Below are 72,089 nucleotides of genomic sequence, written 5' to 3'. Positions count from 1 at the left end.
AATCTCGACGGATTCGAAATGTATTTCTAATCACGGGTACATTGATTGTGACGTGATCCGAGAGGCATATCCATGACGTCGCTAATTCCTTTTAAAAGTAGAACGAGACGAGCCTCGTCAAAAAATGAAAAATGTACACAGCCACGGGGCCCTCCAACTGTATATATATTAAAACACTTAGAATTCGGGATAGGTCATTTAGCGAATGTTACGGCCCTCCCCAAAACAACCATACGTTAGTTGCTTTAGGCGCGTCTTAAATAATTTATTTTTCTTAATTCGGGTGCACATTTATGTGACCCAAATCCAAATCTCAGCCGAGTCGAGATATATCAATAACCACGGGTGCATTGATGTAGCGTGGTTCGAGATATGTTTTCACGACGTTGCAAGTCCTATAAAAATAACGGTGAACGATAAAAGCGGATAAAAGATAAAATTGGCACATAGGTTCATAATTGTATTAAAAATCAGATAAATAAGCCGAATATAACAGTTGAGCGACCGTGCTAGAACCACGGAACTCGGGAATGCCTAACACCTTCTCCCGGGTTAACAGAATTCCTTATCCGGATTTCTGGTACGCAGACTGTAATATAGAGTCATTATTTTCCTCGATTCGGGATTAAAATTGGTGACTTGGGACACCCTAAATCTCCCAAGTGGCGACTCTGAAATAAATAAACTAATCCCGTTCCGATTGTCCTTTAATTGGAAAAACTCCCTTGCGCCCTCTCGGGTGCGGAAAAAGGAGGTGTGACACCCGAGAATAGATATGAGCACTGGAAAGCCAAGTTTATAGACGGCCTCCCTTCCTTATTTGCTGAAAGAGTAAGGAATGTGTTAAAGGGTAGTTGCGGAGAGATTCTGTATAATAATTATACCTATGGTAAGCTTATAGGTGTTTGTACAGAAGAAGGTCTTAAATTATGTAATGAGCTAAGACTTTCTAGAGAGCTTAAGATAGATAAGCTTAAAGAAAGGTCCCAAGTAGGTGACTTTTGTACCCAGTTTGGTTTACCCGGAACTTCCACTCAAAATAGGAAGAAGAAAACCGAATATCATAGGTACCCTAACCCAGATAGCCCGTATAAGAAAAAGAGGTCTAGATATAGGCCTAAGGAAGAACGCGATACTAGAAAAGCGAACAGGAAATCTACTCGATTTGCGAAGAATAGATCCAAACGTGATCTCGCTGATATTAAGTGTTATAAGTGTGGAAAGTTTGGTCATATTTCTCCAAACTGCAAGCTTCAAAAGCTAAAAACCTTAGAACTCGATGATGAGTTACACGATAAGGTTTATGGCTTGTTATACACTTCGGGATCAGAATCTGACTATTACTCAGAGACTGAATCTGAAGCTGAAGTTGAGTTAATTGATTTTTCTGATAATAATAAAAATGTTGATACTGCTTGCACTGCTTGCAAAGGTGATATTTGTGCTTGTGATAGTGACGAATTTTATAAATTGAAATCACAATTTGATGATCTTAATATAAAAACTATTACATCTGACAATGTAATAGAACTTTTAAAAGAAGTTACTGATGAAAAATTTCGTGAAAAAATTATTACTTTAGCTGCAAGTTCAAGTTCTAGTAGTTCAAAAACTGTTGAAAAATACAAAAACGAATTTGAACACTTTGCACCATATTCTTTATCTGAAATAAATAGAAGACTTCAAAAGTCCAGTACTCCTAGTCGAGATACTTCTTTTGATGATTTAAAAGAAGAAATCGAAAATTTGAAAAGAGATATTAAGTCTCTTAAGCAAAATCAAATGATTTGCGATCACCGGATTACTCAAATTGAGAAAAATAATTCTCTACCTGAATCTTCGACTAAAGGATTTTCTGATTTTTCTAATGATAAAGAAAAAGAAATTTTTGATGAAAAATCTGATTTATTTTTAGGTATGATGCAAATTGTTACTGCACACAAATGGTATATTAAATGTACTATTTTAATTGATAATAATTTTTCTATAACTGATATAGCTATGATTGATAGTGGTGCAGATGTAAGCTGCATTCAGGAAGGATTGATTCCTACTAGATATTTTCAAAAGACTACTCATTTGGTGAAATCCGCTTCTGGTCATGCTTTAGATATAGAGTACAAATTGCCTAATACTCATATTTGCCAGAATAAAGTCTGTATTCCACATTTCTTCTTTTTGGTAAAAAACCAGTTATACCCTCCAATCATACTTGGAACACCTTTTATTAATGCAATTTATCCGTTTAATAATATAGATAAACATGGTTTTTCTGCTACTTATCAAGATAAAAAGATAAGTTATTCATTTGTTACAGATCCCGTAACTAGAGATATTAATGCCTTGATTAATATGAAACAGAGGCATATTGATTCATTACAATTAGAAATTCTTAGCATGAACATATTCGATGCTTTACAATCTGTTAAAGTTCAGCAAAAGATTAAATTAATTGCTGAAAAAATGGCCGTTGATGTTTGCGCCGATCACCCTAGTGCCTTTTGGAACAGGAAAAGGCATATTGTAACTCTTCCATACGAGGAAACCTTCTCTGAGGATGATATTCCTACTAAATCTCGACCTTGCCAGATGAATGCTGAGCTAGTTGAATTCTGCAAAAACGAGATTGATAGTTTGTTACAAAAGGGTTTAATAAAACCCTCAAAATCTCCTTGGTCATGTTCTGCCTTTTATGTTAATAATGCGGCAGAGAAGGAACGAGGTATTCCTCGCTTAGTCATAAATTATAAACCATTAAATAAACATCTGAAATGGATTAGGTATCCTATCCCTAACAAAAGGGACTTGCTATCCAGATTATATGACGCCAATATATTTTCAAAATTTGATTTAAAATCTGGTTATTGGCAAATTCAAATATTTAAAGAGCATACTTATAGGACTGCTTTTAATGTTCCATTTGGGCAATATGAATGGAATGTTATGCCATTTGGTTTGAAAAATGCCCCTTCTGAATTTCAAAAAATTATGAATGATATTTTTAACCCATATTTGGATTTTATCATCGTTTATATTGACGACATATTGGTATTTTCTAAAACTCTGGAGATGCATATTAAGCATCTTGATATTTTCAAGAAAATTGTTATACAAAATGGTTTAGTAATCTCTAAGCCTAAGATGAGTCTATTCCAAACAAGTGTTCGTTTTCTAGGTCATAATATTTGCCAGGGAAAAATTACCCCAATACAAAGATCTATTGATTTTGCCTCAAAATTTCCTGATGTTATCACTGACAGGACTCAATTACAAAGATTTTTGGGAAGCCTAAATTATATTTCCCCTTTTTATAAAAGTTTGTCACGTGATCTAGCCCCTTTATACGATCGGCTAAAGAAAGATCATAAACACCCTTGGACTAACCAACATACTGAGTTAGTCAAAAGTATTAAAGGGCGTGTTAAATCTTTACCATGTTTAACCCTTGGCAATCCTACTTGGCAAAAGATTATCGAGACAGATGCGTCTAATGTTGGATATGGAGGGATTTTGAAACAAGTAAATCCCAATAATAAGAGTGAATACTTAATAAGATTTCACTTTGGTAAATGGACCGAAGCTCAAAAGAAATACGCTACTGTGGCGCATGAAATGTTAACTATTGTTAAGTGTGTATTAAAATTTCAAGACGACTTATACAACCAAAAGTTTTTGATAAAAACTGATGCTCAATCGGTTAAATACATGTTTGACAAAGATTTTAAGCACGATGCTTCAAAATTAATATTTGCTAGATGGCAGGCTCAGCTAGCACCTTTCGATTTTGAAATACAATACAAAAAAGGAATTGATAATTCCCTTCCGGATTTTCTATCCCGGGAATATTTAGAATAGATTATGTATTATTATACCATGTTTTTGAATGATAAGGTACTAATCACTATTCTTAAAGTGATTAAATTAAATAGAGACTTACAAGAAGTTATACTTGATATTATTATGGCTGACATTATTCAAACAAGGGAAGAAGAACACTCTAATTTTCAAGAAGTTATTGATATTCTTCAGTTAATTGAAAATGTGTGTCCCTTCGGTCAAGATGATATCAGCACTAGAATTATGTTATCCTTTTTAATTAATAATGATTTGCAATCACTTTTTTAATGATTTGCAATTTCCGCAGAATGGACCCTTCATGGGTCACCCGGGGCAGAGGTAGGGGAAGATCTTCCCCTAGTAGGACTTATTCTCAGGGATCGTCATACGGATCCTCATCAACCTCTCCAGTAATACAAAGAGGAAAAAAGAGTTTGATAAACTCAAAGGTGCCGCATACAGGAGAATCCTCAGGACATTCTATACATCTGGAAGATATTCCAGAAGACAGTCCGTTATACGGACATCTGCAGGCTTATTTAGCATCTAAAAAGCAAAGTGATACTTTTGCTTCAATTGCTAAAGAGGAAGACAATGATGATATCAAGTCATATGAAAAGTTACCAAAAAGAGAAATGATATTTCTCCTTGAAAACTCTGAGATTCAGAGAAAAGAAGAACCGTGGAAAATATTTCAGAGATATCTGATTAATGGATTATACTATCCGGGTGAATCATATAAAACCCGCACCTATTATGAAACTATCCTGATCAGTACAGGTAGTGCAGAATTCCAGCACTTTTCAGGTTATAACACAAATGAAAATGTTTATAACTTTTCAAAGGTCATTATCAAACAGATTATATCTGTTGAAGAATGGGGTATTTCCACAATGAAGGAAAGGCAGATAAGCCTTAATAAATCACCAATGAATTTCACTTATTGGGATTATATTCAAGCATTTGATAGAGTGCTTTATTATAACAATGAAAGACATAAGCATACTTGGTTTATCAAGGTATGCGCCAAGGTATTTACAGGACCTATCCCTAACTGGTTTTTAAACTGGTGGTCATACCACGGTCCTACTACCAAAATTTTGCCTGAACCATTCCTGAAATTATACAAAGAATGGACAAAAGCCTCTCCGTTCTTAACAGATTTATATCACGCAGATCATATCTGCTATTTAGAAAAAATTGATCAGATTTACTTCTTTATTGAATTTTCTATCCCCTGGATCCATAAATGGACCCCGGAAATGGGTTATACGGAAGAACAAATCCCTTGTTTATATAGGGTATTCTACAACAATTTTTGGGACAAATTGATGAAAACTGATCCCAAAACAAAGACGTTATACGGCCAAGAATTATTAGATTCTATAAAAACACAAATTCATTTATATGTGACAGCCCCTCAAAAAAGGATAGTAGAAGAAAGCACTGTTAAACATATTGCTCGGAGAATATCAATCCAAGATGGAGATAAAATGGATTTGATAAATCAATACTTAGAAGGGTTGAAAAGAAATCTGCTCCAATCACTAGATCAGTGTGAAAAATCAGACACTTCAATGAGAAGTGAGACGAGTGGTGATGACCTCGTAGAAGATACTCAACCTATACAGCCAGAAATGATATTATCTGACAGAGAAATTGACAAGGTGGAAGAATTCCTCCAACAGATGCAAAATATGGACAAAAAGAAGACTTGACAGCTTATCAGCCGCCAGGACCCACTTAAACAGTAGATACACTGTTCATCAACAGTAGAAACACTGTTCATCAACAGTAGAAACACTGTTTATCTACAGTAAAAACACTGTGTAGGGACCCAGATGTGGGACCCATTTTACTATTCAAGATTCTTTTTTTTGTTATTTAAGAATGCTTCTTCATTTGAAGAAGAAGAAGGCCGGAACCCCCCTATCTCTACTTTCTCTCTCCTCTCTCTCTCTCAACCAACCCCCTTTGTAAACACTTAGTTCATAGCTTAGTTTGTAAATCGAGTTCAAGAATTAATAAAGTTTTGAAGTTCATCTTCAGGGCCTTGCTTCTCGGCCTACAAGGTACATATTTATTCTTCTTTTAAGTATTTTTAGTCTCTCTCCCTAGCCGTGACTATGTCCGGCTAAACGGATTCATATCTATGTTGAAGCACTAATTTCTCTTGCATATTAACCATGAAGAATCCAGACTCTTTCAAAATATAAAGAAATTTTAATATAGTTTCTTGATTTGGTTCCAAGATGGTGGTACAGTCGGTTCTGGTACTACTCTTATTGGCTTTGCCTTAGTGGCTACGTCTAGCCAGCTGTGACATTAAAGCCCGCTGAAGTTGTCAAAAGGGCTATCTCTTTCACAGTTAGAACTGCTAGACACATGGGCTCAGTAAGAGTATGTATCGGGCTTAGACAGGCCCCTTGCTTGGGTAAAAGGATGTAGATCCTTCCATACAGTCATTAAACTATAATAGAATTTCCGTATATTTCGAATCCTTATTGGTCGTGCGGACTACCGCCAACCTTTAAAAGTATACTAAAGCAGCTAGATCTGGATGGCCGTGCGGACTACCGCCCGCCTACCTAGATCCTGGTGAAAATGGTATATATATACATAACATACAATATATACTACAAGAAAATATGCAATGAAATATATATACATAACATTCTATACTAGTATACTATACAATATATAAATAATATATACTACAAGAAAATATATAAGCTATAATATATATACATAAGATACAATATATAATACAAGAAAATATATAAGCTATACTATATATATCCATAACATACAATATGTACTACAAGAAAATATATAAAGGAATATATATACATAACATACAATAGAATTATTTATAAGCTAAATATATATACATAACATACAATATATACTACAAGACAATATACAAGAGAATATATATACATAACATACAATATATACTACAAGAAAATATACAATGAAATATATATACATAACATTCTATACTAGTATACTATATATATATATATATATACTATACTAGTATACTATAGTCTATATATATATATATTACTTTTTCGTCAAGCACTTTTAATAATTAGATTTCTACTATTTTATATAGTCATGATATGATTTACAAGATATTGCCTTAAACAAAACAAAAAAAGCCCGCTAGGCCCGCTAAGCCCACGGGCCTGACCCGCTAAGCCTAGCACCATATGGGCTTAGGCCCGTCATGGGCTGGTCTCACCCATTGAGCCTACGAAGCCCGGGGCCGCCAGGCCCAGGACCGCCAGAGCCCAGGACCGCTAAGCCCGGGCCCGTTAAACCCGGCCCATTAAGCTCATTTAGGCCCAGGCCCGGCCCACAGTGCAGCATTACTCCTGACTGCTGAAACTTGAAATGTATTCCCTTGTTCTCTAGGTGGGTTCCTGATTGCTGAAACTTGAACTGTTGTTCCTTGTTCTCCAGGTGGACGCCTGATTGCTGATACTTTAACTGTTGTTCCTTGTTCTCCAGGTGGACGCCTGATTGCTGATACTTCAAATGTTGTTCCTTGTTCTCCAGGTGGATGCCTGATTGTTGATACTTCAATTGTTCTTCCTTGTTCTCCAGGTGGACGCCTGATTGCTGATACTTCAACTGTCGTTCCTTGTTCTCCAGGTGGACGCCTGATTGCTAGTACTTGGTCACGCTCTTATCTTTAACATCCGTATTGTTCTCCCTATTCTTTAGATGGGCACCTGACTTAAAAAAAAAATAGACAAAACAAAAGAAAACTTTCTGCCCCAGTTTGGTAGCTGGGCACATCTGTGAGTGTTAAACTGAACCATATTATCAAATATTACTAAGAATTTTAAAGCTAGGTCCTATTATCCAGGGGGGATACTGACAACTCTTAACTAAATGATAATTTTAAATCTAAGCTATATCTTTTAAAGGTATGGCTTCCACTGAATCTTGTCATCTAAGAAGGTCTTAAACTACTTCCCATTATCCAGGAGGGTCCTGGAATTTCAATTTAAATCTTATCTTACGAATGACAATTTCAATGCTAAATTGTACTCTCTTATAACAACACTTACTTATCTAATGGAATGCTTAAAGTTGTGTCCCATTATTCGGGTGGGTCCTAAAAACTCTTATGCGAACTTTGAAGACAACTTATTCCTTTTGGTGCAAATGTGTCCGGTATTCACTACTTATGTTTGTTTTGGATTTTAACCTAGGTCCCATTTTCCAGGAGGGTCCTGAGAATTCTGCGATCAAACCTGCATGGTACTTGTTATCCTTACAGGGTGCTTCCTGAAACAAATGCCATCTTTGCCCCTATTTCAAATCAAAGAAAATCTTGTCAATTTAAAACGTGGCAGTTAGTTGTGGTATTCTTGCTGGGGGTGGTTTTCTCTTTGCCATGCTTTGATTCGTCCGACTGCTTTGAACTGGTCGAAAAGACTATTTTGACCTTCTGAGTGATCCTTGACTGCAGGATCCCCCAACTGTTATTCTCCCCTCTTGACATTTCTGCCTGAACCCGTACTCTCCCACAACATTACTGAACCATTCCACCGATATAACCTTTGCTTACACCCTATGTCCCACTTTTATCATATTATCTTCGGCATGTTCTAGCCGCATTTTGCTTTGTGCAATTTTGAATATGGTAGTACAATCTGATCTTATTGTGACCACGAAGGTTTTCACCAATAAGACTCTCTTATTTTTATTTTTTCTCGGCTTTCGTCTCCTCATGGTGCCCATGAGGGTTTTCACCAATAAGACTCTCTCATTTTTTGATTTCTCTTGCTTAAACCGGAGTGTTGCCCCTGATATGAATTCTCTTTACATTGCTTGACTTGGCATCTCTCGAAGACTGATCGGGAGGTCTTTCTTTGGACAACAATATGGGTTCTTGGAATGTGTTTGGAAAGAAAAGGGTATAAAACGGGCTCAAAACAACTTCAAAATGGGTTAGAATTATAATTTTAGAATCACATTTCTTATTACAATCACAACTTTTGCCCCAGTTTCTTGCTTGGGGATCTTTTGGCTTTTATTTTACTATGACTGAGCCGTGAGGCTGCCTACGTATCCATAACAGGAATCAAGTCAAACGTAGTTCACACCTGAATTTCCTTGTTTTTATACTTTCTCTTTTCACTTCTTTTCTTTTCTCTTTTCTCTTTTTCTTTCTTTTCTCTTTTTTTCGTTATTGATTCCAAAAGAGGGGTATGAAAGAAATAAGTAAAGATCAAAAAAGGGAACAAAGGGTAAAGTGTTTAGATATCAGAACAAATTGCCTTCGTCATTTCAATTTTCGAAACAATGCCAAGTACAAACAATCAACAATTATAACAAAGAAATCATACATAATATCTCTTGACTGCATCGGAATTGATGGCCATGTCTATGCATTTTCCTTCGATATTTGTTAAACATAGAGCACAATTGGACAATACTCCGGTTACAATAAATGGCCCTTGCCAATTTGGGGCGAACTTGCCTTTTGCTTCAACCTGATATGGAAGGATACGTTTCAGCACTTGCTGACCCACTTCAAACTTTCGGGGACGCACCCTTTTGTTGTATGCTCTTGCCATTCTCTTTTGATATAACTGGTCATGACATATTGCTGCCAATCTTTTTTCATCAATCAAGTTCAATTGCTCCAAACGGGTTTTGACCCACTCATCATCATCAATCTCAGTCTTAACAACAATCCGAAGGGAAGGGATTTCAATTTCTGCAGGTATTACTGCTTCAGTGCCATATACCAACAAATAAGGAGTTGCACCTACCGAAGTACGGACAATAGTGCGATATCCCAACAACGCAAATGGTAATTTTTCATGCCATTGCCTCGAACCTTCTACCATTTTCTGAAATATCTTCTTTATGTTTTTGTTGGCTGCCTCGACTGCTCCATTCGCCTTGGGACGATATGGGGTAGAATTGCGATGTGTAATCTTAAACTGTTGACATACCTCTTCCATCAAGTTACTATTAAAATTAGCACCATTATCTGTGATGATCACCTTTGGGATTCTGAATCGACAGATGATATTTGAGTGAACAAAATCAACCACTGCTTTCTTGGTCACCGATTTGAAAGTTTTGGCCTCAACCCACTTGGTGAAATAATCAATGGCTACTAGAATGAACATGTGCTCGTTGGATGCTGCTGGCTCAATTGGTCCAATGACATCCATGTCCCAAACAATGAAGGGCCATGGTGCCGACATTGTGTGCAATTCTGATGGTGAAGAATGAATCAAATCTCTGTGTATCTGGCACTAATGACATTTGCGCACAAAATTGATACAATCTTGCTCTATGGTAAGCCAATAATAACCTGCTCGGAGAATTTTCTTTGCCAGCACATATCCGCTCATATGTGGTCCGCAGACTCCCGAATGTACTTCGGACATGACAGTCGTAGCTTATCTAGCATCTATGCATCTTAATAATCCAAGGTCTGGTGTTATTTTATACAAAACTCCTCCACTTAAGAAGAATCCACTTGCCAACCGTCAAATTGTTCTCTTTTGATCCCTCGTGGCTTGTACTGGATATATCCACATTCTGATGTACTCCTTGATATCGTGGAACCATGGTTCGCCATCAAGTTCTTCTTCAATCATGTTACAATAAGCATGCTGATCTCGGACTTGAATATGCAGAGGATCGACATAAGCTTTGCCCGGATGGTGCAACATTGATGCCAGGGTAGCCAAAACATCGGCGACCTCATTATGAACCCTTGGAATATGCCTGAACTCCACTGATCGAAACTGTTGACAAAGATCATGTAAACATTATCGGTACGGTATGAGCTTCAAATCTCGCGTTTCCCATTCTCCTTGAATTTGATGTACCAGAAGATCCGAGTCTCCCAAGACCAAGACTTCCTGGATATCCATGTCTGTAGCTAGCCTTAGACCCAAAATACAGGCTTCATACTCAGCCATATTGTTGGTGCAATAAAACCGAAGTTGAGCCGTAACAGGATAGTGATGCCCTGTTTCAGAAATAAGCACAGCTCCTATTCCGACTCCTTTCATGTTGGTAGCCCCATTAAAGAAAAGTTTCTAGCCTGGTTTTTCAATTTGCTCCAGTTCATCGATATGCATCACTTCTTCATCGGGAAAATAAGTTATCAATGGATCGTAATCTTCATCGATCGGGTTTTTGACTAAATGATCGGCCAATGCTTGGGTTTTCATCGCAGTCTAAGTCACATAGATGATGTCAAACTCTGTGAGCAAGATCTGCCACTTCACAAGTCTCCCTGTTAGCATAGGCTTTTGAAAGATATACTTCAACGGATCCAAGCGCGAAATGAGGTAAGTAGTGTAGGATAACAAATAATATTTCAATTTCTGAGCCACCCAAGTTAGGGCGCAACATGTCCTTTCTAGATGAGTGTAATTAACCTCATAAGCCGTGAACTTCTTGCTAAGATAGTAGATGGTTTGTTCCTTTCTGCTGGTGATGTCATGCTGCCCCAGTACACAGCCAAATGAATTTTCCAAGACTGTTAAGTAAAGAATCAAAGGTCTCCCTGGTTCTGGCGGAACCAACATAGGTGAGTTTGACAAGTATCATTTTATCTTATCAAATGCTTCTTGACACTCATTAGTCTATTTGACCGCAGTATCCTTCTTCAGCAATTTGAAAATAGGTTCACAAGTTGTCGTGAGCTGAGCAATAAACATGCTGATGTAGTTCAACCTCCCTAACAGACTCATCACTTCAATCTTGTTCCTCAGAGGTGGCAATTCTTGGATGGCTTTGATCTTTGATGGGTTCAACTTGATGCCTCGCCGACTGACTATGAATCCCAACAGCTTTCTAGATGGAACACCAAATGTGCACTTGGCAGGGTTAAGCTTGATGTTGTACCTGCGAAGCCTCAGGAAGAATTTCCTCAAATCCCCAACGTGGTCAACCTGATGCTTTGATCTTATGATCACATCATCCACGTATACATCAATCTCCTTGTGTATCATATCATAAAATACTGTAGTCATTGCTCTCATGTAAGTTGCCCCGACGTTCTTCAAACCAAATGGCATTACCCGGTAGCAGTAAGTTCCCCATGGTGTGATGAATGTCGTCTTTTCTGAATCTTCTTCATCCATTAGAATCTGATGATACCCTGCATAACAATCCACAAAAGATCCAATCTCACGCTTGGCACAATTATCGATCAAAATGTGGATATTGGGTAGTAGGAAGTTATCTTTCGGACTTGCTTTGTTGAGATTGCGGTAATCGACGCATACTCTGATCTTGCCATCCTTCTTCGGCACAGGCACAACATTAGCCAACCAAACAGGATATCGAGTGACCAGAATAACCTTTGCATCCAACTGCTTGGTGATTTCTTCTTTAATCTTCACACTCATATCAGTTTTGAATTTCCTCAACTTTTGCTTGACGGGAGGAAATGCTGGATCAGTGGCCAATTTGTGGACCACTAAATTAGTTCTCAAACCCGGCATGTCGTCATACGACCATGCAAAAACATCTTTGTATTCGATGAGTGCTTTGATTAACTCTTCCCTGATCTTTGGCTCGAGATGGACACTTATTTTAGTCTCTCTGACATTATCTGTGTCCCCTAAATTGACGGTTTTTATTTCATTCAGGTTGAGTTTGGGTTTTTCTTCGAAGTGAATTAACTCCTTACTAATCTCTTCGAAGGCTTCATCTTCATCGTATTCTAATTCGTAGTCACAATCTACTTCTTGAACTATTATTTCGGAATTAGATTGATTTTTAAGACTAGGCTGAGGATTCCTCATGCATGTCATGTCATTAGAACTAGCGTAAAAAGAACTGTACAGAAAAGAAAAGAAAAACAAAATAAAAACTATCAGGAATGATAAAGAAAGGGAAACTGCATTTCATTGAATGGTGAAAAATAACAAGGTTTGCACACTTCAAACAGACTGAAAGATAAAAAAAAATCTGGATTACAACCCTGGAATAACCCAGACAAACTGAAGGAAACTCAAAATAAACTACCAAGACTCCTTCCGAGTGGGGAGAGGAGTAGCCTTCCAATTGTTAAGCTTTGTTTTTGGCCCGACAAATTGCACCTCCACGTTGCTAGAACCCTCTCCAATTTCCACCATGTTCACATTGTCGAACAACTTCTCAAATCTTTCAATTAACTCCTTATCAGGATCAATCACAGAACTGGGAATTGTTGTTGCTAGGCGACTTCTGGTGCTAGACTTGACAAATGATTTGGAAAGACGGGGGACTGGCTTTGAAAGGACCCATGCCTTCTGTTTTAGCTTTCTGGCCTTTCTTATGTCTGCAACAGTGGGTTGAATCCCAGACCAAATGTTCCCAAGTTTTCAGGAAGGGACACCGGTTGTATGATGCCTTGCAAAGATGAGCCCAAACCTTTACCGAGTACAAAACCATTCTTCAACATCTCATAGGCTACCATGACTGATGCGGCGGTTATCTTTGGATTTGGAATGTAATTCCCCTCCGGAACTTTCTCTACCAAAATCGTGTCAGAAACCTGGTAGACCCATGGTCCCTGGTCATCTTCCACTTCAATGACCGGTACAATGGCATTGTTGCGAGCACATAAACTGTCTTCCCCATGCACAACTATTTCTTGTCTATCCCATTCAAATTTGACTACCTGGTGTAGTGTTGATGGGACTGCTTTAGAGGCATGGATCCATGGTCGACCCAACAGCAAATTATAGGAAACAACTATATCCAGCACTTGAAACTCCATTGTGAACTCAACTGGCCCTATCGTCAGCTCCAGCACTATGTCCCCAACTGAATCTTTACATCTGCCGTCAAATCCCCGCACGCAAATGTTGTTCTTATAGATCCTCTCATCTTCTATTTTCAACTTGCTTAGAGTGGAGAGAGGATAGATGTTTGCGCTTGACCCGTTGTCAACCAATACCTGGGTCACCATAGAGTTCTCACATTTTACTGTGAGGTAAAAAGGTCTGTTGTGCTCAGTACCTTCTACAAGCAATTCATCATCAGAAAACGTGACTCTGTTTGCTTCGAAGATTTTGTTGTCTATTTTTTCCAAGTGATTCACGGAGATCTTATTGGGAATGTGCGCCTCATTCAAAATCTTCATTAAAGCTTGATGGTGCTCATCCGAATGGATCAATAATGACAATAGGGAAATTTGAGCAGACGTCTTTCTTAATTGTTCCACGATAGAGTAGTCCTGTAACTTCATCTTTATCAAGAATTCTTCTGCTTCTTCTTCTTCAGTTACGGCCTTTTTTACTAGCGCTGGATTATCTTTAGCTCTTCTTAACTCTTCGGGAGTAAAACACCTTCCCGAGCGAGTCAAACCCTGTACTTCACAGATTTCTTCTCTGACTTCCTTCCCTTTGTACATCACTGTTACCCGTTCGTAATTCTATGGAATAGCCTTGCTGTTGATTATTGGTAACTAGGTTACCGACTTGATAATAATCTGATCTGCGCGGGCACCTTCCACGATTATGACGGGTTTGCTGGCCGCTCCTGGTACAATCACCTTCACCCCTTCCTGTTTCGTTGCAACTTTGCTTAAAGACCCCTTTTCAACTACCACAGATGGCTCAACACTCTTTTTGCTTGGCTTGATCACCAACTTCTTACCTGCTTATTGTTCATCTGTCTTGACTCCACTAGACCGAATCATCATGATGGTCTGTGATGGCTTCTTGGGCTCTCCCTCCGCATGCACTATTTCGATCATATTTGCCTCCTGGTGGGCTGGCATTGGATTCCTGTTAATATTGGGCGTCTCCGGAGCTTGAACTTCAATTATATTGGTATCAATAAGCTCTTGTATCACACTTTTCAAGTGCCAGCACTTTTCTATATCATGACCCGGAGTACTAGAACAATACTCACAGCTGACAGTATAGTCAAGATTCTTTGGATAAGGATTTGGCAGTTTGGACTGTATCGGCCTTAGCATATCTAGTTGTTTTAACATGTGGAACAGACTAGTGTATGATTCTCCCAATGGAGTAAAGGTTTTCTTTTTCTGCAACCTTTCACCTTTGAATGCTTGACTAGGCCGGAAACTTGGTCCGGGAGTGTTTTGGTAGGCTCGTGGATATGGATAAGTATTTTGTAGGACGGGAGCACGCCATTGAGTGTGGGCAAGAGGTTGGTTGTATGCTTGTGCATGGTGGACGGAAAATGAGGTTCTGGTGGGGGATAGTAGTGTTGGGGTGGATTGTGGTGATAAGTTTGTTGGTGGGGTCGAGGTTGATTGTAGTGGTAAGGTGAACCTCTGGATCCGGACCAAGTTCCTGAATCAACCATTGCTGCTTCCTCTCTCTTCTTCTTCCCAATCCCTCCTATGCCTCCCTGAATAGCCTGAGTAGTCGCTTTGATAGCCGAATAGCTCATGATTTTATTCGACTTGAGGCCTTCTTCTACCATGCCCCCCATCTTTACCACCTCGTTGAATGACTTTCCCACAGCTAAGATCAAATGGCCATAGTAAGTAGGTTCCAAAGCCTGTAGGAAGTAATCTACCATCTCACTTTCCTTCATTGGGGGATTTACTCTTGTTGTTTGCTCCCTCCATCGGAAACCATATTCTCTAAAGCTTTCACTGTGCTTCTTCTCTAGTTTAGTCAAGGACAATTGATCTGGAATGATCTCAAGATTGTATTGAAAGTGACAAGCAAATGCTTGCGCCAGATCATCCCATGTGTACCATCTTCCATGGTCTTGGTGGGTATACCATTCCAATGCTGATCCACTCAAACTCTGACTGAAGTAAGCCATTAACAATTCATCCTTTCCTCCAGCTCCCCTTATCTTGCTGCAAAAACCTCTCAAGTGGGCTACTGGATCACCGTGCCCGTTGTATAGATCGAACTTGGGCATCTTGAAACCTGCCGGTAATTGCACATTTGGGAACAGACATAGGTCCTTGTAAGCCATACTGACTTGCCCTCCCAACCCCCACATGTCTCTGAATGATTGTTCTAAGCTTTTAACTTTCCTGAACATCTCCTCCTGTTCGGTATTTTTGACTGGTTTATCAGCTTCTATCGGGAGGTCAAAGCGAGGAGTATAGGAATGGGTTTCTGGAGCTTTGAAAGTGGGCTTCGAGGGGTAGTATTGATTGTCCCGGGTCTAGAACATAGGCTCGCTAGGAGATTTGTGGAGTGTAGCTGGTGGAGGTGCTACGAAGACAGGAGTTACTAGTGGAGGAGGGTATGGAATTGGTTTAGGGGGTGGAGATTGTGGTGTATGAGAAGTGGTGCCCCGATAGTATTGGTAAATGGGAAAGCTCGGGGATAGATCGGTGGCAGGATGATCCTGAGTTTGAGCCGGTGGTGGAGTGAAGGTAGGGTTAGCCGGGTAGGTGGATGGCGGTTGTCCTTTAGCCCAGGCCTGATACATTTCAGCCATTTGTTGTTTTAATTTGTACATCTCTTCTTTTATGGCGTTAACGTCCAACTCTTCTCCTTCAATGACACTGGTGTCTACATCTGGGATAGACATGATTATTTCTCCTTTGGATCTGGTTTGGTAGGGGTGGGTTGCCAGTATGCTTAGGTGTACTAACTGTTTGAATTCTGGAACAACAACCAAACTTGTTAGTGATCAGAGTTTTAACAAATAAACAACCATACATAGAGATGCAATGCACCTAGGCAATTAATCACTTCTACCATGTATTTGCTCGGTTGCTTGTGTCATCCCAACTTTTCCTGACCTTTCCCTTTTATTGTCACTCACGCCTATTTTTTATTCCCCTCCCCTTTTTCATTTTATTCTTTTCTTTTGGTTGTGGTCGAATTTTATGAAGATTGCCTACGTATCATGACCCTGCATGAATCAGACCGAGCGTAGTTCTGGTGGAAACAATTATTTTACTTTTATTTATTTTAACAAACGAAACAGTACAAAGATAGAAATGACATTACATTTGGACAACACTTTGAGAAAATGGTTTAAAAGACTCGACATGTACTAAACATGACTATTATATGAAAAGCTTCAACAACTATGACTATGCTTCACTCCACAATCTTTTGCTTTCAATCACTGGAACATCTGCTCACGGGGGAGCTTGACCCGGCTGACCCCCTAATGTATAGTACATCCTCTCTAACTCTACTGCAAGATGACGGGCAAAAGTAAGCTCATGCTCCAAGAACCTTTCAAAACCCATCCCCTGGCAGTTCACATAACTTTGAGAAGTATAAACGGCCAAATCATGGATTTGTGCTCTGAAATCTTGGAGATTTTGGTCTTGGTTTTGCAATTGTTGTTGGCGAGTGGTGGCTATATCTCTTATGTGGCCCTCACGATCTAAAGCCGACTCCAATTGAGCCCGAAGTCTTGCCTGCTCGAGTCTTGCCTGTGCTATCTCCCTATCAATATCTGCATGTTGATGTTCTCTGTTGTACCTTCTAATTTCTTCCAATTGTGCATGGAGCAGAGCCTTTGAACGTACCCAATGATCCTTCTCTTTCTCGAATTGAGCCATTTCTTCTTCAAATCTCATTACTTGGCGTATTTTACTAGATTTGGCCTCCTCATTCAACTGTATGATTTTTTCCTTAGCTTTATCTAACGCCTTTTTGGTTCTTGCCAAAATGAAGTCATAATCTTGCATCCTTTCCATCAGATTGGAAATGATTTTATGATATTTCCAACTTCTCACTAGCGCTTCAGAGGCTTTCTTCATCTGTTGAAACTGAGCGCGGAGAGCTTTATTCTCGCAAATTAGACTCTTCTTTTCACCTTCTACTTCTTGTGCTTGTAAGTCTTTCTCCAAATCGAGGTTCCCCAGGCTTTCTTCTAAGGCATGAATAGTTGCTTTGTACCCCTTTTCCTTTTCACCCCAAGCCAACCGTTCTTGGATTTTGTCATCAAAGGCTTGAACATGCAGTCTTTTTATGGGCCTTCTGGGATCGGGTTCTGGTGCATCATCCACACGGGATATTTTCTCAAACCACCTAGCATAACCCGGATTTATCTCACCTTTCGCAGGATCTGGAACTTGGGTATCATCTTTCAAGTATCGACAACCATTCCAAATCTGTTGGATTAAAGCCTCAGGGAGTGGGGCTTCGGGGTGTAGCTCAATCACTTGCACACTCAAATCTTCATCATCAGGCACCACTTGGTATCTCCCTAGCTGTCTTAAAACTCTCTATGGCGCATACAGATGGACACTTCTTAAACCCAACAACAACAAATAACTCTTTAAGGTTGACATGTGTATCACCTCTCTTACCGGGAGCCATCCCAAAGTCCACTCAATTTGACTTGCCATTAAAGATCTTAAATGGGATATCCAAGCTTCCACCCCTTCTGGAGATTTATAATCTTTTATTCTTTCTTCATAACTCTCAATGAAATTGTCCTTGCTCGGACCATACTGCATGAACTTGGGGTGATGTCGGAGATGTTCAGTCAACCACATTTGCAACAAAATATTGCACCCTTCAAAGAATTTTGCCCCAGACTTACACAAAGTCAACGCCCGATAAATGTCTGAGAGAATGATCGGGGCAAGAGTGTGATGTTCTTTAGTAGTGAGGACTTATACGACTCTGGCTATGCGAATATCAATCGTCCGCTCTTTGTTTGGGAAGACCATGACTCCTAGAAAAGCCACCATGAAAGCGAAGCGACGGTGAATCTGCCAGGTGTCCTTATTTGTTTGTTAGTAAGGCCCTTTTCATGAATTTCAAATCCATCCGGCTTTCCGAACCTTGAATATAGGAAGTTGAAAGAACAACACCCTTTGACAACGTTGCTTTTTCTGATTTGATTACTAATATTCAGAAGACCAAAGAATTGGTGTACAGAGGGAGCCTTTGGGAATATAAGATTATGGTTTCTCAAATATCCGTCAAAACCGGAATATCCAGCTATTTCTTCTAATGTGGGAGTAAGCTCGAAATCAGAGAAGCGAAAGACATTGTGAACAGGGTCCCAAAAAGTCACTAGTGTCGTGATCAAATCATCGCGTGGTTTAACTTTCATAATATCTGTGAGAGCTCCCAAATACTTAATGACCCATTTCTGACCATCTCCTCCTAATTAATACCACCACATCTGAAGCCGAAATAGAAACTCATCTACATCTGTGAACGATGAGTTTTGGATGGTGCTCATTTTGTACCTGTGAGTGATTTTAATTTTAAAAACCAAAATCAAGACTCATTTTGAAAAAATCATTAATATTTCTAAAAAAATTCATATAAAAAAACACTTCGATGAAGAAGATTTAAAGGCTGTGTTTGCTAATCGACAAATTTTTATTTTTATTTTTTGAAAAAAAAACGACCAAAGGCGGCTGTTCTTGCAAAAACAGCCTTCCGGCGCCCTTTTGGGGACATTCGACATATTTTGGACAAGAATGACATCGCCTTACTTATGACAACACAATGACATTTATGTACCCACATTTTTATTTATTTATTATCTATTTTTTTTTATTTTTTTAAAATAGTTGGGCCCGATGTGGGTTGCCTACGTATCTCACATCCTACGAGAATCAAACTTACGTAGTTCGTAATAATAAAACTATTTTTAAAAGAAACACAACATTTCCTTCTCTTTTTTTTCAAAATTTCGACAGAATTTCAAAATATTTTGGATTTTTTTTTTAAAAACAGCCAATTTTCTTTCTCGGTTCTTACATTGATCTTCCTTTTCTAACTTTTCCTATAAGTTGGTCAACATGCAAATCCGAAACAAATGAATGCATAAGTAGCAAGTAAGATGCATCAGGATGGTCTTTTCATTTCGGGTACACCTGTCCTAGACAGACCCAACCCCTATGTTGAGTCTCCAAAGTCAAATGCACATGATGCAAACAAACGTTCCTACTAGGGATCTGGCATGAAGCTGAGTTATTCTAAGTGTAAAACTTGGGGCATACTGTTCTAGACCTGGCTTACCCAAGCGAACAGCTTGAGCCGAAGTGGGGGCAACGTAACGGGAGCACGAAAGTCTACCCGGCCTAGTTACTTGGCCCAACTTCGTTCTATTTGGTATGACTTCTAACAAAAAGGTGGGTCACACGCACGTGTGCACCATAAATTCAGAAGACTCAGAAAGAAGAAGGGTTTCGTAACAGTCTATATATACAATTCAGATAATATCAAAGCGGCAAAAAGCAACATTTCGCACATTAAGCACAAACATGTGAATAAAACTAGATAAAAAAATAAAGCCAAATATAACAATTATTCTAAGCTCAAATTCTTGAAACCTGAACCAGAGATTCTGGGTTCTTCTCTCCAGCAGAGTCGCCAGAGCTGTCACACCTCCTTTTTCACTACACCCCCGGGAAGGAGTGTATAAGAGAGTTTTTCTAATTAAAGGATAATCGAAACATGGTTATTTACATTAAATTCAGAGTCGCCACTTGGGAGATTTATGGTGTCCCAAGTCACCGGTTTAAAATCCCGAATCAAGGAACGGTTGACTCTGTAATACAGTCCGCGAACTAGAAATCCGGATAAGGAATTCTGTTAACCCGGGAGAAGGTGTTAGGCATTCCCGAGTTCCGTGGTTCTAGCACGGTCGCTCAACTGTTATGTTCGGCTTAATTATCTGATTTAGAACAATTTGAACCTATGTGCAATTTTAACATTAACCGTTTTTGTTCCTTTTTAGAGAAAATTGCAACGTTATTAAAACACGTCTTGAACCACGTCACATAAATGCACCCATGGTCTTTGACACATTTTAACATCGTTGAGATTTGGATTTGAGTCATATAAATGTGTACCCGAGTTTAGGGAGATAAATTATCAAAATACGCGCATAAAGCAACTAACGTGTTATTAACTTTGCGAGGGCCCTGAAAATTCGCTAAATGGCACGCCTCGAATTTTAAGTATTTTTAAAAGAAGTAATTATATGAGGGCCATGCATTTGTCATTTTATTTGGCGCGGTGCATCTCAATTCTAATTAAAAGAACGTGACTAGTTCATCAAAGAACGTAAGGGGATTCCTACTTATGGTATGCCAAAGCTTAAGCTAGTAATTTAATAAAACAATGAACTGATAACAGACTACCCATATTTGATTGTGGAAGGGCCGAGCTAGTCAAAAACCCACGTCTGATTGCCCATTACTGCAGGCTCAGCGTGTGAAATAACTGGACTCAACTTGAAGCCTAGTTTGGCAGCCTGATTGCGGAAGGGGAAGACAATCGCAATTGAGCCAATGATGGCAGCCCAATAAACCATGAAGAGTCTAAACTTGTAATTTGAACCACATCCATGAAACATACATCCAAACCATCCAACCTTAACTAATTAAATTAGGGATCATAATCTTCAATTAACACAGATTATACGAGGTTTAAAGCATTCCTGAATCACCTATATTCAAACAAAGTTCACCCGACATTTGAATCAAATATACATCCAGGAATGAAATATCCAAAATAAACTAGACTAAAAGCATGAACAATAAAATGGCAGAATCGAGCAGTAATTACAACAGGAACTAGTGTTTTTATTTAACCTCCAGCCCGATTCACATATCTTTACACAAAACTTAATCAAACTTCATTTCCAACATAGTTTCAAGAGAATACCTGGAATTCGAAAACAACACCGAAAATGAGGAATCAGCAGCAGAACACTAGCAAGCACAGTGATCAGCAGCAGAGACACCCAAGAAAAACTAGTTTTAAGCCAAGAAATGAGGTGCAACAATCAACAAAACTCGACCAAAACTTTAAACCAAGCTTTTAAACCATCAAACTCAAATCATTTCAACCCAGATAGATCAGAAACTGTTTTAGGAATTAGAAACTTAAGAAATTACAGAAAGAGTTCAATGAAACAGTAAAATCAACTGTTGGTATTTTCTGTATTTTAGGCTCTTCCCCTATTCTCTATCTCCGTAATTTCTATCTTTCTATCTCTATACTCTATTGTTCTCCCTCTCTCCCAGAATGTTCTCCTTTTGAACTCAGTGTGTTGTTTTCTTAAATAGGCAATGGGAAATGCCCTTAGGATTCATAGAATGCCCTTTCAACATTTAAAAATTCAATTCCACTCAATTCTTATGGCTTTAAATTATTCAGTAGTGAATTGTTATCCCTACCATTATAGAAGCTTCTCAATGAGGTGACTACCCCTTTTTATTAAACAACTCTCAAGTTATCCTTACAACCCTGAAACTAACCCTGGAATCAAAGCCAAAATAGGTCAAGTTGACCCAATTCAGAACCCATAAATCTGTAATCCCCATTGAGCACCATCCAGAAACCCATTTCAAACAAAACAAGAAACTTTTATAAAGAAACAAGGGCGAAGGAAAAGATGATGACAAACTAAATAATAGAGACTAATGAATTAAACATGCTATTGAATTAATCATGTAATACTGACGGACTAATAGGTGAGTCTATAATGAAGAGAAGAAATGCGGATACAACAAAGACTAAAATGAAATTAAAAATGACAAACAAAATCATGCAATACCAGTTTAATGAAATAAAATACCTAGCAAAAAATGGCCAGCTTTAAATTTCTTCTTCAAACTCTCGATTTCGACCGAAATAGATCTCAATCACGTGTTCTTAGATGAAAATACACGACTGAGGTCCGTTTTGGTCTTAATCATCACCAAATCTACCGATTCTGGAGTTTTGACATTTTTAGGTCTTATCTTCGATCCAAAATTTGACGAGATCAGAGAATATTCGAGGGAAAAGAGTCATGGATTTGGAAAGAGGGGCTCGGGGTGGTTCTATGGTGTAAAGATGAGGGTGATTGGATAGGCTAAGGTTCAGGGGTCCGAACTTCAATCAAATATTCAACAAGTTCTGAGACGATTCTAAAGGGAAACGAGTCATGGATTTGAAAAAAGGGCTCGGGGTGGTTCTGGGGTGTAAATTTGGGAGTGATTGAGCCACCGGAACCGCCGTGAGGCAATTTTCGGTGGGCGGAGGGCGGTGGTGTGAGGCGGTGGAAGACATGCGTGTCTCTAGGGTATGTGAGAAACAATGAGGGGGTAAGGGGTCTGATGGGTTTTGACATATTAAAATATTGATTCAATCAGGGTTGTTGGATGATTGGAATCCAACGGTTCTGATTGAATCAATAATTAAAACGGGGTCGTTTCAGTTTCATAGGGCCAGACCGGTTCAGGGGCGGGTAACGGGCGAAGCTCTGGACCATTTGATCATCAAAGATCAACGACCAGGGTTAGCCGTTACAAAACGACGCCGTTTTGGGTCTAGGCTGAGACAGACCGGTTAGGGGTTTGTATTGGGTTGGGTTAATTGGATTTGGAGTGGGTTTGGACTGATTTTCTTTGGGCTTAGAATGTTTTTGGCCAGATTGGCCCAAACTTGATTTCCCTCCTTTATTTAATTCAATTTCTTTCCTTCCCCTTTTTTTTCTTCAAAAAATTAAAACTAAAACCCTAATTAAATTATAAAAACCCAAATTAGCTTTAAAAATATTAATTAACTCTAAATAATAATTATCATAAATAATTAATACTAAATTAAAAGAAAATCACACAATTGACTAAAAATAAAAAATATGTTATTTTTTTTGTGAATTTTCATTTTTGTAAAACACCTAATTATTAATTAATTCCAAAAAATGTAAAATTCAAATCTTAAATGCAAATGCTATATTTTTTGTATTTTTAATGCATTAATAAAATTAAACATGCACACAAACATATGCAAACAATCAGGAAAATCGCACAATAATTCCTAAAAATAATACATAATTAAAGAAAAGACCTAATTTTGGAATTCTTTTGGAGTAATTCGTATGAGGCAAAAATCACGTGCTCACAAAGAAGATGAGCAAATGATCATAATAAAGGAGGCAAGTGATCTAGAAGATCACATGACATAACACTTCATAAAATCTCATGAGAGGTTCAGGTACCTGAATATATGAATGAAGAAATCTCTATGTTATGTCTTTATGAAAAAAAAAAATATTACAACCGATATAAAATATTCGTCGACGACATCTATCATAGCGCTAAGTATAGATGATGACCTTAAGCCTGTCGAATACAGACACAAAAAAATTAGCCAAATAGAAGAGACACAATTCAAATAGAATTGGTTTCATATGAAAGACAAGTATTTGGACCTGCAGTTCAAACACTTGAAAGTATAAAGTCAATGATATGTGCAATCAGTTTTCGATATCTTATTTGTCTAGCATGACATGAAAACTTTGATATGCATCTAATTAAAGTCTATTACATGACTTAACTTATATGACAAGACAATGCAGCATGCATAGCCCAATTGAAGGGAAGATTCATAAAGGGGATAGGACAAAGCAAATTTTACCAAAGTTATTTTTCACACATGATCTTCAAAAGAATGGTGATATCAATGTGCAACAGATCCGTTCAAATGATAATATGACTGATCTGTTTACCAAATCTCTACCGATGTCAACCTTCAAGAAATTAGTGCACAAGATTGGGATGCGAAGGCTTAAGGATGTGAATTGATACTCTCATCAGGGGGAGTTAATACACGTTGTACTCTTTTTTCCTTACAAGATTTTGTCCCACTGGATTTTCCTTGCAAGGTTTTTAACGAGGCAACCAAAAAGCGTATTGTTAGATATGTATACTCTTTTTCCTTTACTAGAATTTTTTCCCACCAGGTTTTATTTTAGTTAAGGTTTTAACGAGGCACATTATCTGTTGAATAAACATTCAGACGGAGTGTTATAAATAGAACTTTATTTATGGTGAATGTCTATATTTAGAGAGATTCCATGGTTTATTACTTGGTGGCTAAGTCACATTCTCCCTATAAAAAGAGAGTTCCATTCCATTATAATTCATTCCAAAATTCAATAAGAATACCCTCTCTCTATTTCTCTGCAATATTGTTCTTCTATTTTTATTGTTTCATATAACAAAACTCTTAATATTAGTTCTATCAAAAGTTAAAATATTAACGGATGTGATTACAAGTTTGTCTATAACAAAACTCTTAATATTATTTCTATCAAAAGTTAAAATATTAACGGATGTGATTACAAGTTTGTCTAATTTAAGATGTACTAATGAAAGGTTTGAAATAATGATATACAAAAGTAAAATCTTAACTGATTTATAGTATTGAGTAAATAAAAAAATGACCGTCGCCTGAGAGATTCGAACTCTCGCGGGGAAACCCCATGTACTTAGCAGGCACACGCCTTAACCACTCGGCCAAAGCGACATCTTACACTTTCGGGTCATTTTGCTTTTATTACATCAATGATCACAATGAAAGGGACCAACCACCACCACCGGGTCCCACTCTCTACTTCTTCCTCCTCCGTTCCCCCACCTTACTTACGAAACAAACAAAAAACACACCACTTTTCTCTTTCCCATTCCCAAAATAGTGTCCACCCCACTAATATTCTTTGTTTTCCCCACTCACACCAAATGTCCACCACTACAACCGCAACTCCACCACATCACCACCATACTTTCTGGTGTCACGAGTGCGACATGAGCGTTTTCCTCCTCCACCTACCCCCTACCGATCCTCCTCGTTGTCCTCACTGCCACTCCGATTTCCTCGAGCAAATGGACTCTTTTACCCCTGCCCTTCTTCCTCAATTCCCAAATCACCCTGATTCTAACCCTAACCTTGAAGAACTCATATCTACGGACCTCAACACCGCAACCACTTTCACTCCCTCCGACGATAACTTCCTACTCGACAGTCCTTATCTCCACCGTCTAATCCACCATCTCACCACCGCTAACGACGCTCCCATTCCCAATCGTCAGCACAGCCCGGCTTCTAAAGCTGCCGTGGAGGCACTTGAGGGAATAAAAGTTAGCTCATTGATGCTTGAGAATGATCCGGTTATTCCTTGTCCTGTCTGCAAGGACAACTTTTTACTGGATGTGGAAGTGAAAATGTTGCCTTGCAAACACATGTATCATTCGGATTGTATTTTGCCGTGGTTAGAAGTGAACAATTCGTGTCCAGTTTGTAGGTTTAAGTTACCCACTGAGGAGGAGGATGATGAGGAATGCATTAGACGACGCGAGAGGTTTCTTGGGGCAATGAGGCTGGGAGAGATATTGGCTGAGGAAGAGGATTTGTTTGGTTTTAGGCGTACCCTTAGGCGTGTTGCCAGGAGGCATCAGCTGGACGGGGGAGAGAGTACGATTGGCCAGGCAGGTCAAGGAGTTGGGGTTGTGGCTAGGGCAAATAGCGTGGAGACTGTGTCGAGTTGGCCGAGTTGGCCAGTGGAAAATGGGAGTGATGGTGATGAAGTAGGTGGGAGCGGTAATAGACTTGGTGGTGGTGAAGGGGATACTACTGTCGTCAGGTCTTGAAACTGGCCTTTTTTTCATTTAAGCAGTGTTCAGGTATGCCTTGATTGTTGTTTTTCTGCAGGCTTATTGCTTTATGTTTTTTGGCTTTACTGTGCAATGTTGACTGTTCCTTCTTCTGATAATAAACTTGATATGTTGATTTCTCTTTGTTGTCTTATTGGTTATGGTTACTATATCTTGCAATCAACCTACTGTAAACTACTTTTAGATAAAGTACTAGCATTTGTTGCTTCTGAATACGAGCATCTTTTGGTCCCATTTGGAAGTGTATATAAATAATTAAGACATGATGTTTCAATTGTGCATCAACTGTGCATCTAGGTTTTATTTTAAATCTTGCATTCAATAACACAACATTTCTATCCATTGATACTGTGGACCTTTAAATAATGGAAGCTGCAAAATATTGGCGTATGGGCGATAGTGAATGATGGGGTGCCTTTGTAGATCGGTAAAAGTTGTCGCCATATGACCGGGACGTCACAAGTTCAAGCCGTAGAAACAGCCTCTTGCAAAAATGCAAGGTAAGGCTGCGTATGTAAGATCCAATGTTGTCCGACCCTTCTCTCTGAACCCGCGCATAGCAGGAGGTTAGTGTACATGGCTGCTTTTCTTATGATGGGCTATAGTGAATCATTTGAAGCTAATCTACCAAAGTAAGCAGCTTAGTATTTATAACCATGAAACAAGAGAAAGTGGTTCAGTACCCCTTTTTTTGTTCTTATAAATATGTTTGTAGTACCCTTTTATCCAATTAGGGGGATAGAAATAGAATATGTTTTGGACTGGGTGGCTTGCATTCAAAATTTTCCTAGATAACATGCTTTCGATAATGTAAATACGCGCGCAATTGGGACTTGGGAGTCAGTGGCGTACGCAGGATTTTTCGAAATTGGTGTCACATTTAAAGAAGCGAATGAATAAACAAATCACTATAACAATGGCATATGTTCTACAAAAGAAAAAAGAACAGTCAACTTTTTGAAGATATGCTCTTATTGCAACATTGTTATTTAATTTATATTTTTCAATTATTAATTTCTTCTCCGGATCAGATTTTAAGAAACTAATCAACTCCTTCACTTACAATGGGAACAACAGCAAGCTCAATCCCCAAAAATAGCAAATCACAGTGGAAGATAATAGTTTCCAGAGTTACTTTGAATTTGCTAACATAACTTCGTTGTAGTGGTTTTTATATATATATATAGTAAATAAATTGTTACTCAGCATTCATGGTGTATTGGTTTAATGTTGCCTTTTTTACTCGAGAGGTCCCTTGTACAAGCCCCAGTCACGACATATATTTTATAGCAGTCTCAAAAAACTATTAAACACACAAAATGCTAATAGCGAGGATCGAACACACGCCAACAAGCCGAAGATTGAGGCGCCCAACCACCAAACCAGGAACCACTTCTTTGCAAGCGGTGTCGTATTAATTTTTTTTAGAACTATCATGTTTTCTTGCATTTTATTTGTACATATATTTAGTAAAATTTTCCAACGAACACTGCTTCAACCAAGGTGCGTCCAGCCCTATTGGGAGTTACAATAGCTTATGGGTTGTAGGTTCATAAGCTGTTATTTGGCAAGTTGTGAAAGTATGCAATTCTCGTTCTGCGAAGTATGTAGAGCTCTTACTCGGATAGGAGCTTGTGTTTTGAAATACTAAAACATACTACTCCAAGCTTAAGTACAATAATAAGTGTTGAAAGTCAAGATAACTTATGTTGTTAATGTTAGAATATATCTAGGTTAGTGGTATGCTATATTATTAACGGAATAATGGTTGTGTCATAAATAGGATTCTCGGTAATTAGGGAAGTTTCACTAGTCTAAACTTCTTTACTCTTATAGTCTAAATTTTCTGTATTTTTGTACAGTTAAGATCCTATATAAGGAGCCTTCTTATATGTCGTTCTCAATTAATTTCAATAAGAGCTTTCTCTTCTTTTTTGTCAATTTGGTATCTATGTCTATTATATGTGCAAAGACCTAAGTAGCTTCCATGTGCCACTGCTTGCTAAGCCACTCATGTCTCTCTCAGTTGCCCTTTCTGGCAGCAATGTATTTTCCGACAATAATTGGGCTTTTCTTTCAACTCCTTTTCAAGCAATGCATTCTTCAAAACTCTTTGTTGATTTTTCTTTTTCGTGGTATGAGATTTTGGGTACTGACCCCCTACTATTATCATTGATTTTTCAGTATCTGTTCCGGAAATGTCTTATTCTATTGTCTTTCTTTATGGGTATTAGAGCCTTGATATTAAGACTCTCTTACAGACATTGAATTTCCATTCACTGTTTTGACAAAATTTTCAGTTACTCTTCAGCCACCAAGTTACGCTGAGAGTTGTATCATTATACTTCTTTTGATGACTAAGAATAGATTCCTTTCTTTGTGTGCTGCGAGAAGTACTTTCTTTGTTGTGCAATTGCTAATGACATCGTTTTGACGTACTATTCCTATGATTGTTCCCTCACTAGTAACTCTTGCTGCGATACGCACCTTGAATTTCCAGTTCTGCTTTGCAAACTCAAGATGTTTTCATTACCTTGAGTTTGATGAGGCGTAATGAAAGTCAAGAGAATTAATGTTGTTATATGCTACTCCCTCTGTCCCTATTTATGTGAAGGGGATAGGAGTACCAGGGTCAACACGCTTAATTTTCGGTGTGGATTCGAGCTAGTTTCTTCAAGTTTTTTATAGTTAAATTTTCATATTTGAACTGTCACGACCCAAAAATCCCTCCGAAGGAGTCGTGATGGCACCTAGTCTCTAAACTAGGTAAGCCTAACATTAACTGAAATAACATTGATATTTATTAACTTCAAATGAAATTTCTCTAAACAATTTACGATTTCTAAAACCGGTAGTACAAGTCACAAGCCTTTCTAAAAGTAGTTATACAAAATAAATACATCACTGTTCCGAAAGAAAGGGAACAAATGGAAATAAGTACAATTGAAGGTGACTCTGAGGACTGCGAACGCTGCAACAGGTTTACCTTGAGTCTTCACTGCAACGAGTAGCTACTATCGATCAAATACCTAGATTTGTACACAAAAATGTACAGAAGTGTAGTATCAGCACAACCGACCCCATGTGCTGGTAAGTGCCTAGCCTAACCTCGGCGAAGTAGTGACGAGGCTAGGACCAGACTACCAAATAAACATGTGCAATATAGCGTACAAAATAATAGGAAGCAGATAACAATGGTGGCAACAATGATCAACTAGTGATATAAATAGCAGACAACAAGAATACCGTAGATGCTTCTCAACAAATAATAAATATAAGTGCAATCAATTAATCGAGACGTTCAAATATAAATCTTTCGCCTATAAATCCTTCAAGTAATAATCTCTAAGATAATATGCTTTTCAATAAATATATTTCGAATATATTTCCTTCAAATAAGTATCTTCCAAGTAAGCATCTTCCGAATGTAATTCTTTCAAGTAAAGGTCACATTGTGACACCTCATTTCACTTAACATAAAGTAGAGTTTTTTTTAGAAATCATTTGATAAAGAAAATACCCTTTTAAATTAAAGTACAATATCGAATGAATTATTACCTTTAATACGATAAATCAATAAATCAAAACATATAAGAAATTCCTTTTTAAGTAAAGTACAACCTCAAACGGTTTAAGGAAAATTTAGCTGAGAAATCAATTGAGTTAAAAATGTAACAATTGTTGAAATTTGAAGTATTGAATATATATAAACCAAATAGGGCGAGGTATTGTCAACACTATGGATTCCCACACAAAGGATCACAGCCGTAATGGAATCTAAACCACGAGTAAGTAAGGAATGCAATAACCGAAACATAGGCTAAAACAATCACTAGGATAATAACCGGGGATCTCTCAGTATCCTCAATCTGTACCCGGGATCTCTTGGTATCCTCATTACATACTAGGGATCTCTTGGTATCCCGAGGATCTCTTGGTATCCTCATTACATACTAGGGATATCTTGGTATCCCGAGGATCTCTTGGTATCCTCATTACATACTAGGGATCTCTTGGTATCCTCATTACATACTAGGGATATCTTGGTATCCCGAGGATCTCTTGGTATCCTCATTACATACTAGGGATCTCTTGGTATCCCGAGGATCTCTTGGTATCCTCATTACATACTAGGGATCTCTTGGTATCCCGAGGATCTCTTGGTATCCTAAGTCCAAATCAATATATGTGCAGGGGGATCTCCCGGGAATCTAACCCGTAGTCCCAAAGTAAATACACAACGCAGCCAACAAAATCAACAGTTACATCACAATAGAAGGGTCGGATATCACCGCAATACATATAACAACAACAAATGACCATAATACAAGGTAAGACAAGTAAATCAACTCAGGGGCTGTAAATCGCAAGAAAATGGTAGAACCAACTCAAAGGAATAACCACAGAAAAGAATACTGGTATAAAGGAAACAGTTAAATAACGGAAAAACTAACACGTAGCAACGATCTCACAATATACAAGTCAATAATAAGGAAATCAACACGAGTCAAGTAGTTATGAAAATATAACATAACAATAGGAGAGGCAAAACTCTTCAGTTAAGTCAAAGAGGAGTCACATTAATCAAAGTATAAGACTCACAGGCATGCTTGACACCAACGTATAGATACTCGTCACCATGCCTATACGTCGTACTCGACAAATAACACATAACAATTATGACACAACTCCTAATCCCTCAAGCTAAGGTTAGACCAAACACTTACCTCACTTTGCAACCAATTCAAAATTCCAACAAGCCTTTGCCTCGCGAATTTGTGCCCGAAATTCTCAAATCTAGTCATAAACAATTCGATTCAGTCAAGAAAAATTATAGGAATTAATTCCATATGAATTTCTACATTTTTCATAAAAAAAATCCGAAATTGCACTAAAAATTGTCCGAGGGGCCCACATTTCGGAATCCGACAAAACTCAAAAAATTCGACAACCCATTCAACCACGAGTCTAACAATACTAATTTTACCAAAATCCGACATCAACTCGACCCTCAAATCTTCAAATTAAACCAAGAGGGTTTTCAAGATTTTACCAACTTAAATCACCAATTAAATGTTAAAAACTACGATGGATTCGAGTAATCTAACCAAAAGTGAGTTAAGAACACTTACCCTGATGTTTTCCTTGAAAATCTCTCGAAAAATCGCCTCATCCGAGCTCCCTTGGTCCAAAAATGTTAAAAATGGCCGAAACCACGAAATAAAGCTTCTGCCCAGGTATTTACTCTTTGCGATCGCGGAAATTGCTTTGCGATCGCGGAGAACAACTTTTCTCAGCCCAAAATTTGCCTTCGCGATCGCGGACAATGCTTCACGATCGTGAAGAACAATTCCCAGCTCTTCCGGACAGCCTCCCGTATAATGGTCATAATTTTTTGAACACAACTCCAAATGACAAATGGTTTGATGTTCTGAAAACTAGACACAAAGGGCTATAATTTCATATGTTGCTCATTTCCCGACTCCTTATACATTGCGAGATATAAGCTTCCAAAGTCAGCCCTGTGTATTAGAGACCTTCCCGGACAGCCTATAGTGTAACCATCATAACTTTTTGTACACAACTTGAAATTCCAATTAAATTACATTTCTGAAAAATAGACACAAAAGGCTACAACTTTCATTTTTGGATCATCTCCAAGTTCCTTATAGATTGTGAGATATAAGCTTCCAAAGTGGGATCAACGCAACAGAATATTTGTTCTTCGCGATCGCGAAGCACTGTACGCGATCGCGAAGCACTGCATTTTTTTCGCATTTTGCTCATCGCGATCGCGTCCAATTCCCCGCGATCGCATAGAACACTGCTGTAGCCAAAAACCAGCAGCTAAAAATAGCTTAGAAATGGTCCGGAACCACCCCGAAACTCACCCGAGGCCCCCCGCGACCTCAACCAAACATGCCAACCAATCCTAAAACATCATTCAAACTTGTTCCAATCTTCGGAACGCTCAAAACAACATCAAAACACAAATTTTACATCGGATTCAAGCCTAAGAATTCCAAAAACTCTCAAATTACGTTTTCGATCAAAAAGTCTATCAAACCTTGTCCGAATGACCTGAAATTTTGCACACACGTAACATTCAACACTACGAAGCTACTCCAACTTCCGGAATTCCATTCCGGCCATCGGATCAAAATCTCACTATCGAACCGGAAACTTCTAAAATTCAACTTTCGGCATTTCAAGCCTAAATTAGCTACGAACCTCCAAAATACAATCTGAACACGCTCCTAAACCCGAAATCACCCAACGAAGCTAACGGAACCATCGGAATTCCGTTCCGAGGCCGTCTTCACACTGTTCCGACTACGGCCAAATTTTCAGAACTTAAGCTCTCATTTAGGGACCAAGTGTCCTAAAACTCTCCGAAACTCCAAAGAATTCCTCCCGACAACTCACAATTGTAGAAACAAACACGAAGAATGCAGTTAATAGGGGATCGAGGCATAATTTCTTAAAATGACAGGTCGGGTCATTACATTCTCCACCTCTTAAACAAACGTTCGTCCTCGAACGTACTAAGAATTATTCTGAGGTTGCCAAATTGATGATTTTACTTTTACACCTATACTCTCGGTTGATCTCACGTTACTACATTCGGCATACACCCGATAACACCATCTCAGTCGAGATTATTTCATTTATCCATATTTGTAAACTTTCAGACCAAATTTCTTACTCCAAACATTTTCAAATTGGTCCAAATTTTTCACATCAACACACAGTATTGTTCTCATGTCAACACACATCAACTTTTAATAGTGCATACATTCTCCCCCACTTAGGGTTATTCGTCCTCAAGTACACAACGCAACTTATCTCTTTCTTCGCATATCTCAGTGTCTCAAATTTTTCTAACTCCCAAAGTTTTCAAAAATTTCGGCAGAGTTTCCCCTGTAATTGGGACTATCCACCTGTCAGAGTAACACCAAAATAACTCCTAACAACACATCCACAGCTCAACAAAACACCACAATGTATATATCGAAAACACTAATCTCCGCATTACAAGCATTGCTTTATCATACTGACATCAGTACCTGAAACAGATCATATATATGCACATAACCAAGTCTCTGGTCTTAATCGTGGTTCATCATCGATTACAAAATCGCCAATTAACTTCACGTTAACAAATTCTTGTTTCAAACTTTCATTTTACTAACAACCTAGCATGAAGACCTCATAATTACTTACCCAAATTAACGATTCAGAATTAACGCCACCTGGGCACTCCCCTTGTAGGCTAAACTCAATAGTTAAAAATACAAATTTGGCAAATTATGCCCATAGCTATTCATATGAGAATTTTCAAATAAATCTCATAGGCATGACTCCCTATAAGTACTATAGTACAGATTTTTAATTTCATAAGGGAGAATTTTAAACACATAAATTCTTTTCACCAAAAGGACCTCGTCCTAAATATAATATCCACTGCAGCTTGTTGCTGGTTTAAATATCTCACATCATATAAAAATACGAGGATTTCGTCCTCAACTCCGTACCACAAGTAATATGCACATTGTGCCAACTGAAATTTTCCATTTCCTTTCCTTTTCTTCTAAATAAATTCAGTCAAACAAAATCACAACATATAATGAACCCTCACACCGATAGGGAATAAAATTCGCAATTTAAATCAATTTTTCCTGAAATCACATCACAACTATTTTTAGTGACTAACACATAATGATAAACATAGCTATCTCTATATAATCTCCCAACAGGAGTATTCACATAAGTTAATTTAAGATTACGAAGCTCACTCATGATTGGAGCATATTAAGACGACTTGCCTCGATACTCAGAACCGAATCAAGTTACAGAAATTATTACTTTATAATAACTCGAGATCGTACTTGTAACGACACCATCTGGTGTAGCGACCTCATCTATACCATAGCGAATATATCAATGGGTTGGGCCTCCACCTCTTAGGCGCCATCTACCCGCCTTTCCTCCACCCCTAGTTGGTAGTGTAAGTAGAGTAGTAACTGTAATGGAGTACATGGCACGTGTGCTCTGATGGAACAGATTTCCCCCAAGTCTATGACAATTTCTCAGGATGTTCCTAGTATCACCATTTTCATAACAACCCATCCGCAGTTCGACTGCTCATACTGAGTCTGTACCGGATAACCTAAATAACCATTGCAGGAAATTCCATGTCACTGGTACATTAAAAGATGACTGCCCCACGCGAGTGTTGTGATTAACTTAAGCACTACGAGTATACTGAATATATTTCCATGACCCCGCTGATACTGAAATGTAGAATTATTAAGGACGTGGGAATATCTCAAGTCTCATCATCCCGTTCAAATCTCAGCTCTTGATCATATACAAGTTTTGGAAAACCTTTCAATACCATATAAATACATCTCAGGCCAAAATTGGTATTATACATGACCCCGCAATCTGATCGTTGATAGTGGACTTCCCTCACTTGGTGCGAAATCATAAGACACATTCCCGACGATCCACAATACTAACCTTCACCGCTCGTACGATACCAGTCATAAGACACCTCAAGCCATTTACTTGGCACTTGTCATCCTCATGATAGTTAAACTCACTTCCTCCAGTGTCTCGACTTGCTAGTAAATACTATTCGCCAAATAGAAATCTCATACGAAACACATAGTCTCTAATACGACCAACTATTTTTAGATCTACATCCACCTGTGATGATTAGGCAACCAATTAATTCTTCTTAAGATTTTACTTATCAACCAGATGTTAAAATCTGATGCACCCCCATGCGCACAACTGAAAGATCTCTCTGCACTTCCATAACTTCAATTCTGAACGACACGTGGTAACAATGGTTGAGCAACCCTGACTCTCTTATAACCCTTTTACGGTATCACAAACCATTGGCGTAGTGCGCAATTCCATACATGAGTGGATGCAAAAGAACATAAGATATATGCTTCAAGCTGAATAAATGATGCACGATAAGGAATGATTGAAGTGGAAATTGTTCCTACTAGTTCTGTAGCCTCTCGAAGATAAGTACAGACGTCTCCGTACCGATCCGCAAGATTCTACTAAACTTGCTTATGACTTGTAGAACCTATGAACCTAGAACTCTGATACCAACTTGTCACGACCCAAAAATCCCTCCGAAGGAGTTGTGATGACACCTAGTCTCTAAACTAGGTAAGCCTAACATTAACTGAAATAACATTGATATTTATTAACTTAAAATGAAATTTCTCTAAACAATTTACGATTTCCAAAACCGGTAGTACAAATCACAAGCCTTTCTAAGAGTAGTTATACAAAATAAATACATCACTGTTCCGAAAGAAAGGGAACAAATGGAAATAAGTACAATTGAAGGTGACTCTGAGGACTGCGAACGCTGCAACAGGTTTACCTTGAGTCTTCACTGCAACGAGTAGCTACTATCGATCAAATACCTAGATTTGTACACAAAAATGTATAGAAGTGTAGTATCAGCACAACCGACCCCATGTGCTGGTAAGTGCCTAGCCTAACCTCGGCGAAGTAGTGACGAGGCTAAGACCAGACTACCAAATAAACCTGTGCAATATAGCGTACAAAATAATAGGAAGCAAATAACAATGATGGCAACAATGATCAACTAGTGATATAAATAGCAGGCAACAAGAATACCATAGATGCTTCTCAACAAATAATAAATACAAGTGCAATCAATTAATCGAGACGTTCAAATATAAATCTTTCGCCTATAAATCCTTCAAGTAATAATCTCTAAGATAATATGCTTTTCAATAAATATATTTCGAATATATTTCCTTCAAATAAGTATCTTCCAAGTAAGCATCTTCCGAATATAATTCTTTCAAGTAAAGGTCACATTGTGACGCCTCATTTCACTTAACATAAAGTAGAGTTTTTTTTTAGAAATCATTTGATAAAGAAAATACCCTTTTAAATTAAAGTACAATATCGAATGAATTATTACCTTTAATACGATAAATCAATAAATCAAAACATATAAGAAATTCCTTTTTAAGTAAAGTACAACCTCAAACGGTTTAAGGAAAATTTAGCTGAGAAATCAATTGAGTTAAAAATGTAACAATTGTTGAAATTTGAAGTATTGAATATATATAAACCAAATAGGGCGAGGTATTGTCAACACTATGGATTCCCACACAAAGGATCACAGCCGTAATGGAATCTAAACCACGAGTAAGTAAGGAATGCAATAACCGAAACATAGGCTAAAACAATCACTAGGATAATAACCGGGGATCTCTCAGTATCCTCAATCTGTACCCGGGATCTCTTGGTATCCTCATTACATACTAGGGATCTCTTGGTATCCCGAGGATCTCTTGGTATCCTCATTACATACTAGGGATATCTTGGTATCCCGAGGATCTCTTGGTATCCTCATTACATACTAGGGATCTCTTGGTATCCTCATTACATACTAGGGATATCTTGGTATCCCGAGGATCTCTTGGTATCCTCATTACATACTAGGGATCTCTTGGTATCCCGAGGATCTCTTGGTATCCTAAGTCCAAATCAATATATGTGCAGGGGGATCTCCCGGGAATCTAACCCGTAGTCCCAAAGTAAATACACAACGCAGCCAACAGAATCAACAGTTACATCACAATAGAAGGGTCGGATATCACCGCAATACATATAACAACAACAAATGACCATTATACAAGGTAAGACAAGTAAATCAACTCAGGGGCTGTAAATCATAAGAAAATGGTAGAACCAGCTCAAAGGAATAACCACAGAAAAGAATACTGACATAAAGGAAACAGTTAAATAACGGGAAAACTAACACGTAGCAACGATCCCACAATATACAAGTCAATAATAAGGAAATCAACACGAGTCAAGTAGTTATGAAAATATAACATAACAATAGGAGAGGCAAAACTCTTCAGTTAAGTCAAATAGGAGTCACATTAATCAAAGTATAAGACTCACATGCATGCTTGACACCAACGTATAGATACTCTTCACCATGCCTATACGTCGTACTCGACAAATAACACATAACAATTATGACACAACTCCTAATCCCTCAAGCTAAGGTTAGACCAAACACTTACCTCGCTTTGCAACCAATTCAAAATTCCAACAAGCCTTTGCCTCGCGAATTTGTGCCCGAAATTCTCAAATCTAGTCATAAACAATTCGATTTAGTCAAGAAAAATTATAGGAATTAATTCCATATGAATTTCTACATTTTTCATAAAAAAATCCGAAATTGCACTAAAAATAGTCCGCGTGGCCCACATCTCGGAATCCGACAAAACTCACAAAATCCGACAACCCATTCAACCACGAGTCTAACCATACTAATTTTACCAAAATCCGACATCAAATCGACCCTCAAATCTTCAAATTAAACCAAGAGGGTTTTCAAGATTTTACCAACTTAAATCACCAATTAAATGTTAAAAACTACGATGGATTCGAGTAATCTAACCAAAAGTGAGTTAAGAACACTTACCCTGATGTTTTCCTTGAAAATCTCTCGAAAAATCGCCTCACCTGAGCTCCCTTGGTCCAAAAATGTTAAAAATGGCCGAAAAATAAAGCTTCTGCCCAGGTATTTACTCTTCGCGATCGTGGAAATTGCTTTGCGATCGCGAAGAACAACTTTTCTCAGCCCAAAATTTGCCCTTCGCGATCGCTAAGAACAATTCCCAGCACTTCCGGACAGCCTCCAGTATAATGGTCATAACTTTTTGAACACAACTCCAAATGACAAATGGTTTGATGTTCTGAAAACTAGACACAAAGGGCTATAATTTCATATGTTGCTCATTTCCTGACTCCTTATACATTGCGAGATATAAGCTTCCAAAGTCAGCCCTGTGTATTAGAGACCTTCCCGGACAGCCTATAGTGTAACCATCATAACTTTTTGTACACAACTTGAAATTCCAATTAATTTACATTTCTGAAAAATAGATACAAAGAGCTACAACTTTCATTTTTGGATCATCTCCAAATTCCTTATAGATTGTGAGATATAAGCTTCCAAAGTGGGACCAACGCAACATAATATTTGTTCTTCGCGATCGCGAACCACTGTACGCGATCGCGAAGCACTGGCATTTTTTTCGCATTTTACTCATCGCGATCACGTCCAATTCCCCGCGATCGCATAGAACACTGCTGTAGCGAAAAACCAGCAGCTAAAAATAGCTTAGAAATGGTCCGGAACCACCCCGAAAGTCACCCGAGGCCCCCGGGACCTCAACCAAACATGTCAACCAATCCTAAAACATCATTCAAACTTGTTCCAATCTTCGGAACGCTCAAAACAACATCAAAACACAAATTTTACATCGGATTCAAGCCTAAGAATTCCAAAAACTCTCAAATTACGTTTTCGATCAAAAAGTCTATCAAACCTCGTCCGAATGACCTGAAATTTTGCACACACGTAACATTCAACACTACGAAGCTACTCCAACTTTCGGAATTCCATTCCGGCTATCGGATCAAAATCTCACTATCGAACCAGAAACTTCTAAAATTCAACTTTCGGCATTTCAAGCCTAAATTAGCTACGAACCTCCAAAATACAATCTGAACACGCTCCTAAACCCGAAATCACCCAACGAAGCTAACAGAACCATCGGAATTCCGTTCCGAGGCCGTCTTCACACTGTTCCGACTACGGCCAAATTTTCAGAACTTAAGCTCTCATTTAGGGACCAAGTGTCCCAAAACTCTCCGAAACTCCAAAGAATTCCTCCCGGCAACTCACAATTGCAGAAACAAACACGGAGAATGCAGTTAATAGGGGATCGAGGCATAATTTCTTAAAATGACATGTCGGGTCATTACATGAACATTGCATAAAAAGTACTATAAGTTAACACAATTAATGATTCAAAATATCTAATAAGTGTTTGAGAAAGTCCTAGTAAAAGAAAGCTGTTTGACTCCCACTGTCACATAAAATAGATCAGAGATTGTAAAATATACTTAGGCTAGTAGTCTGGTGCTTTCTTACTGATTGTCTTAATTAGGCAATTCGGAAAAAAAGGAAAGCTTCCATAGCTTAAATTTTTGTTATTTCATATACTCTATATTTTTCCTTATCTCCTGTAATCTAACTTGCTATATAAGAATCTCTCTCATTTGTACGATAAGAGTTTTCTTTCTTCTCTTTCTCAACATGTATCACAAAGTAGAGAAATGTTTCAATCTGATGCCTAAAGGGGGGAATTTGGTTATTGGCCACTGTTCAGATGCCTCTAAAGCTGATAATATTGCACTTCTGGATTTTTTTTCTTTTCCTTTTTCTTTTTGAAACAAAGGTAAGGAATAATGCACTTCTGGAGTTATTAAACTAATGCTTCACTCGATCGGGTTTCGCATTAGTTTTAACTAGGGATAGTAGCTGGGGGAGTACCCTAGGGTCTATAATGCACCAACGAACCTTAGCAGGTGGAATATTTTTGCAGCCTATCCCTGGTCCAATCCAAAATCGTGTTTTTGCTCCTTTACGAGAAAAAGAGTTTAACTTAGGGGTGAAAAGGTGCACTTTTCATAATGGGTAACATTTTCTTCACGAGTATAAATGCATTAATGAAGTTTTACATTTTCTTAAACAAAATTGTTTTCAAGTCCACAAAATCCAAAGAGCTTTCTTATCCATCTACATTGGTCTGTACAGTGTCTGTTATTAAAAGTCATAGCTTCGTCGCTTAAAGCGATGAACAGAAAGCGAGGGTTATCGTTTAATAGGTAAGGCTATGCGCTTCAGCGAGGTGTGTGCTTCAAACAATGACTTACAAAGTGATCCAAACGCTTCTCAACATTGAGGGGTTAGATTAAAATCTGGATATAAAAAGGAGTTAGATTAATATCGGTATTGTGGTATATTGGATGCTGAAATTAGTTATTTTGATTGCAATTTGTTATGATAGTCTTACATTCCTATATGCTTTATATTTTTAATTCTTTTGTAATTGTTTGCTTTACTTCAAAGAAGCGTGCACTTCACTTCTTGCTTTCCGCTTCAAGCCCTATGGGGACCTTATTGCTTCTTTGCGCTTTTCCCTTTTAATAACACTGTGTCTATTTCCAAAAAAAGAAAAAAGAAAAAGGGATATGCCAATATGGCTCTTGAAAAACTATGTTTTAATAGGTGGAACAAATATCATGAACTGGTGACCAAGAACTTCTGGGAACCAATTTTATATGAGGACTACATTTAAATTAGAATTATGCATTTATTTATTTTTAAAAAGAAGAAGATGACATTCTAGACACATCATTAATGCTAAAGATTGTGCTTTGCTTGAGCCGGTAGTCTATCGGAAACAACCTCTCTACCTTCACAAGGTAGGGGTAAGACTGCGTATACACTAGCCTCCTCAGACCCCACTTATGAGATTACACTAGGCCGTTTTTGTTGTTGTTGTTATCATTAATGCTATAGACCGATTAGATTTATAGAAAGTGTCGTGATAATACTTTGAATTCCGTACTAGGTATTTATCCTAGGAAAGCTTAAATAGCTGCTACAATGTCAAATACTCTAGAGTAGTCATTAAAATACCGCAATCAATCAACTATGTTTTAATTTGAAATTAATGGTCGACTAGATGAATCCTCTATATTATTTATTCTGTATTTAGAGGATTCATCGTACTTAAGACTATCTTATTCTGTATTTAGAGGATTCATCGTACTTAAGACTATCTTTACACTGACCATCAACATGCCAGAACCCTCCCCTTTGATCCACTTGTGATTGGCTTATATTTCACAAAGCTCACAATTAGGAGGTAATGCCAATCTCTGATGTTAGAAGGTGAAATCTAAAACTTGAAAAGAGTTTAGTTTCAGTCTTCAGCATTGCATCCCTTGAAATCTCTTTTTCTGGATTTTTCATACAAAAACCATTATCATCCTTTCCTTGGAGAATACTTAGACTCAGATGTCTGATGTGTCAAAGGATGCTAATTAAAAGATCTAGGTAGGCGTCTTGGTTTCATACCAAAAACTTGCAATTGGAGGAAGCTTCTTCCCTCTGTTTGACACACTTATAAGAAGCTTTTCCTTGTCAGTGTGCTTCATTACATTGTCATTCCTATTGTTGATACCTTAATTTTATTAATAATTCTGTGTTTGAGAACTTTTGATTTTGTGGATCCTAAGTTATAAGCAATTCAGTTTCACTATTATGATCTTTTATTTTTCCCTTGTGTCAGAAAGCTATCACTCAACTTTGAGCCCTTTTGTTTAATCAATAAATCTTCTTTTCGTCTAACATTGCCCGAAAATCTTGCCAAGTAGACACAGTCAAAGAGATACCTACTCTAAGGTCTGGCAGTTGAATTTTCTGAAATCTGTTGTTCTTTCTGTTGTGTCAAACTATCAGATCTCCCTCCACAAAGGCTTGTCAAAATGGTATTGATGCTGGGCAAAGTTTTTGTGTTATTTCAAGTATTTCTCCATCCCCAACTAGTTTGGGATTGACGAGTAGTAGTTTTTATTGGATATAAGTATTTCTCCATGTTGCATAGTTTGACTAAAATAATCTGTGGAGGCTACACCAGCTTTAGGATTATTGCAACTATCTTTTAGGACATAATTGCCCATTACTAGAATTGCTTAGTTGCATATGAGTTCTTAGCAGGAATGTCAGCTGTAATGCCAAAACCAATTGATCGGTCTAAAGTGTCCCATATTTATTTAGGGGAAAAAGAGGAATACACTAGCCAAGTTATACAAGTCAACAAACTTCTACAAGATTTTTCTTTCGAAGGTAGTTTGCGATGGTTATGGCATGAGATTTCTGTTCCAGAAAAGGACATTTGATTAGGAAAAAGAAAGAGGAATACACTAGCGAAGTTATACAAGTCAACAAACTTCTACAAGATTTTCCTTTCGAGGGTAGTTTGGATGGTTATGACATGAGATTTTTATTCCAAAAAAAGGACATTTAATTTCTCTCCACACAGCCTAAACTTATGCTTCTAAAAGTTTGCTGAACCAGATCCCTGGGCCTGCGAGCTTCCCAGATTAACCAAGTTAATCTGTTGCATAACAAGGAATGTGAATAAAGTTCTTTTCTCTGAGGAGCTATATGATTTGGGAGTTTGTGCATTTAACTTTGTAGTCTGAAAGGGTGAATAAGATGAGTTCAATTGAGGTTTGCTTCTTGGCAGTGGCTTCTCATAGGTGAGAAAAGTTCATTATCCTTGTTAATGTCGTCTTTGTCGTTCTCCTTCATCCCTCAGAAAAAAACAGCATTGTCCCTTGACTTAATTCCACCTAGTCATGAACAACTTTTCTGATTTATTGGCTAAATGAGGTCATTAACATTGGATCTGAAGATCGAATTTTCCGTGACTGAATTGCTGACACTTCTGCCTTCTACTCCTGAAGAGTCTAGGAAGGATCATTCTGCCTTTGTTGGGGACTGGTTTGGAGAGTGGTGCGGTGGTTGTCAGTCCTGTCACATCCTTTCAAATTTTGGATTATTCCACACTACAATAGTTTGCTTGAGTTGGTTTCTGATGCACTTGTAATGTCTTCTTTACTCTTCTCAATCTCTTTCTTTAGCGTCTTTATTGCATGGATCATTTAGGCCAAAGTTAAAAAATTGCTAATGAGTAATGACACATGAATCGAGCATACCGGGAGACATTGTTTAGCTCCTGCTGCCCAAACAGAAGTGACACTCCGGGGATGTTTTAATTGTTTTTTCAGTTTCTCTTGTCAAAATTATATTACAATTTACAACCAAGTTTAGGTCTTGGCTGAGATGATGAGTCGCCCTTCACCGCTTCTAGGCCTGTATTACGTTTGAGACATATAGCTTTCTGTATGGCTGCATACTGCAGCAGCTGTAAGAGTGTGGTCTTCTTATAAGGACTCTGACAAGTAATGCTGGAAACGTATTCTTTTTTTTTTTTTTAAATTATGATGATGACATTAGTTGAACTTAAATGGAGAAACATGGTTAGTGAGGATTCATAGCCTACCCCGACTTGTTTGGGACTGAGACATAGTTGTTTTTGTTGTTTTGTCCTCCATTTGGCCCTTCTGCTAATTATGTAGATAGGTTGCACACTTCCGACGTGCCATACTGTTGTTACATATCCAAGCCTTTTAAGATTGGTGGGTTAAAGCAAAGAATAGAATATTACTGCTTTTTACTGCCTAAAGATATAAAGGAAAGACAAAACGAAAATCATAGAAAATATTGTTTGTTAGTAGTATTATGCATTGTTTATAGCATATGTGATCATTTGAAGGGTTTTGAACCTTTAATGCTTTTGCCTAAGTTACCATCTAATGACATCATGTTTTAGGAAGAAATTTTATGGTTCTAGTTGGGACTCTGAAAAATCAAATATGGAATACTTTGTTGGGTTCTGTTTACTTGTATTTGTTTTGATCTTTTTAAGTGATTTTATTTTGGAGCTGAAATGCATGCCCGAGATATCTAAAACAGTGATGCACTATATTTTTTTTATTATATGATTTCTGTTGACTAAATTATTAGACCTTTATATTTCATTTTGCAGGTACTGTATAGTTGTTACTAATTAGGAACATCCGAGAGAATAATTTCGACATATATCGTGTGGAGAATTGTAAATCTGTGATGGATAACCATGCTTGAGCTCAATAATCAAAATAGATAGTGTCAAAACCCTCATTTTGTTATAGCAATATTATGTGTTGCTTGTCAAATTTGTACTTTGTTGTGATACTTCTACAAGCATTAATAACATTCACAAATTTTGGTTGAACTGTGATTTGCTTTACTATTTCTAGATAAGTTGGTGTGCTATTTAACTATAGTGGTGATTACTTAGCTTGGCGTCGTCGTTGGGTTGAAAGTGAGGGTTCTCTCATTTTAAAACTCTTGAATGGCCATTTTGTCATAATTTTGTCAAAATAGTACGTGGCCTTCTGACCACAACCCTACAACTTTAGCTTTCTAGTTTCTATTATGATACAGTGGCCTTTTCTGGTAAGGGTTTGAGGATTCGAATTACGTGCTGGGTTTTGTATGTGTTTATTTGTAGGTACAGGAGAACTTCATTACGAAGTTTGGTTTCTCTAAGATATTCCATGGGATGGTGTGAAATTCGTGAGAAGTTTTGTTTCAGAGGGAAAAAAACATAACTTGGTCTTTTCCCATCTATAATGGGGAACGGAGTTATCTGATGCTTGTCGGGGGTGGGGGAGGGATAACATGTGCATATGAGTTGATTCAGATATTATCAACAAAAAAAAATAAATATCTTTGGCCCTTCTATTTCATAAGAAAAGAGAATCTTTTCCCACTTAGAAAACTGCCTTTTGACATGGAATAATCAAGGGAAATTAACAGCTATGTTCATTTATAAGTAGCTCGTTTCAAAAATTGGCCAATTGATAAAATATTACTAATATTAGCCAATTAGCTATTTATAGCAAAAAAAAAATCAAATTTTTGCTTTGTTTTGAGTGGGTGTTATTAGAATAGATTGAGCACAACTTAAGGAGCTTGAATCTCAGTTTTTGGATGATTTGGTGAAGTTTTGAGGTGGTTTGAATTGAAAATTCGAAGTAAAAGCTGAATATGAAAAAAATGATATGTGTATCACACTGTGTATCATTTTTGTATCACATATGTATCATATTTGTATCAATTGTGTATCACATGTATATCCATGTATACTTGTGTGTGAGATACATGCGTGATACATGTTTGATACATGTGTCGCAGAAGACTTTTTTGAACTCGATTTAATTACGAATTTTAATACAAAATCAATCCAAACCACCTCCAATCTTCCTCAAATTTTGTATATTGACTGATCTATATATTTTCAATGAATTTCAACTATACCCATTGAAAAAGTTCCTTTTTTGTTTAGATTTTTGGAATATTGTATAGATTTTTGTATTTCATCACTTTATTTGCTACCGCATCCATGAAATTTTCTTTCCATCTTGTATTTAATGTTGCTAATCACGCTTAAAAATATAGAAAGTGATTTTTGCATGTAATTCTTTGAGAGAAAGAACCCTATTATTTGGTTTTTCAATTTTTGTTGGCTAGTTTTGGTAAATCTATGACTAATGGCTAGAGGTTGGTAAGTTGAGATTTATTTGAGATATTTGTGTAAGATTCCCAATAATCAATAATGTAGGTATTATTTTTGGCGATTGGTGTCGGCAGTTTCGTTTTTTACTATTTTGTTTGCCAATCACGTAAGAGGAGATTCTATTTAGTCTCCCTTCGCTCCAAAATAAGTGATTTTTTGGTTTTTTTTTGTGGTCCAAAATAAGTGATTTTTCAAATTTCAAGAATGAATTAATTATTTTTTTTGTATATTGCCCTTGGAGTAAATAGTGTTGGAGTATGTGTTAGGAATGTTTATGTGAAAAGATAGTAAAGATTAACATAGTCAATTTCATTGTTAATTAATGTTAAAAGGTGAACTTCTTAATCCGTGTGAAAACATCTAAAAAATTACTTATTTTGAACCGGAAGAAATACTAGTTATGGTGTATGCTCATCGAAATATGATTATGCGTGACATAACTAGAATAAAGTAAGGAATGAAAAAATTGATGTGACACCTCTCCTTATTAAGAGGGTGTTTGGCCAAACTTATAAACTGATCAAACTGGCTTATAAACACTTTCTGGCTTATCTACGTGTTTGGTAAAATGAAAAGTGCTTATAAGTTAAGTGCATATAAGCCAAAAATATGCCAAAAGCCATAAGTTGGTCTCCCCCAACTTATCAAATTTTAGCTTATAAGCATTTTAATTTTGACCAAAATATTTACTATTCTATCCCTAAAATACTTCTTTTTAAAACAAACTCTTCATATACCCAGTTCTTCAGCTGCTTATTATTAATTTCAGCACTTTTATCCAAACACGTAACTGTTTATTTTTAAATCAGCATTAGCACTTAAAAGTGCTTTTCAGCACCTAATGATTATCAGCTATCTAAATTAGCTAAGCCAAACGGGGTCTAAGGAACTGCGCTTATAAAAACTAAAAATATTGTATTTATGTTATTCCTCGTCATTAGCATTTATTACTTAACCTGAAACGTTGCGAATGAGACGTTATCAACAATACTGCAAAATAATGGGTGCTAGGAAACGTTGCTAAAGGGTTTTATCCGAGCCTTCTAATTCTTATTTAAAGTTACCTTTAATCTGTTTTCCTTGCTCTTGTTAAATGTCAAGAGGGAGAAAGAAGCCCCGATATAGATGGCCAGGTATCCTAATCATGAATTAATTATCTTTAATGTTTGTTGTTGGAGACTTTCTTGAGCCGAGGGTCTCCTGGAAACAGCCTCTCTGCTCCTCGGGTAGGGGTAAGTTCTGCATACATATTACCCTCTCCAGACCTCCCTTGTGGGATTATACTGGGTTGTTGTTGTTGTTGTTGTTGTTGTTGTTGTGGTGGTGGTGGTGTTTGTTGTTGGAGAAATCGAATAATGGATTTAGATTTATTTATAAATCTGATTTCGAATTGATCTGGCTTGACTTCCAGATTTGTTGCAGGATAGATAATTTCATGACAACTCTTACTAATTAAAGGTTAGACCATAAAAATTCCTTTTTCATTGCACATTCGAGATCATCGCATTTCACATGTTAAAATTTCAGGTCTGTAAATATAAATGGAATAAATCGAACAACTGTAATTTAAACCATACATGGAAGCCGTTGGAGAAATTTTGGTGCTTCCGTTGTTCGATGAAGCACATTATACTTCTATGCATAGCCAGAAAGCTCTTCTCTTTTCCAGAGTAATATTGTAAGATCCAACCGGTCGTTTTGAGCATTTGCATTTCATTCAACTGTTTGAAGTCTTGAGTAGCTTCATATGATATATTATAACTCGTGTGAATCGTTGATTTTAGTTTTCACGTATTTCGGGATTGATTTGAGAGAACGATTCTCAACTAGGAAGAGTTGACAAAGTTTGACTTTTATGTATTTGACCCCGGATCGGAATTTTGATGGTTTCTCTAGGTCTGGATGATGATTTTGGACCTGAGCATATGTGCGAATTTGCATTTGGATGTTTCTAGAAGGTTTCAGCGCTATTTAGCGAAAGTAGGCGATTTAAAGATTTGGAATGTTCATAAGTTTGACCGGGAGTTGACTTTGATGATACTAGGTTCGGATTATTGTTCCGGGAATTGGAATAGCTTTATGTCATCTGGGACTTGTGTGCAAAATTTGAGGTTATTCTGGGTTGATTTGATATGGTTCAGTACGAGTTTCGGAAGTTAAAAGTTCAAAAGTTCATTAAGTTCGATTTGAGGTGCGATTCATGGTTTTGATGTTGTTATGCGTGATTTGAGGCCTCTAGTAAGTCTGTGTTATGTTATTAGACTTGTTGGTATGTTCGTACGGGATCCCGAGAGGCTCAGGTGAGTTTCGGATCGCTTTCGGACCATTTCCTCTCATTTTAAATTGCTCGTTTTTACGAATGTCTGGAGTGAATCATGTTCGCGTGGGAGTCATCGCGATCGCAAATAAGGATTTGGACTAGGCTGTTTTATGTCTTTGCGTCCGTGAGTGTTGAGTCGCGTTCGCGGTGTATGTGGGACTCGAGCTTCGCGTCCGCTTTTGGGTAGTCGCGTTCGCGATGGTGGGCTGGGAGCTGGAGCACTCTTCTTCGTGTTCGCGATATGTGGGCCGCGTTCGAGTTGTGTGGCATTTTTGGGAATCGTATTCGCGTGGGAAGCATCGCGAACATGTAAGGCATTTTTGTTGGCAGTTAGTTTTATTCATCGCAGACTGGGATGGTTTTTTCACGTGCGCGAAGGGTTCGCCTGGGCAGTGCTTATAAATACTCTATTTTGAAGGTTTCAGACATTTTATCACATTTTTGAGTTGGGGGGTTTGGATTTGAACGATTTTGGAGGCGATTTTCACCATACAAATTGAGTAAGTGTTTTCTACTGGGCTTTGATTATATTTCATGAATCTATCTTTGTTTTTGGCATTTAATTGATGATTTCAAAAGAGAAATTGGGGGGTTTTGTCAAAACTTTCCTAAAGTGGATATTTGAGTTTTGAACATTGATTCAGAGTCAGATTTGAGTGAAATTAGTATGGATGGACTCGTAATTGAATGAGTTATCGGATTTTGTGAGTTTTGTTAGATTCCGAGGTGCGAGCCCGGGTTTGACTTTTTGGTTGACTTTGAGTAAATGTGTAAAGATTAGGCCTTTATCGGTTGAGATTGTTTCCTTAGGCATTATTTGTTTGAGTTGCTTTTGGCTAGTTTCGAGCCGTTCGGAGGTTGTTATGCGCGAGATGGAATTTCTAGAGTATTGTTTGGCTTGCTTAGTATTGAATTTGGCTTGTTCGAGGTAAGCAACATATCTAAACTTGGATTTGAGGGTATCTAACCCTGGGAACTATGTTATAAGAGATGTATTGAGGTGACGCACATGCTAGGTGACGCACATGCTAGGTGACGAACGTGTGGGCGTGCACCGGGAAAATCATGATTCTAGTTGACTATTAGATTATGATCGGATTTGTTTTGCTGTTATATCTTGTTACATCCACGTTCTCCCAACTTGTTTGATTATATGAGTTGTTAATTATGTTAGAAATCATGTTTAGGCTATATGCTTATTTTGTTGAAACCTACTGAGGTCATCCCTATTGTTGAGTTATTTGCTTAAATTGCAATTACATACTCAGTCATATTCATTCATTTGCACATTATGTCTCAGTCTCTGCTATCATTTGTTGTTATAACATGTTATCATTGTTTGGGCTGATTAGCATGAGATTTGTGAGCCCGAGATACTGGAGATATTGATCATGGAGTTGGTCCTGAGGGCCGAGTTGTGAGTGACATTTATGGGATCGGACTGCACGCTGCAACAAGCATTATTGTCCCATTATGGGATCGGGCTACACTCCGTAACATGTTATGTTGACTTATATTAGCGCTTGGGCAGGATCCGCCCCTCCAGAGTCTGACATACTAATAGTGAGCGCAAGTATCGAGTGCCGAGTGAGCAAGTGACTGAGTATGAGGCAGTGAGGTTGAGTACTCTGAAAGTATGAGTACATGGGTTTATCAATGACATTTGACATGCTTACGTGGCATGAAGGCATAGAGATGCATTTCCTCATGCTATACGGTATTGCGACATTCATGACTTCATCTGCACAATGATAGGTAGGCACATAGATGTACTTTCCACATGCTATCTGAGAATGAAATATCTTATCTGTTGTTGAAAGATTTTGTGAAAAATTATAATTTTCTGATATACTCATATTTTGATAATTTCGGTAAAAGATTTGGGTTTTACTATTGTACCTGAAAAGCATACCTATTTTCCGTAATTGCGAACGAGCTGAGCATAATATCTTTGAGTTATTACTTGCACTATTTTTATTATATTGTTACGAGTTGTCCTTGAACTTTGGTGTTTTGCATCTTGCGTGCAAATTTTGGAGCTGATGTTGCTGCGTATGGCGGGAGCTGGCATTAGAGATGTACCTGTGTTCCGGTTATAGCTGCCTCTTGTTCTTGGTAACTTTAGATTTATAAATCCGTTTATGTACATTTGAATAGATGATGTATTTTTTTCATACCAGCTTTGTAAACTCTAAGTCTTAGAAGCTCATGATTTGTACTACCAATCGTTGGGATTTTCGCGTAAAAGATCAGTTATTTCATCATTTATTTTCTCAATAAATTTCATTTGAATTGGATTGTGTTAATTGGCTTACCTGACGGGTGGGGTTAAGTGTCATCACAACTAATTGAATTTTGGGTCGTGAAAAATATGCAGAGAAGTTTCATTTCTTCCTCTTCTATTGTATGAGCAGCCATAATAAACTCAAATTAATTAACCATGCAAATGATATACATCAAATGCTAGAAATACATCGTTTTAGTTTTTATTTATTTATACTGTGAATTGAATGAGTGAAAATTATACCAAGAAACTCTTCACTAGAGCCTGAAATTTGTATTTTCAATATTTATTTCCTCTTTAGAATTCTATAAAATCACAGGGAAATAACTAATAGACTGTGATAGAAGGCAAAACTATATTGTTGCAAGTGACTCACATTTACATTATCATCTAATGTGCCTAAAAGTGGATACTATAAAACAAATCGTCATTCTAATTACCTCAATTTTTTGTCCGCTCTATCTCTTGGTATTTGTATGCTAAGAATATGAGAATATATGTCATTTTTCAAATAGATAATTTAATTTGCCAATGTATTTTTGTTTGTTGCAGTTGGTAGAATTATGGAGCTATATATGGAGGAGGTCAGGGGTCGAAAATGTGAAGGAAATAGTATGGTTTTGAATCCTTCGACGGGAAAATTAAAGGTAAATGTTGATGAACAAGTATCTCCTAATGACTACACTCTAGCACTTTAAGTTTTGCACTCTTTAATATTTGCATATTATATACATAACTTGTTGCATAAACAGTTTTGATTTGCCAGCCAAGTAATTATTGGTAAGTCTATGATGGAAGTAATTCCAGGGATCACAAGGATTCGAAGAATGTAACGGAAAAACAAGCTTCTGATCAGTAATATATTAAACCAAATTAAAGGATGCATTTTCATTCGAAGAATGTGTTTGGAAAAGTTTTTAGATTTACAACAGCTTTTTAATGTAAATGTTTGAACTAATTCTATATTTTTTTTTTATGTTAGACCGCGCGAAGCTCGGATAATAAGTTCTCTAGTATATACATATATAAAGAAACTTTCAGGGGAAAATCAGCATGGTGGCATATCTGGAGGAGGAGGCAACATCCGTTCTTCTGGGTGCTCGCCATCTTCCACCAGAAATGCAGTCTTCATGCCCCATGTTATATGACGCTCAATATGGCAATGCATAAACCAAACTCCTAAAAATTTACAAACAACATTTATAATAAAATGAAGTGATAATTAATCACCTACTAATAATTAAGCTATGAAAATAAATGTTTAAATTAAAACTTACCAGGATTGTCTTCTTTGAATCTAATGGCAGTCCAACCATTTTTAGGAACAGCAATTGTGTTTACTCGAGGAGGATCAACAAGATTATAATTCAAAGGATCCTTTTTCTCGTCGAAATTTCCAAATCCCCATCCAACAACATAGTAATTATATCCATGAAGATGCATTGGATGGTCTAAGGAACCAACCAAATTAGTGTCCTGAAGAACCATTTCAACTGTAGTATTATACTTCAATACTTTCACTTCTGTCCCTAAATCCGGTATTTCAAGTTCCAAAGGCAAGTAATCAGCAGTGTAATTAAATTTATATGGTGGAAAACTAGGAAATTTTGTCCCAAAAACACCGTTAACGTGATAATAATAGGCCTCTAATATATCGTACGTTGGCTTAACAAAACTTATGTTGTTCATACTAGCTGCAAATCGTGTCCCGTTAGGCTCTTGACATGTAGAGTTTGTACCATTTTCAGGACAGGGAAATGCATTGATTGAAATAGTGGAAATCATTCTGTTTTTTATTTCAAGGGGGACGAAAATCGGAAGCTAAACTTCTTAGGCTAGCACTGAAAATTCACAGCAGCAGAGGTGTCATAGTAAGAGGGAAGATATGGAAATAAAGGAGATGATGAATTTTTGTTTTCTTTCTCTTTATACTTTAAAATTGCTGTTGTGGTTGTGTTATCAAAGGTAGTACCATTAGAATATGCTCTAGCAGCTAAATAGTAATATTGATCACCCTTTTGGTTAGTTTTCAAAATGCAATCGATTGATTGTCCTGGGGTTATCATAATATATTCTCGTGTCAATGGCTTTGTGTAGCTTCCATCTATTCCAACTACTGTTAGATTGTGATTTGCAATTTTAACGAACATAAGTTCATTCATTACAGCACTTATAAATCTCAGTAGATAAGTCTTCCCAAACTCCACCTCTAGATTGAAAGTTCCTACACAACCATTATAAAACAGAAGAGTAAGTAAAAGGATATCAAGGAAATAAGGTGGCCTAAAACGGGATAAATATTTGTCGGGGGTTGGGGTGGGGGATATAATGGGGTAAATTTCATCAGAGGTCATTTAAGTTAAGCTTTGTAACACAAAAATCAGTTTTCTTTCTTTTATAACACAAAAGTAATTTTAATATTGCCTAGTTAAGACCGAAAAATGCAAATTTTTGCCGGAAAACTCACGTGGATGTCCTAATCCTCTAATTAATTTAGTAAAATAGAGTAACAACTTTGAATTAAAATGGAAAATGCAAATTTTTGCTGGAAAATTGACGTGATGTTGTTGGTATTTCTAAGAGAGGCGGGAGTAAAAGATGACTTTCTGTAAGTTCTACTAAAAATTAGAGGGTTAGGATAGCCACGTCAGTTTTCCTGCCAAAATTTGCATTAGGGTTACTTTTATATTTCTGTTAACTAAGCTATATTGAAATGACTTTTGTAGTACAAAAGAAAGAAAAATGATTTTTGTGTTACAACAGAAAGAAAAATAACTTTCGTATTATAAAGCTTAACTTAAATGACCTTTGATGAAATTTACTCGGATATAATGTTACTCGATAGAGTTTATGTTATATACACTAACAGTGTAATAAAAATTAAATAGGTAATAGAATATTATTACTTTATTTTTCATGTAATCATCATATTAGGCTTGATATGAGATTTACATATTGTCGTAGGCTAACTTATTGTAAAAATTTATTTTTAATATTAGTGGATAGAATTCTAGTTGATATAGTGAAGGACCATATTTAAAAGTTACTTTCAAGTTTAAACTACTTAATAGAATGGAAAAGTTTTGAGTTTAATGCAAGATTTCTATTGCCAAATTTGTCATATAATTTTCGCGGGTAACTAATGAGTATGATGCAAGATGAATGAGAATATAAGTCAATGTCATTTACTCTGCTGATATATATAGCCAAGGATTTACTTACCATTCTTTGAGCAAGGGTAAAGATCACCTGGCTGACCATTGACAGTGAAAGCATCAGAATTTCTAGACTGACCTCCTGATGCTCCAAATTCATCCACGAGTTTCTTAATATCTTCCTTCCACCACTCAGCTTTAATCCAAATAAAAATGGAATAAGTAGTAGGTTAGGGTTGGTGACAAATCTAAATAAAATCCACATGCATACAAAATTTGAAGATAATGAGTAATTATTAGTCTAAAAATTGTACCTAGAGACGAATCAATAAATTAAAGTTAGTAAGTTTAGAATGAATATAAAACTTAAAATGTATGCTTCATATGTATTTCTAGCTGAAGCAATAAATGAACAAAACTTGCTTTAGTTTTACCTTTGCATGGACAGTCAAACCCCTCTATAACAATCTAATTTGTTTTCACATTTTTTGGTTATTATAGTGAAGTGTTGTTATAGAAGATATATTATAACGCAATATAAAAATTAGTTCTGAGAAAAAATTGGCTTTTGTAATAAATGGTTATTATATGATAAAAATGCTATTATAGAGAGATCTCATTGTACCTATAACGATGGGTATTTCGCGATGAGGTTTTGGGAAAGGATAAGGAGTCCCTTGTTTGGGATAAACAATAAGTGCACCATGAACTGTTGAACGTTGCCATCCACTGTGTGCATGCCACCATAGTGTCCCTTCCTCATCAGATAATATGATTTTTTGCTTGAATCTACCACCTGCTTTGAATTGGACATTAGGTGATATATTCAGGACCATCTGACCATGAATATCGTGGTTGCTTGACTCCATGCCTACAACTTTTTTATACGTCGTCAGTTAAAACCAAGGAAATAAGTTATTTGGCAAACTTTATTGATTATCATTGGCAATATATTGTATTTCACATAGTACAGGTCGAGTCACTAATACCACTATAGTAACGTGCAAAGATTAATTAAAATTAACACCTATACCAGTGAATAGTAAATAGAAAGTGGGGGGACTATCTGTATTGGGAAAAATTGCATTTATATATGCAAGTGACATGTTGAGACACGTGGACTGGTCAAATAGTCAAAGAATTATAATTAGTCAAGAGGTACGGGCAGCAATAGAAACGAGCAAAGGCAAAGAAAGAGGCACGGGAGGACATTCGAAGGATTCAACGCCCGTACCTATTTAAATCGTTTATCAAAAGGAATGGATCTGACCATAATAAAGAGCGCAGATACGGAATTCGACAAGCATTAAATACTGGATACGTTAGAGAATTTGTATTGATTACAATGATTGTGTAACGTAGCATTCAATGTCTTTAATTATTCATAATAGTCTCGTTATGATTTGGGGAAACCGCATATCTTCAAGATACCTATAAAAGGGAGGTATCTGATTACTTGTAAACACGAGATACTATTGGAATATACTTTGATTCACTTGTTTTTCTCCTGATTACACTCTGGTTACTCTAAATTACTTTCTTCTACATATTCTTTTGATTATCAGTAACCCGCGTTCTTCTAAATTCTAACTTTGACTGAAATTCTATTTTTTGGTTAAACAAATTGGTTCCGTTACCGGGAATCTGATAATCTATTTTCTTTTCACTTGACCTTCCTTGTTACATCAATTATGTCGAATAACAATGACAACACCCCAGGAAACCAAGAGAACCAACAAAGTCAGAGAGGCCCACAGAATATTAACATTCATGTTCCAACTCTGCAGGACTCTCCACGACAATCTCGTGAGGGTACTCCTGATGGATCTCAAATAAACGAGTATGCTCACTTTGAAAATGCTGAAGCTGTTGATGAAGCTTTGCAGAAATTAATTACTGCTCAGGGCAACAAAGCTGTTGAGGCGCTTGTTAACCAGTTACCTGTTGCAACACCCACATCTTCTCCAAATAATAACACTATAGAAAACCCTCGTTTCGGGCTTGTTAACTCAGGCAGCGGTGGAACTCCCAGTAAACCGCAGGAGAGAGAACCAGGTAGTGTAATTAATTCTGATTTACAAAATTTGATACTAGCCTTGCAGAGACAACTCAAGGAGCAAAGTGAACGCATAGAGCAGATACCCGGGGTGCCGCCCATAATCAAAGGGGTAGACATGGACAGATATTTGCAACAACTCTGGAAGCCAAGTGCTGCCCCACTCCCAATTCCAAAAAAGTTCAAAATGCCTGATATTCCAAAGTATGATGGAACAACAGACCCACGAGACCACATGACTGCATTCACAACGGGCGTAAAAGGCAATGATTAACTAAGCAGGAGATCAAATCGGTATTAGTCAAGAAATTTGGTGAAACACTCACCAAAGGAGCACTAACATGGTATTCCCTTTTACCTGAAAATTCTATAAACACTTTTGCTGAGTTTGCAGATTCTTTCATCAAAGCACACTCGGGAACCCAAAAAGTGGAAAAAAGAATGGAGGATATTTTCAAAATTAAGCAAGGAGATTCAGAATTGCTTAGAGAATTCGTGGACAGATTTCAACGCGAAAGAATGACATTGCCGCGTGTACCTGATGACTGGGCAGCTATTGGTTTCACAAGCAATTTGAATGAAAAAATCTCGGAAGCTACGAGGAGACTCAAGGAAAGCCTTCGAGAATTCCCAGCTACAACATGGAATGATGTTTATAACAGGTATAGCACGAAGTTGAGGATTGAGGAAGATACTGTTCCCCGATCTCAAAAAGAAGAAAGTATACGTTTAAGACGTGCAGAGAACGAAAAAAGATCCGGTAAAAACATGTACGAGCCCTATATGGGACCTGCGGGGAAAGACTCGCGGTCAAAACAGGATAATCAAAGGCATGATCACAGATCAAGAAACAGAGAATCAGGTTCTTCATCAAGATTTAGGAACGAGCGAAACAACTATTAGTCACGGGATGATGATAGAAATTTAAAAGCGAGATTCGGAGGTTACAACTTCAACGCCAGCACCTCCGAGCTCGTAGCTGTTTTGAAAAGCATGGGAGATAAGGTTCGATGGCCAAAGGAAATGAGATCGAATCCAAACAAGCGCAACCCTGACCATTGGTGTGAGTTCCATAATGATCACGGGCATAAAACAGCAGATTGCAGATTTTTACAAAGTGAAGTTGATCATTTATTAAAACAAGGATATCTTACTGAGTTGTTCAGCGAGAAACGCAAGCAAGCTTATATGAAGAACAGGCAGGAGCCTCCAAAACCACCTTCTCCCAAAAGAACTGTTAACGTTATAAGTGGGGGTGAAGACATCAATGGTGTGTCATATACTGCAGCTAACAAAACTTCCAAAGTAACTATTACCCAAGGGAAATGGGTGCGGCATGTTCTAGAAGAAGGCAATATTACATTCAATGATGCAGATACAGATGGCGTATTTATCCTTCATAACGATGCACTGGTACTATCTTTAATTGTGCATGATACTAATGTGAAACGAGTTTTGATTGATCTAGGTAGTTCCGTGAACATTATTTTGCTAAGAGTGCTACGTGAGATGCAAGCTGAAGATAGAGTAATACCAAAGGCGCATACTCTATCTGGATTTGATAATTCCAGTGTCGTCACAAAAGGAGAGGTAACACTCACCACTTTTGCTGAAGGGGTCGTCAAAGATACAAAGTTCCAGGTAGTAGACATGGAGATGACTTACAACATGATTCTGGGGAGACCATGGATCCATGAAATGGATGTTGTTCCTTCAAACTTGCATCAAGTTATCAAATTTCCATCACGATGAGGAATTTGTCAAATTCGCGGAGATCAACATATGTCCAGGGCTATTAACTTCGTTGCAGATACAAGCATGAGAAGTAGAGGCAAATAGCAATCACAGAAGGTAGTTGAGGAAATCACAATACAAACCTCAACTGAACAAGCGCGAACAGATGTAGAATCAAGGCTTGATACCATTCAAGAACTAGAAGAGAATGAAGATATCAAAACAACGATAGAGGAATTAGAACCTATCATGTTATTCGCTCAATGGCCTGATAAAAAAGTCTATGTCGGAGCTAATCTTGACCAAGGAATGAAAGGTAAGTTAATTGAATTTTTGAAAACTAATATGGATTGTTTTGCTTGGTCCCACTCTGACATGACAGGAATACCACCGGAGGTGATGACTCATAAACTAAATGAAGATCCGTTATATCCTCCTGTGAAGCAAAAGAAAAGAAAGCAGGGAACTTTCAAGAATCAGGTGATTCAAGAAGAAGTCCAAAAATTGCTAAAAAGTGGTTCCATTCGAGAGGTAAAATATCCTAACTGGTTAGCCAATACTGTCGTGGTTCCAAAGAAAAATGGTAAGTGGCGGGTTTATGTAGATTATACAGATCTTAACAAAGCCTGCCCTAAAGATTCTTTTCCACTACCACACATAGATCAATTGATTGATGCAACTGCAGGTCACGAATTGTTAAGTTTTTTAGATGCATATTCAGGTTATAATCAGATTAAAATGGATCCGGCAGATGAATAAAAAACTTCATTCATAACAGACAGGGGGATTTATTGTTATAAAGTAATACCCTTTGGTCTAAAGAATGCAGGTGCAACGTATCAGAGGTTAGTTACCAAAATGTTTCAGGAATATTTAGGAAAGACAATGGAGGTATATATAGATTATATGCTTGTTAAAACTCAGTACTCAAAAAATCACATATCACACTTATCTGACACATTTTCAATTTTGCGCAAATTTAATATGGAGTTAAATCCCGAAAAATGTGCATTTGGCGTTGCATCAGGCAAGTTTTTGGGTTTTCTTGTTTCTAACCGTGGAATTGAAGTAAATCCTGCACAGATTAATGTCATTGAGGAAATCCCTGACATACTTTCAAACAAGAAAGAAGTTCAAAGATTAACAGGGAGAATTATGGCCTTGGGAAGATTCATCTCTAAATCATCAGAGAAGTGTTTTAAATTCTTCTCAGCTCTTAAGAAGCAGGATCATTTTGAATAGAATGAGGAATGTCAACAAGCACTTAGGAATTTGAAAACGTACTTATCAAATCCACCTTTGTTGGCAAAACCAAAGGCTGGGGAAAAACTACTCCTCTACCTTGCTGTTTCGGAGGTGGAGGTAAGTGCTGTTTCGGTCCGAGAAGAGCAAGGTAAACAATCACATATCTATTACGTAAGTAAATCTTTGTTAGATGCAGAGACGAGGTATCCTCAGTTAGAAAAACTTGCACTTGCGTTAATCATGACATCTAGAAAGTTAAGACATTACTTTCAGTGTCATCCTATCGTTGTGGTAACTACCTACTATTTACGTAACATATTACATAAGCATGAGTTATCAGGTAGGTTAGCTAAGTGGGCAATAGAGTTAAGTGAATACGAAATTGCATACCAACCTAGAACTGCTATAAAATCACAAGTATTAGCTGATTTCGTGGCTGATTTTAGTCAGGGAATACAGTTAGAAGCAGAAAAAGAATTACATGTGTTCAATGGAGCTAACCCAGGAACTTGGACTTTATTCACTGATGGCTCATCTAATGTGAGAAGAGCAGGTTTGGGGGTAGTATTGGTACCACCTACGGGTGAAACCATTCGGCAAGCTATTAAATGCCATTCCATAACTAACAATGAGGCAGAATATGAGGCTATGATTGCAGGTTTAGAACTGGTACGAGAACTTGGCATAAATCAGATTATAATCAAGAGTGATTCACAACTTATAGTTAATCAAATGCTGGGGACTTATACAGCCAGGGAAGCAAGGATGCAGCAATACTTGGAAAAGTACGGGAATTGATAAAACAATTTCAAGATTGGAAAATTAGACAAATACCCAGGGACGAAAATCTTGAGCAGATGCCCTGGCCAATCTCGTATCTGCGGCCGACGTGGCAAACGATGCAAATGCCTCAGTAATACATTTATTTCATTCAGTTCTTGATCCTGATGCGAATGAGGTAAATTTTAATAACTTAACCTGGGATTGGAGGAACGAAATTGTTGCTTTTTTGCAGTATGGAACCGTCCTTGATGACAAGAAAAAGGCTTATGCGCTTTGAAGGCATGCCGCTCGGTACTGCTTAAAACAAGGCAATCTATATCATAAAATGTTCGATGGACCTTAGCAAGATGCCTTGGACTTTCGCAAACAGAGTATGTAATGAGAGAAATACACGAGGGTCATTGCGGGAATCACGCAGGTGGAAGATCACTAGTAAGAACCTTAATTAGGGCAGGTTATTACTGGCCTAAAATGGAAGAGGAGGCAGAAAGTTTCGTGGCCAAATGTGATAAATGCCAGAGGTACGGTAACAATATGCATAGACTTGCGGAATTATTACATCCGGTCATTGCGCCATGGCCATTTATGAAATGGGGAATGAATATCGTAGGTCCATTACCGCAAGGAAAAGGACAAGTAAAATTTTTGCTTGTTCTCACTGATTATTTAACTAAATGGGTAGAGGCAGGTGCATTCAAACATGTGCGAGAAAAGGAAGTCAAAGACTTTATTTGGCGGAATATCATATGTCGCTTCGGTGTACCAAATGAGATCGTATGTGATAATGGTCCTCAGTTTATTGGAGCTCAGATCACAGAATTTTTTCAAAGCTGGCAAATTAAAAGGATTACGTCAACACCCTGTCATCTGGTGGGTAATGGACAGGCAGAATCAACGAACAAAGTCATTATCAACAATTTAAAGAAACGACTAGAGGAATCAAAAGGAAACTGGCCTGAAGTGTTATCTCGAGTTTTATGGGCATATCGCACAACTGCAAAAACAAGTACAGGTGAAACACCGTTCTCCTTGGTTTATAGAACTGAGGCTTTAATTCCTGTTGAGATAGGGGAACCAAGTACACGGTTCACACAGGCGACACAAGAATCTAATGACGAGGAGATGCGGGTCAACCTAAATTTACTTGAGGGGCGGAGAGAAGCTGCTTTAATAAGAATGGGAGCATAAAAGCAAGTCATAGAACAATACTACAATAGAAAAGCACGCCTCAGGTTCTTCAAAATTGGGGACTTCGTGCTTAAAAAGGTTTTTTAGTCTACAAAGGTAGCTAACACAGGGAAATTAAGTCCAACATGGGAAGGACCCTACAGAGTGCGTAATGTTGCGGGAAAAGGAGCATATGAACTGGAGACAATGGATGGCAAGATACTACCTTCGCATTGGAATGCTGTTCATTTAAAGAGATACTATTTCTAAGGAAAACCCACGGTCAGGTATAACCATTTTAAATTTCATTTTTGAATTGTTAAAATTTTACTAACGATTTTAGATGATAGGCAAAACGCTAACCCGTACTAAATGATGAGTCACGACCTGTAAGGCATATGAACTAACCTAAAATTCCTGGCCTAAGGTTACAATTATTCTGATAGAAATGCAAACGGGTTATGCAGTCTTCATCTATAATCGTCCCTCCGAGTCCCGTATGTTTTTCCTTTTCAGGAAAAGGACCAAACGAGAGAAACTATCAAGTGCTCGAGGCTTCATACTTCAACACTCAAACACTTGGGGGACTACATAATATACACGGACATATGTATAAAGAAGGCAAAGCAGATTAAGGAAAAATCAAGCCTGAAAGAGTCAAGTACAGAGTAAAAGTCATAAAGCCACGAGCTAAGGCCAAAGAAAAACCTCACTATAGTTAGGGCAAAGGCTATGTACTAAAACGGGTTATACGGAAAAACCCCGTGTCTATTATTCTTCTTTTGAATCTGTTACAAGAAAAACAGTTACGAGAAAGTTATAGATGTAATTCAAATACATGTAAAGTTTTATTCGGAACTAGACAAGGTTCAAAAATAAAATCTTGTCAAAGTTATTTCAGAGAAACATGTGTATTCCTATTTCTTTCGTCGTATGATAATACCATTATGAAGTTGAGACGTCTTCTTCATTAAGTATTGTAATATAAAAAGGCCCTCTTTTATAAAACTCATGTTTAAATTAATCATGAGGTTAACAGAAGCATTCTTTCAGAAAACGAAAATGCAAATTATTCTGTAAGTCCTTAAAAAGAAAGGCGAGAATAAAGCAAGCAGAAGTTTAAGATAAAAACTTCTTAATATGTAAAAAAATCTAAGACTAAGATCGAACTTAGTCATAAAACTACGAAATTGTTTAGACTGCCCCATTAAAAGACTTGGGGACTGACGTTTCTAAAATCAACCCTCAAATGAAGTTAAGGGTTTGATTACAATCTTCCAAAATCAAAACAAAAATAAAATCATTTGAATGATTAAAACTGGTCACTGAGAAGTTTGTGGTATTGAGGCAGGAACGTCGATAGCATCAGGCTCAATTTGGGCAGGTGCATCAGCAGGCGCGGCTTCAACTTGGCTTGCAGCAACGGGCTCGATCGGGTTTGAAATAGTCATGATACCCGTATCAGCTTCAACATTCATGAGAGCTTTAGCCACGGGAACTTCATCCACGGGAGAAGGGAAGTCCTGAGTTTGTTGAGCTTTTTTAATGGTTTCGTTGATTTTAGCTAACTCCAACTCCCGATTGAAGTTTTCTTGGCCAGCTTCAAGTAGGGTATCACGACGGGAATTCAAAAAAGCCCAACTTGCCTCAACAACAGATTTTTCTTCAAGGATCTCATAATCCTTTTCCCAAGTAGCGATCTCATTTTTTAGCTCTTCATTTTCAGCCAAGGCGGAGCTGTGGGAAGCTTGAAGAGAGGCGTGGGAGCATTCTAAAGCATGCACCTTATCAGCAGATATTCTGAGTTCTTCTTGTGCTTGAGTCAAATTTGCACAAGCTCCCCAGCGTAAACTTCCTTTTGATTTAAAAGAGACTTTAATTCTCTAATCTCTTCACTAGCTTTAGATAGCTGCTCTGAGAAGGAGGACTCGAGACGCTCTTTGTCTTTCTCTGCTTGGTGTGAAGAAGCTTTTGTAATCGCCAATTCTGAAGTTAAAGCCCGTACTCGCTGCTCTAAGGCATTCTTGCTCTCTTGTAAGCTCTCTATATCAAGCTGAGCGCTCTCAAATTGCCCCTTCCAATTGGTTGCTTCCAATTGAGAGTCGCGTGCTATCTTCTCCAAAGGGGCAATGCTTTTCATCAATTCTGTGCCGATAAGATTGGCCTAAAAAAAAGAGAAGAAATAAGAATCCCAAAATGAAAAATTTTGCAAAGTAAAAAAGGGAGAGAAGGAAAATACCTTCAGAGTGGCATGCACGATCTCATTCATTAAAGTCAGGGAACTGTGGCTCTCCAGCTTTGCTTTTTCAATTGGGCCAATAAGAGGCTCCAGCCATACATCTGCCTGACCTGACTTTCTCAAAGGGTTGTTCTCAGCAGGAATTTCAATAGTTACCCGCCTCATAGCGGCACTTCTACTTGAAGAGCCCATTTCAGTATGATGAACTATAAGAGGAGGAATAGTCAAAGGAGGAGCCGGAGAAGAGGTAAGAGCAGTAGAAGAAGGAACGAAAATAGCTGGGGCCAGTAAAGAAGGAATCACAGGCACGTGTAATGAAAAAGACGATAAAGGCACTTCGTCTAAAATAGGCCCGACATCTTCACGACCAAATTCACTGACGAAAAGTTGGTCGATAGACTCACGAGTATCGTGGGGAGTGACGTCATCATCAGAAATTATTATTGGGGTTTCAACAGGTTCGATAAGAGAAACCGAAACTTCAGCTTCGTCATAGGAAATGATGCATCTCCTAACTCGTGGCCTCGTTACCAAGGAACTCTCATTTTCCTCTTCTTCAGAATTTTCCTCTTCAGCAACCTTCCTTTTCGTAGAAGAGGAACCCAAGACTATTTCTCGGGCTCTCTCTAAAGAGATACAGGTTCTAGAAGGAGTACGAGTCCCCAAAGAGACACGAGAGGCTGCAACTGCTTCAGCAGTAACCCCTCGAATAGCAAATCCTGACAAAAAGAAGGATAAACGTTAAAACAATAAAGGAGAATATAGGCACGAAAAGAACAAAATGTGAACTCTTACCATGAGTCTTTACCTTCCAACCAAAGCGGTTAGAAAGTGTTTTCCAAGATCTATCGTCCATTGGTGCGATCTTCAGCAATTTATCTACCCAACCACGGAAATTGGGAACATTCCCCACAACTCCCATGGTTGCTAAAAAAAGGGGGGGTAAAATTAGAAAAGCTGATAAACTTGAAAGAAGAAGGTACGAGAGGGATAAAAGACCTACGTGCAAAATTCCACTTCTTAGGGAAGGGAACATTATCTTCACCTACTAAACCAACAGTGGGGGCAACAACAAATCGGGCATACCAGCCACGATCCTTGTCATCTTTAGGGCTCACCAAAACCCTCTTACTCCTGGCTACTAGTGTAAAAACACCATTACGAAAAAGCCTAGGTGAGTAAAGATGAATCAAGTGAGGGAAAGTAAAAGGAGCTTCAGCTTTAGTGGCTAAATGCCTTAAACAGGCAACAACACTCCATATGATTGGGCCAATTTGACCCAAGCAGACATTGAAGAAACGGCAAAATTCAAGAATGACTGGGTCGATTGCTGGTCTAAACCCTAAAGTAAAAGGGTAAGTGTAAACAAAAGAGAACCCAGTTAAATAGGAAGTAATTCTCTGATTCGGATTAGGGATAATAATGGGAAAATCATTACTCCAATGACAGTCCTTACGAACCACAGGAGTCAAAACCTTTGTAATTTGAGTGGGGTAAGCATCGACACGATCTAATGCGGAAACCTGGTTTCTAAGAGATTCCTTGTCATGTTAAAAAGACAATTCTGAAGGGACTATCTCATCTACTAAAGGTTCGCGTAAAGGTTCAGAATGATCTTTACCCCTAGAGGGGAACCTCTGGTTCTAGAGGAAGGACGAGAACCAGAAGAAGGCATAGACGAACCGCCTCGAGTAGATCCTAAACTACGAAGCCTACCTCCCCTTCTGTGCCTAACAGGGGCATTGGGGAAGGAGTCAGTAATGGAAACTCTCTCAGGGTTAGGGCTTGGAGAAGACATATCGAAGATGAATGATCTAAGGAAGAAGTAAACAGAGATTTGGAGAAATAAGTGTTCAATAAGCTTTATGTGATAAAAGACAAGGGAAAAAAAATATATTTATACCTATAAGCAACCGCCAAAGGTAAAAGTGCGGAGGTAGAAAGACCATAATTATGATAACTGACACTTCATTAATAGTGGAACCGTAAAAACCTTGAAAAAGGCTGCAAAAACTGTAGAGCCAATGGAAAATTGATACGTGTACGAAATATTAGATGGAAGTGACAATTGAAGCGTCAATTTTGTCATAGCATTAATGGTGACAAAAATTCTCGTTTTAATAAAATCCACTTCCCAAATATTCAATTGATGAATAAATAGAAAGTGGGGGGACTATCTGTATTGGGAAAAATTGCATTTATATATGCAAGTGACATGTTGAGACACGTGGACTGGTCAAATAGTCAAAGAATTATAATTAGTCAAGAGGTACGGGCAGCAATAGAAACGAGCAAAGGCAAAGAAAGAGGCACGGGAGGACATTCGAAGGATTCAACGCCCGTACCTATTTAAATCGTTTATCAAAAGGAATGGATCTGACCATAATAAAGAGCGCAGATACGGAATTAGACAAGCATTAAATACTGGATACGTTAGAGAATTTGTATTGATTACAATGATTGTGTAACGTAGCATTCAATGCCTTTAATTATTCATAATAGCCTCGTTATGATTTGGGGAAACCGCATATCTTCAAGATACCTATAAAAGGGAGGTATCTGATTACTTGTAAACACGAGATACTATTGGAATATACTTTGATTCACTTGTTTTTCTCCTGATTACACTCTGGTTACTCTAAATTACTTTCTTCTACATATTCTTTTGATTATCAGTAACCCGCGTTCTTCTAAATTCTAACTTTGACTGAAATTCTATTTTTTGGTTAAACAGTAAACATCAACTATAATAGTTTCTCCTTTGTGAGCATAGATAGTTGGCCCCGGATATTGTCCGTTGACAGTAAGAATTTTCTTTGATTCACAGAGCCTATTAATAGAAACTTCTCTAACCTGTTGCCATGCATGCAACGTTATTTAGCCAAATCTATGATCAGATATTCAGATGATGAAAAGAAATGCAGATTAGACGGATGGCTTTAACCGAAAAACATTAAAAGTTAAACTCACAATGAAACGATAATGGCGACCATTAGCTACAGAAATGAAGAAAGTGGCAAGAAGTATGAATGACAAAGTAGATTTTTTCATAATTAATTTTCCAGCCATAAGTTTTTAGCCAAGTTTTCTCCTTTTCTCCCTTCCAGTTTTCTCTACCTTGTTGTATTTATAATGGAAAAATATATAGTGAAGCCTTAAGACTTTTTAGAGTAGCCAACTTAAAAGATTGAAGCTACGTAGTAAAACTAGTAGCAACAAAATATAACGTTAAGACTTTTAACGTAAATGGATATCTGATTGTGAAAAGTTTAATTCATTGCTCTAGGCAATAACTCGCTGTTTAATTTAAATAAGGAATGCCGTTAACCATACGCAAGAAATAAACCCTTTGGCGAGTGGCTTCTCAATTAAGAACGCTTCGAACTGTTTCCAAAAGTAGGCCAATAAGAGAACGAACCTCGTCACGTGTATGTAGAATGGATAATCAACATTTAATAACGTAACCAACTGACAGTGTGTATCTTTTATTTCACGCAATCGAGTTAAATGATACGTGAAAAAACAAATTATATAACTGTCTATAGCTAGTAACCCTAGTTTTATAACCTAGGAAACATAATATATGTAATTTTTAACCCTCTTCATTTTAGATAGTTTTTCAATTAAAACATTCAATGTAATTGAAAATTCTATTCGGTCATTGTCTTCTGTTTGTCACCTTCATAATACGGAATAGGTTTAATTGTGTTCAGCCACAAATTATAAGCTAAAACTTGATAAAATTAGGGCTTTTTTCACTTTCAGCCCACGCCAGATACTATTTACATTCGAAAGTCAAAAAAGTGCATAAAAATTATATACTTTTTGTATATAACATACAGAATGTATATATAGACAAAAAAAATATATTTTTTGGCTATTATTTTGTGAACGGTTATACAGTGTCATTTTCTCTTACAGATTTCAGAAAGAATTTTATTTGAGAACCATATTGTGGTGCTTAAGGAAAATAACTAAGTCTTGCCGAGGTACTAAAATTCCTTAAGTGGGAATGATGAAAATCCATAAATGCGAATATGCGAATGTGTTGGACGTAAATTTCTCCTACTGAATTTAGACTTTTCTTTATCTCCCATTTAGGAATATTATATGCATAATAAATTAATCTTTGTTTGAATTTCTTCGTTCACATTTAAAACTTCTCTAAGAATTGCCGACTCAGTATGAATTTCTTCTTTATCTCTGAGAATTGAATTTAAGGCTTCAAACCCCAGGTAACCAAAGAAGGGGGGAAAAAGATAAGAAAATTTAGCTTCGGGGCTTTATCAAAGGAAAAATAAGTCACAGACGGAATTAATGCTATTACTAATTAATACATGATTTGAAAATGTCACTTTAACTGCTAGTTAACATTGACACAATTAGCATGCATTTGATCACATCATAGTAAAACTAGCTAATATAGACATGCCAAATTAGTATTGATTAAAACTACTTCGGAGCTCAATTCGTTGTTAATGAGTGATAATGAAAATTAATAACTGAAAGAATATAACATGATGTCAAAAAAAAAAAAAAAAAAAGGAAAACCAAGATTGTCCTTAAACTACGAGAAATGGAGCGATTTTGCCTTCCATTAATATTGGGGTTAAATGTACTCCTACCGTTACCAAGTGACCATTACCAAGGGGGCTAAATATGCTTTTATTGACTCAGTCAACTATTAAAAATATATTAATCTCTCATCGAAATAGAATTTGCCACGTACCCAAGCTTAAAATTAAACCAACCCTAAACATTATAAGTAAGCTTGTCGTGAAAGCTGTGAATGGATACTTGATTCACGGGGCAATAAGGAAACTCTTAACAGTGCTAAGGTCACATAGGCCATATGTTAAACTTTGTCGTGAATGGATACTCGATTCATGAACGGATGTGAATCAACCGATAAAAATTCATAGTGTTGGATTTACTGCATGAACGAAGGTATTATATTTTTGTCTTCTATTGTGGAATTTGAATAAATAGCATACAAATGCGAGTAAAAAGCAGAATGGCTGTGAAAGGTGTTAAATATTGAAAAGTTATGGCCACAACAGATGTCACCTATTCCAGTTGTTGTTATAATATAATATAACTACGCTAAGTGTAGTCAATAATCTGATATGCAATAAAAAGTCAAAACATATTAGTCTACGACATAAGAAAGTATCATGACAACGAAACAAGCCTTAAGATATTTGAAATATACTCAAAATTATAGTTTGCACTATAATAAGTATCCTGCATTAATAGAAGAATACAGTGATGCAAATTAGATCGCTGGTTCAAATGATTTTAAATCCACAAGTGGATATTTTCACAGGTGGTGGAGGATCGGTGTTTTCAAAATCATCCAACTATAACGACCCGACCGGTCGTTTTAAGTATTGTAGCCCCATTCCCCTATTTACTGCTCCTTTTGTGCTTTACAGTTGTTATATGACTTACTGGGTTAGTTGGTTCGGGTCCCGAGAGATTTCGGAGTGAATTGAGACACTTAGTCTCATAATTGAAAGCTTAAGTTGGAAGAGTTGACCGGATATCGACTTATGTGTAAACGACCCCGTATTTGAATTTTAGATGGTTTTGTTAGCTCCGTTGAGTGATTTTGGATTTAGGAGCATGTCCCGATTGTGATTTGGAGATCCGTAGTATAATTATGCTTGAAATGGCGAAAGTTGAAAATTTGAAAATTTTGACTAGGGGTGGACTTTTGATATCGGGGTCGGATTGGATTTCCGAAAGTTGAAATAGGATTGTGGTGTCATTTGTGACTTGTGTGTAAAATTTGAGGTCAATCGGACGTGATTTGATAGGTTTCGGCGTCGTTTGTAGAATTTGAAAATTTCAAAGTTCATTAGGCTTGAATTGGGGCGCGGTTGTATTTTTTATGCTATTTGAGGTGATTTTAGGGTTCGACTAAGTTCGTATGAGGTTATGGGACTTGTTGGTATGTTTGATTGAGGTCTCGGGGGCCTAGGGTTAATTTCGGGAGGTTAACGGATCCATGTTTGAAGTTGAAGAGCTGCTGAAGTTTGAGGATTGTTGGTGTAATCGCACCTGCGGAGTGGGTACCGCACGTGTGAGACCGCAGAAGTGGGCAAGGAAGAGATGAGCAGAGGTCGCAGGTGCGAAGATTCTCCCGCACTTGAGTGGTCGCAGAAGCGGGACGATGGGCGCAAATGCGGGTCTGTGCGCAGGTGCGATAGACTGTTCCACACCTGCGATTGCGCAGATGCGGTCCAAGGTTCGCAGGAGTGGAGGCAGCTGAGTTATTGAATTCCACATAAGCGGAGATTTAACCACAGAAGCGGTTCCACAGGTGCGAATAAGTGGTCGTAGGTGCGAAAAGCCTGGGCAAAATATAAATGTTAGGTTCCGAAGGTTCTATCATTTCTTGATTTTGCAAACTCTGAACTGGGCGATTTTTTAAAGCGATTTCGAAGGGATTCATGAGGTAAGTCACTTGTGGTTAAACATATTCAATAATCTTGTTTTCCCATTGATTTTCTCACCTAGTTGGTATATTTTTGAGGTGAAATTTGGGGGATTTGAGGCTAGGGATTTGGAGAGTTGATTTTGGGGGATATGAGTGGGATTTTATTATCGGATTTTAGTAAATTTGGGATGGTTAGACTCGTGGGTGAATAGCTTTCGAATTTTATGATTTTTGTCCGATTTTGAGACGTGGGCCCGGAGGTTGTTTGAAGCTAATTTTAGATTTTTGAGTTTTAGCTTCGTAATTTCTTGTAGAATTGATTCCTTTAGCTCATATTGATTGTTTATACCGCTTGTGGCTAGATTCGGGTCGTTTGAAGGCCGATTTGCGAGACAAAGGCGTGTTGGAGTAGAATTTTGCCCGGATTGAGGTAAGTAACACTTCTAAACTTGGTTCTGAGGGTTCGAAACCCCGAATTATGTGTTATGTGATTGGTATTGAGGTGACGCACATGCCAAGTGACGAGTGTGCGGGCGTGCACCATGAGAATTGTGACTTGGTCGATTCTATGGCATTGTATAGCAGTTCTATCTTGTTGATATCCGTATTTTCATCATGTGATAAAGTAATTGAGTTGTCAATCATGCTAGGTATCATGTTTAGGCTCTATGTCGGTACTGTTGGGATCCATAGTGGTCGTTTCTTGATGTTGTCTTATTGATTTCATTGATATTTCGTACTCAGTCATATTCATTCATTTCATATCATATCTTAGTCTCTATTATTATTTATTGATACATCACATCATTGTGTTCGGGCTAGTTTCATGACATTGTGAACCCGTGAGAGATAGACTTGAGAGATTGATGACTGAGTGAGGCTAAGGGCCTGATTATGAGAGATATTTGCGAGATCGGGCTGCACGCCGCAGTAGTTATACTGATTTATAATAGCGCTTGGGCTGAAGGAGCCCCTCCAGAGTCTACATACTCCCCTAGTGAGCGCGGTTGATTTTATTAAGGGATGGATCTTCCCTGGACATGGATCTTGTCTGAAGCAATATATACATGGAGAATGATCTTCTCCACGGGCTGAATTACCCCTACTAAGTACTGGGTGACTGATGATCAGTGATGTATATATTCCGGGATGGAACTTTCCTGGCCCGTATGAGCCATATACAGTACTGAGTGATTGAGCATTTGAGATTTGTGAGCACATGAGACTGTCAGCATGTTGTGTCACATATAGTATATGCATTGGCATATAGAAGTAGAGGAGTTATATTCTTCATATCATTCATATTCGATCCATTTTTCTGTTTTGAGATATCTATCGAACTTGAAAACATATCTATGTTTCTGCACTATTATTTCTATATTGAACTGTACCGGTTGAGTTCGTCACTACTCTCAGTCCAAAGTTTAGATTTGTTACTTATTGAGTTGGTTGTACTCAGGCTACACCCTGCACCTCGTGTGCAGATCCAGGTGTTTCAGATCACTGCGGTTGCTGAGTGAGGAGTCGAGATCTCAGAGACTATCAAGGTAGTTGCATGGCATTTGCAGGCCTTGACGCTCCTTCATTATCTTTATTTGTATTTCACTTCTTATTCCTTAGACATTATAGTAGACTGTATCCCGGTATAGATGCTCATGTACTCGGTGACACCCTGGTTTTGGGAGAGACTAGTATCCCGTTGCGGATTTATTTCTATTTTTATAAGGCTTTCTTAAATATTAACTGCTTCCATATAATTTTCAAACCTTTTTTTGGTTGAACTGGTTGAGTAGTAGACTTTCCTAGTTCCACGATAGGCGTCATCGCGACGGTTGATTTTGGGTCATGACAAGTTGGTATTAGAGCCTAGGTTGTATAAGTCTTATGAGTCATGAGCAAGTTTAGTAGAGTCTTGCGGATCAGTACCGAGACGTTTGTACTTATCTTCGAGAAGTTGTCGAACCTTTAGGAAACTTCACATTCTTGTATTCTTGTTGTGCAGATTTGTTGATTCCGGTAACTGAATTTATGTTATTCTATTCTCTCACAGATCGTGAGGACGACACTATCGGACATGATGAACAGCCAACAGTACCACCTGCTAGGGATGTGAGAGACTAAGGTAGTGGTAGAGGCCGCATTAGGGGCAAAGGTGCAGCTCGTACAACATCTAGGGCGGCACCTACAGACCCACCAGTCGCCCCAGTTTCGGAGAAGGTTCCAGTTGCGGATGAGCCAGTGGGTCCAGCTCAGGCACCAGTTATGCCTATTATGATTCCAAGCCTTCAGGAGGCCTTAGCTCAAATTCTGACCGTGTGCACCAGTCTTGCTCAGACAATCTCTGTTCCGGCCGTAGCAGCCACTTCTAAGGTTGGAGGAGGTATACAAACTCCCGCCTCCCGTACACCAAAGCAGGTGATGTAGGGACTCCAGACACTACGGGCACTACCGGCCCAGCTGGTTACAACTGCTTAGGCCCATGTGGTTCTTGCTATGCTTGAGGATGAGCAGACGAGACTAGAGAGGTTTGGGAGGCTCGGGCCTCTATCTTTCAGTGCGGCAGAGCCGGAGGATGCACAAGGCTTCTTGGACAGATCTGAGCAGATTCTTCGTACAACCGATATTTTAGAGACCAGTGGGGTATTGTTCACTACTTTTTAGTTTAATAGGGATGCTTTCAGTTGGTGGGAGGCTTATAAGAGGCACAAGCCGGTCGGTACAGCACCACTTACATGGAAGGAGTTCTCCGCTCTCTTATTGGAGAAGTTCGTGCCACAATCTCGTAGAGAGGAGCTGCGTAGACAATTTGAGCAGTTACGTCAGGATGGCATGTCTGTGATACAGTACGAGATAGGGTTTTCTGAGTTGGCTCATCACGTAGTTTAGTTGGTTCCCACTGATAGGGAGAGGATTAAGAGGTTCAATGATGACCTCACATATCGGCTGTTGTTGCTTATAACTTGAGAGAGGGTATCTGGTGCTACTTTTAATGAGGTAATCGACATTGCTCGGCAGATTGAAATGGTCTGCAGTTAGGAAAGGTAGACCGGGTGGTTTCAATGGTGTTCCTTCTGGGAGTCAGTTCCACCACGACAGGGGTCGTCCTTATAGGCATACTCAGACAGCTCGTCCAGTGCATCATCCAGACCTGGTTCATACAACACTCATCAGGGCCAGTCATCTCTCAATGCCCTTCCAACTCAGATTTCATCCCATGCACCTTCAGCTCAGTGCTCATCGGCACCGGGTTCTTCTAGTGGGTATTTTGGTGCTCGAGACTCCCTTCAGTCCCCACCACCATTTGCAGGGAGGGGTTGTTTTG

The 72,089-nt window shown here is 37.9% G+C and overlaps 3 protein-coding genes and 1 non-coding gene across 5 annotated transcripts; 1 reads left to right on the top strand and 3 right to left on the bottom strand.

The window, feature by feature from the left end:
* Nucleotides 1-24,979: 24,979 nt before the first annotated feature.
* On the bottom strand, nt 24,980-25,061 carry TRNAS-GCU (transfer RNA serine (anticodon GCU)). Its single transcript has one exon. It is a non-coding gene; the product is annotated as a tRNA-Ser (tRNA).
* A 114-nt stretch (nt 25,062-25,175) lies between these two features.
* On the top strand, nt 25,176-43,995 carry LOC107792592 (E3 ubiquitin-protein ligase RING1-like). Of its 2 annotated transcripts, XR_012700049.1 has the most exons (3): nt 25,176-26,215; nt 26,579-26,772; nt 43,768-43,995. XR_012700049.1 is itself a non-coding variant. In XM_075232805.1 (2 exons), exon 1 carries the CDS (start codon nt 25,274-25,276, stop codon nt 26,180-26,182), a length of 909 nt encoding a protein of 302 aa, XP_075088906.1. In that variant the 5' UTR covers nt 25,176-25,273; the 3' UTR covers nt 26,183-26,215; nt 43,768-43,995. The 2 variants fall into 2 exon arrangements, 1 of the variants encoding a protein (XP_075088906.1); XM_075232805.1 differs by lacking the exon at nt 26,579-26,772.
* Nucleotides 43,996-50,994: 6,999 nt separating this feature from the next.
* LOC142161687 (laccase-15-like) lies at nt 50,995-51,731 on the bottom strand. The gene is made up of 2 exons (XM_075232092.1): nt 51,224-51,731; nt 50,995-51,125 (listed from the first exon to the last, which is right to left on the bottom strand). Exons 1-2 carry the CDS (start codon nt 51,729-51,731, stop codon nt 50,995-50,997), a joined length of 639 nt encoding a protein of 212 aa, XP_075088193.1.
* Nucleotides 51,732-51,781: 50 nt separating this feature from the next.
* LOC107822644 (laccase-14-like) lies at nt 51,782-53,970 on the bottom strand. Its single transcript, XM_075232091.1, has 3 exons — nt 53,727-53,970; nt 53,169-53,297; nt 51,782-52,170 (listed from the first exon to the last, which is right to left on the bottom strand). The coding sequence occupies exons 1-3, from the start codon at nt 53,968-53,970 to the stop codon at nt 51,782-51,784; spliced, it is 762 nt and encodes a 253-aa protein (XP_075088192.1).
* Nucleotides 53,971-72,089: the final 18,119 nt, after the last annotated feature.

This window comes from Nicotiana tabacum, chromosome 16, assembly GCF_000715075.1.
Source record: "Nicotiana tabacum cultivar K326 chromosome 16, ASM71507v2, whole genome shotgun sequence".
Lineage (NCBI taxonomy): Eukaryota > Viridiplantae > Streptophyta > Magnoliopsida > Solanales > Solanaceae > Nicotiana > Nicotiana tabacum.
Note: the sequence above shows the minus strand (reverse complement) of the source record. Positions and strands in the feature narration are given on the sequence as shown.

Excerpts from the sequence above, each read along its gene's own strand:
- LOC107792592 (XM_075232805.1), top strand. The coding sequence starts at position 25,274 with ATGTCCACCACTACAACCGCAACTCCACCACATCACCACCATACTTTC.
- LOC142161687 (XM_075232092.1), bottom strand. The coding sequence starts at position 51,731 with ATGATTTCCACTATTTCAATCAATGCATTTCCCTGTCCTGAAAATGGT. Across the intron at positions 51,126-51,223 it reads ATTCAAAGAAGACAATCCTG|GAGTTTGGTTTATGCATTGC; the intron begins GTAAGTTTTAAT and ends GTAAATTTTTAG.
- LOC107822644 (XM_075232091.1), bottom strand. The coding sequence starts at position 53,970 with ATGGAGTCAAGCAACCACGATATTCATGGTCAGATGGTCCTGAATATA. Across the intron at positions 53,298-53,726 it reads CGAAATACCCATCGTTATAG|CTGAGTGGTGGAAGGAAGAT; the intron begins GTACAATGAGAT and ends TTTGGATTAAAG. Across the intron at positions 52,171-53,168 it reads TTACCCTTGCTCAAAGAATG|GAACTTTCAATCTAGAGGTG; the intron begins GTAAGTAAATCC and ends ATGGTTGTGTAG.